The sequence below is a fragment of the Bidens hawaiensis genome, unplaced genomic scaffold (genome assembly GCF_021521415.1).
Source record: "Bidens hawaiensis isolate Kalapana, Puna unplaced genomic scaffold, B.hawaiensis_p1.1 tig00023811_1, whole genome shotgun sequence".
In the NCBI taxonomy this organism is placed as follows: Eukaryota; Viridiplantae; Streptophyta; class Magnoliopsida; order Asterales; family Asteraceae; genus Bidens; species Bidens hawaiensis.
Window position 1 is genome coordinate 141,115 of NW_027493741.1, and position 72,089 is coordinate 213,203.

Below are 72,089 nucleotides of genomic sequence, written 5' to 3' on the forward strand. Positions count from 1 at the left end.
TAGAATAATAATTTTTAGTTGGTTTTTTTAACGATAATTTAGATAATTGACGGGCCAATAGCCAGATCATCTCTATTCTTAATACGAAACTGTGGGGGTGCTAGAATGGCATGCCTTGAATGAAAGCTCGTACATTATCAGTCCATCCATATCAGTCCTAACTCGGTGACCACCATCATGAGTAAACCCCACCCTAATCTAGAACCCATACTATATCACATGTGAGACTTAATATACATAATATTAATTATACGTATGTATATTAAAGTCTTTTGTTTTGGTGCTTTATTTTCATTGTATGTAAAAAAAATTATTTTTTTGAAAAGTAGCATGGAGATAAGGCTATGGGTTGATGTTAGTTGTCCACGACAATAAGTTTACAAGCTCTATTTGTTTTTTTATTTATTTACATAATTTTAAACTAATTAATTATATTGATTAATAGTGAAGGAATGATGCAAAAGGGAAAACACAACGTATGGAGTCAAAAGACAAAACAACCACCTCTCTTTCTCCCGACCGTCTCTATATATGTTTGTTTATCTAACGACCACCGCATATACATAAAATATATTATATATACATAAATAAATATATCGACATGCACATATTTAATTAAGAAAAAGTTAATAAAAGTTAATGTACAAATGAAAATAACGTGTTAAACGTAAAAATTAACACTGCATTCTCGGGTTTAAAATATAAGGAAAAGAAATGATATGATTGGATATAGAAAGAAAGGAAAATAAATTATATACTTAAAAGACATTCTCGAGTTAAAATAAAAGAAAAGAAAGTGTTTAATACATTCTTGAGTTAGATCGGAAGGAAAAGATAGGAAAAAAATTTATAACTTTACAATTATGTCCTCATAGCAACATGAAAAAGGAAATTATGATAGGGTAAATTGGTAATATGGTAATGAGTTATAATTTCCTTCACAATCTGGCCATATTTGGTAGGAAAGTTTTGAAGAAAAAAAAGCTTAACTTTTCCTTCCATTCTCTTTATTTTTTTAATGAAAAAACTCAAGAATGAAAAAAAAAAATATTTTCTTATCTTTTCTTTTCCAATCTCTTAAATAAAAAACTCAAGAATGCAGTGTAAGTAGAGTAGTTATCATAGAGTATTTATGTAAATAATTACTCTACTTGTATATATACTACTCTACTTGATTCTTATGTTTATGCTTAGCACGCTAATTTTATTTGTATTTGGTTCAAACCCTAATTTTTTGAACGGTTTCTTTTTTTTTTGAACGGTGATTCAAACCCTACTTAATTAACACAAAATTTATTTCAAAGGTATGTACAAATAAAGTTATTTGATTGTTCGTTATACATTAAGTTATGAGCAGTTAATATAACATACATGTGTATGGATAAACAATGCAAAACAGAAACAAATATGGCCGAACGTCTTAGTTTGATTGTGTTTTATGGATATAACATACGTTTACACGTTATACGTAAGAGGCACGGAATTCTAAAAATATGAAGAAATTGATATAAAAAATTGATTTAGATTTTTGAATTTACTCTCGTATTTAGTGTTTTCTAGTAATTATATATACTTATATTTATATAGGGGTGAGTTAACGTACAATAATCGCTTATCATACATTAAATACTCGACTTCCTGCACCATCGATTCTATTTGAAATTAAAAACTGCTTAGTGGCATAATTGTAATTAACCTAAAAATACTTAACGCATACCCGTCAAAGTCCACCAACGCGACCATCGTTTACTATCATGAGCACCACCATCGTCCGTCACCACTATCGATCGTTGGTCACAGGTCAGTTAAGCAATTTCCAATTGAAACTGTAATTGAAATTGTTGATAGGCCTAATTGATCAATTAACCTTGAAATTGATCAAATTAATCATCAATTTGAAGCTTCCGTCAATCAATTTTGAGTTTTGAGTTCTAGGTTTTGACATAGAACGTATTAACATTAAGTTTCTGGGTTTCTGTTTACACGTTCTGTTTAAAACGTTCAGAACATAATCAATTAAACTTTAAAAGTTCAGTACAAAAAGTTTATACGTTCTTTTTATACGTTTTTAAATAATGTTGTTTATAAGTTCAGTACAAATATTATGTTTAAACGTTCTTAAACAAAACGGAATACCTTTAAACGTTCTGACCAAAGAAGAACATCTTTAAACGTTCTAATACATTCATAGAAGATATGGGTGTTCAAAAAAATGAACATCTTTAAACATTCTAATACGTTCTAAAAAGTTCAGGTTGTTAAAAAAAGTTTAGAAGTTTTGATAAAGTTTAGAAGTTCTGGGTATTCAAAAAAGTTTAGAAGTTCTGATAAAAGTTTAGAAGTTCTAAGAAGTTCTGGGTGTTCAGAACTTCTAAAAATAACAAAAAAAATAAAAAAAATAAAAATTAAACACCTGTAAACATGAAATTGAACACTGAAATCACTTCATATAATCTCATAATCATCAAAACAATCGTCAATCGACCGTTAATTTGATCATTGATTCGATCATATGAACAAAATATGGAGCGTCTGCAACTGGGTTTCTGCAAAACTCAAAATTGATTAATTGAAACTTCAAATTAATAATTAATTGGACTAATTTCAAAGTTTAATTGATCAATTAGTTCAACAATTTCAATTTCAATTGGACAATTTAATCAACTAACATGTGAGCAACGATCAATGGTTGTGTCGGAAGAAGATGGAGGTCGCGAAGGTGGATGGTGGAGGAATCGTTGAACGGCGATGGTGAAGGTGGACGGAATCGACGGGAGAAGGGGTTGACGGAGTCCGGCTCGCGTAAATGGTTATTGAAGATGGACGCTCCAGACACTCGCGTACCTATTGTACGATAAACGATTTTCGTATTCCATCCTTTATCTATTTATATATATATGTATGTATATAACTTATGTATATATTTGTAGAAAATGGTTCAAATAAGAATAAAGAGTTTCCTATGAATAGTAAGAACTAACAAAATTTTGACATTTGGCATTACATTTTATGGTAAAAGAATAATTCTTGGAAATTATGTCGGTTATAATAATGAAAGAGTAATTCTATGAAACTATGTCAGTTATAATTTTAAATATCAACCATTGATTAACATGATTCAATATTTATGATTTATTCCTAATCTTTCTAGGAAACTATTTATTTTTAGGATAACCCTCTCCTATATGTGTATGTATGCATATATACGTACAAAAAAGGGTTCAAATAAAAAAACAATTATTTTGTGAGAAGTGTGTGAAAACTTAAAAATAAAGTACACAACCTAAATAGGACACTATACCATGTATAGAAAACAATACAATTTTTAAAAACTACAAATCTCAACCACTAGATCCTAGCTAGATCCAAGGGTTTACATTAATTCTTATGCTTCTCACAAAATTATTGTTTTTTACGTTAACTCTACCCTATACGTACATATGTATTTATATTTGTATATGTATATATACACATTACATGTAACTTTTTTTTGCTATATATTCCTTTATTTAAAAAAAAACATTTTATCTAACCATAAAATTAAAAGGAAACGGAAAAGAAAATTTTTTAAAATTGAAGTATTGATCGAAGAAAAATATAGTAAACAAGCAAGCATACCCGCACGATGCTACGTGTTTTATTGCCTATAGTAGATATTCGCAAATATTCTATGCAAACACTTCTAATTTTTATAATTAGAAATGGTTCCATGCGCTTTGTCTCGGTTGGTAAAGCAGGTTTAGATTTAGAAGATGGATTTTTTTGAAAAATACTAAAGAAAAATGTATGATAAAAATCTACAATAAAGTATGAGATCGAATACTGAAAAAGCTAAATAAAAACTAAGAATATAGAAAAATCCTTTTATAAAACCAAACACGCGTTTACTCTATCTGGTTAAAACTTTGGTGTTAAATCATCAAACTTGAGTTTGATCCCCTTGGTTCGACAAAATTTTCATTTGCAAAAATTGAAATAAAAAAATAAACCTTGGACCCAAAGAGCCCATGAGTCGAATCCGCATACCTGGGTAGTCAAAGGCCCTTTCGAACTATACATGCATGTTGATTTAACATCCATTTTAAAATGTATATATGCTAACGGTTAAATGGGAAAATTTTGAATATTAGATGTCACATGACGTCCATTCACTTATATTACCGCTCAGAATAGCCAATCAAATGGTCAAACTGTGTACAAAGTTCCCTAAATTTATAATATATATAAATAAAAACATAAAAATCCTACGTGTCGCGATGTGGTCGCTCCCCCTTTTTTTTGAGTCACCGAATTTGCATAATTATTAAATGGAGTCTTCTCATGCATTTGACCCAAATTCATGGGTATGGGTCTTACCAAACCTAGATATTTTTTAAACGGGTTATAACATCTCGTTAAATTAAAAATTATTCTCATCAAATTATTTATGTAAAAATCCTATAAAATAGGATATAATAAAAAATAATATCTTATTTATTTTAAAAAAGATATATATTATTTATATTAAAAAACCAATTTGATAGTAAAACAAATAAACGGGTCTTGGGTCTCATCAAACCATAAATATATTATTAACTTTCATAAATATTATTTATAATTAAAAAACTAATTTCATAATATAAAAAATTAAACGGGTCTCGGGTCTCATCAAAACCATATAGCTTTTAAACCGGGTTATAACATCTAATTTATTTATGAAAGAATTTATCATCAAACCATAATTATATTATTAACTTTCATATAATAAAAAATATAAATTAAAAAAATAAATAAATATTAGAACAAACAATATAAAATAACCCCCGTAATACTGGGATAAAAATTAGTGTTATATATAATAAAATGGTTAATTTAAAGTAGTTTCTTTCTTTCTCTAGAGCATGAAATGTAATAAAAAATCTAAAATAATTTGTAATATCAGTATTAATAGGACTAATATATCTACATTATAGATTTGTTCTTGTATTATTTAACTAATTTTCCTCAAAATATCATATGTGCCTAATAGAAAGATTGAAACCTAATTTCGTTGATGTTCATAATTAAAAATCTAAAGTCAAACTTGAAGTAATGAAACATTAGTACATATATCAGAAGAAAAAAAAAAGAAAAAGAAAACAAGTGTCTATATTTTATTGGCTTAACTAATTATCATACCATACCATGTATGCCACGATTAATTTAAATCAAATCTATTCATGAATATTCTACCAAAAGTAACCATTTTTAATTTTTTATATCTTTTATCTCATAAACCCTAATTCTCTCTCTCTCTAAATTAATTTCTATATTATTTCGTGTCCCCATTTCTAAGCAAAACCCCACTGCCGTCATCATCATCATCACCAATCCTATTCAATAATCAAACACAGGTGCATTTGGCTGTTTATAAAGTAATCAACACATATATAATATAAAGAACCAAACAATAGAGTTCATATCTCTCTCTAGCTTTCAACACACATACATACACACACAAACACACACATTGTGTGTGTAGTACATATAAACAATAAACATAAACAATATATATATATATATTAAGGAAATGAGGAAACCGATTAATGAGGTGAACGTGAATGGTATGATGACAACGACGACGATAAAGATGAGAAAAGGGTTGTGGTCACCTGAAGAAGATGAGAAGTTGATGAACTATATGGTTACAAATGGCCAAGGGTGTTGGAGTGACATTGCTCGTAATGCCGGGTTGCAACGATATGGTAAAAGCTGTCGGTTAAGGTGGATTAATTACTTGAGGCCGGATGTTAAACGTGGTGCCTTCTCTCCTCAAGAAGAAGAACTTATTGTTCATCTTCATTCTCTTCTTGGTAACAGGTGCGACTCTCATTCTCCTTTTTGTATAATCTTGTTTTGTCTCTAGACAATCGTCCGCTCTTGAAACAGACGGTCGTCTAGGTTGAAGTACTGGAAAATGTTTATCATTGATGACCGTCTGTTCTATGTGGTGGTGATGACATATAGTACCCTTGTATATCGTCTGGTTGTTTTGGACGATTGTCTGCAGACAATGTGAGATTAGATGTCAGACTGTTTATATATTGCACGGTTAGAAGTTAATTATGTATTTATGACATTAATCTTACTATCTTTAATTTTGATTTTGGTTTAGGTTTAATATTTGTTACTATTTTTTAATTTTAATTTGACCAAGTGTATACATATTAAGTATTTTTAGTTTTATTATAACATATAGTATTATTTTTTCTATTATAGTTAAATTAAAGTGGATTTTTTAAATGTTTTTGTTATGTGTTATTCATCCTAATAACGAATTCAACAACCAATATATTTAATAAAAAGACACTTGGGTTAAAATATTTAGAGTTGTTTAACTGTCTCCTAAAATTTAAAATTTATCTAAAGTAAATATGAAATAAAAAGATCCTTAAAGCCTAAGTGAATATATAACATGGAAATTAAGAATTTTGATATATAAATTTCCAAACAAGGTTAGAATTTAAGTCATTCTTAAATCTAAAATCTTATTTATCTCAACGGACGAAAAAAAATTAATAATATATGTATATATATATATACATGAGTAATATATTTATCGAGTATGTGTCCAACAGAAGATGTGAGTTTTAATGTTTATACATTACAATTTAATCATTGAGGTGTATGTGAAACATTACTCTTACACGATGTCAATCAATACCCATGATATGTATCACATATTTAATACATATCAATAAAAAGAATTGATATATAAGCAAAGTGATTGAGAAGTTAGCATGTGATCAAATAATAATCTCAATAATTAGAAATATTGCAAATTAGGCACTATAAATGGAAGGCATGCACCAAATATTATATCATATGTTATAGTTCTACTATAATTGTATAATACTAGTTAGACAAGAAATGGCAAATAATTATATTCACTTGTATATATAACTTGTACCTTAGGCTTTCTTTTCTGTAAAACATATATATATGTAGCAAGTAAAATGTCGAAGTCATGGTCACATGATTATAGTCACAACTTATGATTCAAATTTAATCTTTGTGTTTTTGACTTAAACCGGTTAACAAATCATTAATGGAGAATTGGAGATCATAATAATTCTCTTTCATTATTGAACCAAAGAAAGAGTAACTTGACATAATTATAACATATAACATGCATCACACACTTGTACAATAATCAATACACATAAACCTTCATAGTTAGTGTGGGTGTGACTACTTGTTGGAAAACAAACTAATACACATACTATAGAATACATAATTTTGAGGTAACCATATATTTATTTGATTAAGCAATATCCATGTGTTGAATTCTTTTTAAATAAGTTTTCAATTGTATAATGTATTTGTTAGATGGCTAAAAGTGAAAGGGATGATTGAGGGTGTGTGTGTCCACATATAACCTTTGAGTTGAAGACACTCCACTGTCTATTTCAGTAGTTTGTTTACAAATGAAGCCAACCTCCATGCATTTCATGCATTCATACCGTATTTTACGCGTTTTATTATCATATTTGTACGAAATATTTAAATTTTTTCTATTTCCGTAATTCGTAGGTGGTCTCAAATTGCAACAAGATTGCCTGGTCGTACAGATAATGAAATAAAGAATTTCTGGAACTCAACCGTAAAAAAGAGAATGAAAAAGTCAACCTCAAACTCCTCGTCGCCCAACACAAGTAGTTTTGATTCATCATCTTCCAAACATAGGGACATCATGGGGGGACTAATGTCAATGCATGATTCTAGCAACTTCATGGCTATGTACATGGATGCAACACGAAGATCATCATCATCGTCTTCATTGCAAGCCATGAACATAAACCAAATGATGGAACGGTCGCCACTAACAGGAGATCGTGGCTCAAACATGCCCATTTTGCATCCATCACACTATGATGCAACACAAGTTGGCATGGATGATAATGGAATTAGTTACCATGGATGTTATGAGATCTTTGGAGGGAATTTACAGTTAGAAGACGAGCTTTTTAACATGCCACCATTAGAAAACATGACAAATAATGATAATCGAGGTATAAAAAGTGAAACACTAGATGATATAAACTCCATCAAGAACAACATCATCATGAACCAATGTTACAACAACCAAAACTGTCGGGACGGAGGCAATGAACTAAAGGTTGAAGAATGGGACTTTGAAGAACTGATGAGAGAATCCGGCACGTTTCCTTCGTTCAATTAAATCGTTAAAGTAGAATTTTATTAAATTTCCTCAAATTACTTTTGCCATTTTGAAAATTGGATCAAACCTCTTTTAATTTCCATAGTTTATAGTAGTAAAATGTTCAAGATTGTAGAATAAAATGGGATTGGATACATGCATATAGGTGTAATGGGGCCATTGTGCAAAACTATAATGTATATACTGATATATCAAAGTATACATGTGCCTTATCATGTTAGGACATTTTGTCCTCGTGGTTGGCTAAGCTAATAACATTCAAAAGGTATACTTTCTTGCAATATTCCAAAAGACCATATGTGAATGTTGATATACACACAAGTTATTCAAAAATTATGTTATTTTATTTCTTTAGTGGAATATTGAAGTGCCAAGTGTACTTAGATGAGAGCAAGGATGAAAAAGATGATGGTGTAAAGGTATGAAGATTATGATTGATTGTGTTTGATTCATTGATTCTATGGTTGTATATGTAGCCAACTATTCCAACTCTTTAAGAGATAAGGATAGACGAATAACATGTATTTGAATACAAAAAAGATATTTGATTAAGTATGTGATATTGTCTTTATCGTTAATATGCCCTGCAAGATGAAGGATCCCTTAGTGACTCCAATCTTGGAACACAACTTGAGACACGAGCCCTGAGTAAGTGGTAAGTGCATCGGCTAGTTGATCAGCAGTATTGATATGACGAAATTGTTATGATCAATTAGAAATTCATTGACAAAGTGATCATATAGTGCAAGTTGTTTATGCCCGAATAATACACTGGTTTATGTGGCCTCTAATTTGTTGCCATTCATGTGTGTGTACTTCTTTCAGCCCCACGGTGTGGCGTGAGAAACAAATCCATAGGTATAAAGATAACCTCGATGCCATGAAAATGATGGAGCGTTTTGATGTACTTGATTGAGAACCGAGTAGCTAATTAGGTGGTAACAAATTTTTATAAGAATAGGCTCTTTATACTGGTGAGAACAATGCCATTCGCATATACAATGAACTAACACATGATGTTGTCAATATATTAACTCCATATATCAAACCACCACATTTCACATTATCACAATACATAATACTTGGAGCTTGGTAGAAAATGTGAATGCCCCTATGCTTACATGACGTACGTCTACCCGTCGAAAACACATTTCTCATAACACATAACCTTAGAAGCACACTTATTTTTAGTTGATCAGATATAAAATATCTTTGTATGTATTAGGGCGACATTGTATACAAATGATGGAAGCATTTGAAAGTTGCATTGTGATTATGCTTTTACGAAAATGCAACAACATTGTTGATTTGTGAAAGGATGATTACTACTATTAAGAGACAAAACAATGTTGCTAATTTGGTGAAAATCTTTATTAGTGGAAAGTAAGATGTGGTCTTGTTGTTCTTGCGCATTACCCAGTCAATATGGAGTTTGGTTAATTAGTTGTTGTCGTGTCATTTGTCTTAAGTAATTAAACGCCATTAACATTTTCTAATCATGAAGTTCAAGTACCAAAGATAATTCATCATTTAGTTCTTTTAAACTTTGACTTTCATTTCACGTGCATAACACTTTAATTAGTTTATGTTTATGAAACAATATCTAAGTTGCTTTAATTAACATTTGTGTTACTAAATATGTTAACCATTCATAGTGATTAAATTGTCCTTATTAGTATTCAATAACAAACTTTTAAGAACTCATGAACCAAAAGAACAAGTCCGTCGTTTAATGCAACGATTAGGACGACTGTTACCCAAATAAAATCTCGGGCATTTGTGTAAGAATCGTATACTAGATCGTACATTACAGATCTTTTGCTACGAAAGAAAAAATAAGTTTCCGGTCAATAAGAGAATTTTGGTACTTAAAGTTGGTTATAATATCATTAAGAGGATAAACATATGTTTCTTAGTGCAGTTTAATAGTTTTTATCTATTTTGTGACACATATAATAAATTAGTAGAAAGTATATCAATATTTTTCATTTTCTCCAAACACATATTATTTCCTTGGATAAAAACACAAGATAAATAAATCATAGAAGTAATGCAAACTTTTCAATAACACAACTAATTAACAATAATAATGTGTTTTATTCTATATGTATATGATGATTATTAATTTATTATGTTTGTAACTATCTTTCTAGAAGATGTAGTTTTATCATTGTAATGAGATTCAAAGAGGTTTAAGAGTCATTTATTTGTTTAAGACTTTAATCCACACATGTTCATATGCATGAGTCGAAAATGTTTTGTCAAACAAAGGTTTAATTTGCATATAAGTTAACTTCATGTCAAAAGAAGAAAAAAATTTAATTACCATGTTATTTGCATAAAGCATTACCACTAACAAATAAAATTTCCATTGGGTGAGATGTTGACAAAGAAAAATTAATGATGAGTTATAATATGTCTACTACAAATTCGTTATCTATATAAAATCAAACCTTCAATGATGGTTCTAGCTAGCCATTAATTATCTTTCACCAAATGTGCATCATTCATATAGACTTCTACATGTGTGGGTAATTTTTTAGTATAAGAACATGTGTACTCATGCCAAATTGTGACGTTATGGCTCCAAAACGTCAGGGTACGCCACCCTCCCCCCCCCCCCCTCCCAGGCTTTTTGGCTTTGCGTTTTGGGCAAAGCGTTTCCTACAAAACGTATATATGGCACAAATTTTGAGATTTTGTGTGAGAGGTAGGGAGAAGGGGGAGAGGCGTTTTGGGGTCTTTTTTCTATTACACCCACTTTTTGCAAATGTTCAAAAACTGACTAGACGCCACATGACGTAAAATGTCCGGATGTGTCTAGTTTTGACTACGCATGGTCTAATACCTCAAGTTTTAACTTTTTGCTAAATCGAAGTAGGAGCATATATACCAAAAAAACGAAAAGAAATAAAAACGAAAAGAAGCTCTCAGCTAATACATACATACATACTTATCTATTTATCTCAGTTGTACAAAATCGAACTATCTCAATTATGCTAGGACAACTCACACGAGCTCGGGTGGGACGAGTTGGGTGCCCCGCACACCCTTAGAAACTATATTATAACAGTGATAAATTTTGGAAATACATATATTTGTCACCTTTTTGTCACATAATTGATGCAATAACATCAATAATCATTATGTTCTAGATAGTATTTTGTCGAAAAGATATATACCTCATGATTCAAAATCCAGATTCATGAGGAGACACATGTATCCAAAATTTGTCCACTGATTTCAACCTCGTATGCTTCCGATAATAATTAAAATTTAATTTAATACTATGATACAATTTAAATTAATATAATGTTAGAAAACATCCCCATTATATACCTGTGTAGTTTTAGTAGTAAGTTCACATAATTTAAATATTTTAATGTTAATAGGGTTTTGTAAAAATTCAACTTTTTAACAATTTAATATATGTGTTTTTGTTTAATCCGATGTTAACATCAGCAACTTGATTAACTCTTTTATTCTTTTGTTTTATATATGTGTTTTGTATAAACGAGTCCAGTTGATAAGGGCATAAACGAGTCAAGTCAAGTTGAAGCTTAACTAGTTATAAACTCTATATTCAAAGTTCAACTCTTAGGGTTTATTCATGAACAATTCTTGTCTTATAACACAAATTATTATACTTATAAAAATAACATGACCCTTATATTAATAACACATACAATATACTTAACTTGTTATAAACTCTACACATTTTTTGTACTTATATAAATAACATGACTATTTAGGCGCGCTAACCTGATCAATCTAAGTATATAATCTAAGTATATGAAACTCAAAACTCAAGTACATTTGTTAAATAAGCTTTAATTTAGACTCAAAGTCGATTAATCTCCTCTCTATATACAAGCAGTTTCAATTACCGAGTCAATCTCAAATAGCTTGATAAGTAGACCCCTATTTTTTGTTATCCCCTTTCTTTTGGATATTTTCTAATTGTTGATACATTTTAGTAAAGTTGATGTTTAATTTAGTATTGTTGTTAGGCGCGCTAGCCTAATCAAGCTCAGTATATGAAACTCAAACCCAAGTATATTTGTTAAATAAACTTCAATTTAAACTCAAAGTCGATTAATCTCTTCTCTATATATAATCAATTACCAATTATAATTATCGAGTCAATCATAAATAGATTGAATCTCAAATAGCTTGATAAGTTTAACCCTATTTTTTATTTCTTTTTGAATAATTTTTAACTGTGATATACATTTTAGTAAAGTTGATGTTTAATTAATTTAGTATTATTTTCATTTTATTTATTAAAAAAGTTGATTAGTTATGGAAAAGGGTGCATCAATCACCTTTAGTTGAATGAATGACATACGAAAGTGGAGAGTGTGATATTGAATCATTTGGGCCTAAGAAAATTAGAAGACTTGATAACTAACTCTGTTTATTATTATGAACTATGATAGTGATATGGTGACCGATTATTTACGTATCTCTCTCGTAAAATTATCATGTTTCTTATTGATATGATGTTTGATTTCTACTTGGTAAAACATTGGTTTAGGTGAAAACTTATCCTTTGTCACTCATCAAATTAAACACTTGAACAAACGGTAACTTTTCTAATAGCTAGGTCAAGTTAGAATATATATATATATATATATATATATATATAGATAGATATAAAAGCATTCTACAAATTTGAGCTTGCTAAAAGTTGATGTGTTTATGGTTAATTAGGCTTTGTTGATAAAAATGTTAATATAGTAAATTTTAAGTGACGGTTATTTATTAAGAATCGTGACCGGTCATTACTTATCGAAGTTAATACTCAGCATTCTAATTGACTATCTATACCATAAGGCTGGTTGTTGTGAATGAGCTTTAAAGCCCAAGTTAAAGCGTCCTGTCACGTTAATGTCCCACCCTTTAAACACCGTATTGTGATTTTAAGCTTCTTTACCACTTTAAAGTCACACCTCTTTAGCATTTAAGCCACACCATGCTTTGAAAATAACCCCTTCCTGCTCGGTAACAAGTTGAAGCCCCTCCTTACCATTCTGGTGCGGTGTGCGGGGCTTTAAAGGCATTTCACATAAGCTTTTGAAGCCCTCTTTCACGCCCACAACTTATTCCCTAACAACATACTCTTTAACTTATCCTCCTAAGAGCATCTTCGAGAGCTTCACAAAGACCCCCCCCCCCGGGCCTGTCATCCTCACGAATGATCCTCTCTAGTCTGTGTGGGTGTACGTCAAACTGACAATCCTCCTCTTTCTTCTCCAGCTATCCATCTAACGTGTCACATATGGCCAAACTCATCGCATTGAGATTCTATAATAAACATTTCACAATCATCCATGCATCTAAAAGAGGGTTATATTTACTTTCTTGCTATGGTTATAAAGATGAATAGCATGTGACATTAAAAAAGAAAAGGATTAAAAGGCTATAGTAATTTTCAAAGATGAATAATTTCTGAATGTGTACTTTTAAAGATTGTCATTGATTTTCTACTTTTAGTCACCAAAGAGTTTTCTTGGTAATTATTGCATCAATTTGAAATATGACTTATTATCTAACAACTATTGCTTTCATATGAAAAACCGGAAGTTTTAGACATAGTTATAAAACCCAACCTTCTCCTTATTCCTATTTTAAAATCCTTTAATAAACCAACCATATAAGATGTTATATGTAACAACCTAACGTCATCACACCATGATATTATTCACTTTATCGGGAAAAACCACTATCGCGTCACGGATTTAAATCATGTCACGATAGTGGAAGAAGGTTTTGATCTGCTCCTCAACCGATGTGAGATATTACATTGTAACAACTAATGAGTTAAATGAAAGACTAGAAAATTGTGTAATAATTCCATTTTATTACGTTTTAAATCATCATAAGTAAAGTCAAATATTCATCAATAGTTTTATTTGCATGTGTATTAATTATATTGGTGATAATCAAAAGTAAGATTATATGTTATGAAAATATTAGCACTTTTATACATATTTTGTCATATTGCATTTATTTCAAGATAATAAAGTTTAATAAAAAAGCAAGAACAACGTTAAACCAATCTCTATGTGTAAACATATTATTGATAACTTTATTTTATGATACACAAAATAACATGATGAAAATTAGTGCTCATTATGTCTATCCTAAATTATCAAAAACACACTCAATTAAAAAGTGTGGTAATTGATAATGCATCACTGGTTGCAAAGGCAAACTTATTTATATTCAGTAATAAATCATTTTTAATGTGTCACATGCTTAATGCATCTTAACATCTTAACAAAACCCATTTATGCACCAAGTGGTTTTAGCAAGTAATGTTTTGAAAATCGGATTGACCGGTCATCGGAAAGTGGAAACCATCGGAGGGTGTCTGGTTTTAAGAGCTAATGAGCCAAAGACAAGTAAATCACTTGATCTTAAAAGAACAAAACAAAACCGGTATGAGTCAATGAGTTTGATGGCAAGACCATTGTTAAGACTAGGCTGACCAGTTGAACCCGTGAATCGTCTATCAAGTTTTGAAATATCAATAGAAAGTTTCATTGACAAACACGAGTTTAAACAAAAAGAGTTGAAGTATATCAATATTGTATTGGTTAACTAGGATATTAATTTAATTTTATCATGGTTTAGATATATATACACTAGAAACCCATAAAAATAATAATTTTCAGCTTATAATTGAAAAATGAAAAAAAAATGTAAATATAATATAATTAAAACTTATTTTCTAATTTAAAAATATATACATTTCTTAAATATGTATTTTAAGAAACAAGAAAACAAAAAATGATCAAAACTGAAGTAGGCCTAAGTTAAAGCAAATGAGGCCTGGGCTGGGCTGTTGCCTTTAGCCTCCGAATGAAGTATATAAGCCCAATAATGTCATGTTAAGTCGAAGAATAAAAAAGGTGATTATTTAACCACTCTATTAGAGGTGGGAAAACCGGATATCTTAACTAGCCGGAGCCGGGTAGGAACCGCTTCTTTATAGGGTCAACAAAAGCCAAGAACCGGGTTGGATAAGAACCGGTATCGGGTATGGTTGGGTATTTGACCGGCTTTGTCGAGCTTTTATGGGGTTTTGGCCGAGTCGGGTCTGGGTTTTGACCGGGTAGAGGTGGCACAGGTTCCAACAAGGTCCAGGTGGGGTCCAGGTCTGGGTACAATTTTACTGATGAACCAAAACCTGGTTCGGGGTCGCTTGTCGGATAGGTCCGGCCGGTTCTAGGTCAAGTCCGGAACCACGTTTACACTATTTTTGGTTATTGACTTATCTCAACTACATATTTATTTTAGGATATTTTTATATTTGACCATTGACATGTAAGTACAACGAGTCAATGATAATGTATTATTTTTCTGTAAATTGATTATTAACATACAATAGTTACAATTATTTCAACAAACAGTCAAGTTATCAAAACAATGATATAAACATGAGCATTGCACACACACACGTATAAACATTCAAATTACCAATAACTAAACACGTCTCAAACTCGACCTAGAACACTAACAAGACAAATTCACCGTTAATCATAAGAAATGTTTAAATAAATTTAAGTAATTTATTTCTCTCTCCGCGCTTTCTTTAAGTTTATCTTTCTTTTCGAACCCTTTTTTAACAAACAAAAGTATAAAATGTACACTAGAGAGTCACATACATACATCTATGCATTAAGACAAGAATATGGATGTCATATTTTGTAGACATATATTGAAATCTAAATGCATAGTAGACGAATGGTGTAATAAAAGTTACAAAGTTTGATGCAGGGATGTCGCAATTGTCAACATATTATTGGTTTTTGTCATAAATGTTCCTTTATAAAGTTACATATGGATGGAAGAGAATTCAAGAAAAAAATACAACCGGCTAATTTACATGACCTGATGTATGAACGAATCGTGAGATGAGAACGGTGCATCGTAAATCGGTTGTAGTTAAACGAATGAACTTCATTCGCCCTAAAACCCACTAATACACATGTGCCACATCAACAAGGGCATGTTCGTGTTCGTTCATTTAACTTTAAAAGAACATGAATACTTGATTGAACAAATATTTGTGTTCATGTTCGTTTTTTTTTTTTTTTTTTTTGCATCTAAACGAACAGTTCATGAACATAACTGAACAAAAACACGTGAAAGTAAATGATCATATATGAACAAACAGCACTGAACACAAACGAACAAATATTCAACTATTAACTAGGTGACTCATACAAATAATAAATAATTATTTATCATTACTATATAAACGAATACAAACTAACATAAATAAACAAACAATAATAAACGAACGCTCACGAACATAAACGAAGAAATGAAAGATGTGTTCGTGTTGGTTCGTTTGATTAAACGAACACATATTTGTTGTTCATGTTCATTCTTTTATTAAATAAACAACCTTCTCGCCGAATAATTTACCGAACCTTCGATTCGTTTACAGGCCTAGATTTTGTTAGCAATAAAAGGAGCAAAATGTAACAAACATTACAAACCCTCAAAATTTAAAGGACGAAAGCTATAAATTCAAAAATAGTTTAACCCCCCCCCCCCCCCCCCCCCCCCCTCTTTATTTTTATCAATCGACCCGTTTATCATTATCAAATACTTGCTGTAAACCCTAATTCTTCGAAAACAGATATCATGTTTTACAGAGGGTAAGTCTTCGATTATCATTATTATTATTATTGTTATTGTTATCTTCCGATGCCTATTTAATTTCTGTTTAATTAGATCAATGTAGAATTTCAGGGTTTGGTATATTTTATTTGTTTGTGACTGATTAATTTACAAATTGATTATGTGATTAATTTAGAATTATTATTGTTAAACCTAATTTGTATAAAAAAAATGTGAAATTAATGTTGAATTTTATTTAGTTTTCTTTAGTTTAACTGTTCATGAGCTTGTTCTGTATCACAGTTTGTAAACTGTTGAGGAACAGTATCCAAAACAGTAGTGTTTAGGGCCGTAAAGGAGCCGAGCCGTGAAATAATTATAATTAAAAAGAAACAATGGCGTTTGGGGGCGTAAACGAGCTGAGCTGAGTCGAACTAGTTATAAAAACAAACAACAGCATTTAGGGGCGTAGACGAGCCGAGCTGAGCCCGAGCTTCTTTCAGCTCGAGCTCAGATCGTTATAATATAAGAGGGATCAAGCTAGAGCTCAGCTCGTTTAAAGTTGTATTTTTAAAGTTGAGCTAGGCTTGTTTAAGGCTGTATTTTTAAAGTTCAAGCTTGGTTCGTTTAAGGTTGTATTTTTAAGGTTAGAGCTTGGCCGGTTGTATTTTTAAAGTTTGAGCTTGGCTCGTTTAACGTTGTATTTTTTAAGTTAGAGCTTGGGTCGTTGTGTTTTTAAAGTTTGAGCTTGGCTCGTTTAAGGTTGTGTTTTTAAAGTTTGAGCTTGGCTCGTTTAAGGTTGTATTTTTAACGTTCGAGCTTGGCTTGTTTAAGGCTGTATTTTTAAAGTTCGAGCTTGGCTTGTGAGTAGTTTGTGAAGCTTGAGCTTGTCTTGTTTATTATTTACTAGTTTTTTTAATTATTTTATTAATATGTTTTTATAATTATTTACATATATGTTTATAACTTTAATATTTTTCTGTTTAGTATTAGTTTTTTTTGAAATATACTGAATAAAAGTTGTATAAGTAAAAAAGCTTGTTCAGGCTCGCGAGCCGGCACGAGCTACATATGTGAAGCTAGGGCTTGAGCTCGTTTACTAAATGAGCCTAAATAAAAGCTCGAGCTCGGCTCGTGAGTAGTTTGTCAAGCTCGAGCTTGGCTCGTTTTATTATTTATTAATTTTTTCATTATTTTATTGATATTTTTTGTAGTTCTTTGCATGTATATTTATAGTTATAACTTTTCATATAGTAAATTAGTAATAGTTACTACACAAATATGTTTAATAAAAGTTATATAAATAAAATTTCGTTTGGGCTCACGAGCCGGCACGATCTTCATATGTGAAGTTCAGGCTTGAGCTAGTTTACTAAATGAGCTTTATAAAAGCTCAAGCTCGTTTAAGCTCGACTCGGTTCAAGTTTTAACTAGCCAATTTCAAGTAGCTCACAAGCCGCACTGGCTCATTTAGTCCCCTATATACAAACATGCTTAAATGCTACAGTTGCTTATTTTTATAATGACAGTAAAAGCCATTGTTTACAGAAAGAGATTCATAATTTCAATCACAGCTTCCGTTAATAATTTAAATTTTTTTATTATCCACCTTCATATGGTTTAGATTAGACTTTAGTGTCCTCGATTTTCTTGCTCAGGCATTCATCAAATTTTATCTATATGCACAGATGTTATGCAATATACTAACATGATTTGTCTTAATCATATTAATTAAAGGAAATATGTGGAATCTGGCGACGGGCGTGAAATGGGTCTGAAACGACAGCGTGTAATAGATCAGGGTTCATCATATTACAGTACACCACCCGCTTCAAACTTTCTTTACAACCCACCCGCTTACTCATACGTGAACCAACCACCCTCTTTCCCGGTTGTCAGACTGCGGGGCCTACCATTCGACTGTTCAGAAACCGATATCATCGACTTTTTTCATGGTCTCGACATAGTAGACATCCTATTTGTCCACAAACACGGGAAGTTTGTAGGTGAATCGTTTTGTGTACTCGGCTACGCTTTTCAAGTTGAATACGCGCTTCAGAAAAACCGCCAAAATATCGGGAAACGGTACGTTGAAGTGTTTAGAAGCGACCGACAGGAATATTATAAGGCGATTTGTAATGTGGTTGCTGATTCACGCGTGGTCCGTCAACGGTCACCACGTCGTTCGTTACCGAAGCGTGATCCGTCAAAAGATAATGCACAGCATACGGGTGTGATTCGGTTGCGGGGTTTACCGTTTACTGCTAATCGAGATGATATTCTGGAGTTTTTTAAGGGTTCGGTTTTGTTAGACGATTCGATTTATTTTATGGTTAATTCGGAGGGAAAGGTGACTGGTGAGGCTTATGTGAAATTTGAAAGCCCGGAAGATTCTAAATTAGCTATGATGGAGGACGGAACGTGTATCGGGAATCGGTATATCGAGCTGTTCCCATCATCGCTGGAGGAGTGGCAGGAAGCGGTTTCAAATGGACGGTAAGTATACGCTTTTCATATAGTTTTGCCTTTTATATACACTTTGTTGTTTCTTTATTAGGATTAATAACTTCATATTATACCCTTGCAAACTTCAAAATTTATATATATACTCAACTTTAATGACCATTATACCCCTTTCCATTATATTTGTTTAAATTCCGTTTCTTATTTGGATTTTGATCGACATCAACGATAAGCAAGCGACCCAAACTGTCGTCTTTTCTTTTTTTTTTCCTTGGCACAGATTATCGAACAATCGAATATGTAAATCAAATAATAGGTTTTGGATAATTTGTTTTACTGGCTCCAACAGACCCATTGTCAAAAGGGTGAAATATAACTACCCAATTACCACCTTTGTTTAATTTGGGAGAATTTTATAGTTTTACTTAAATCTCACCAATTGTCGTTTTTGTTTCTATTATTTGTTATTAATTTCTCAGATATATTGAATTTTCCAAAAAGCCCAATCACTGGGCCTGGAAAAATGGGCGGGCTTGAGTTGGGTTGGGTGTCGGGTCAAACTGGGTTCGGGTCAGAACTGGTTGGAGTGAAAATAATTGGTGGTTCCACATTTAGAGCCGTTTTAATTTATCAGGCTTTATAAGATCCACCCGTTTTGATCACCGTTGCATAAGATGTTTAGACCCAAATTGACCCGTTGTATCATTTGAGTAAACGGAAATCAAACCCATTTCTTATTAAAACGGTTATAATTGCCAGGTAGACCGATTACCATTATTACAACTTGACAACTTCATAGAACAAAAGCTTTGCAAACGGTCAAACACAGTCTATTTAAATATTGATGACTGTGATTCATTCTGATTTAATAATATCCCATTTTTGGAACTCACATGTAGAAGTGACAGTATCTTCATTTGACGTTGAAGTTGACTTGCATTGATGCCTTTTTATTATTTGTTGGGTGTTAGACGAAACGTGCCAAAACCACCAGAAGAAGATACAAACGTGTTGCGAATGAGGGGATTACCATATTCAGCTGGAAAAGAAGATATCCTCGATTTCTTCAAAGAATTTGCATTATCTGATGACGCGATTCATATAACGTTTAATTCAGAAGGAAGGTCAACAGGAGAAGCTTTTGTGGAGTTTGCAAACTTGGAAGACTCAAAAGCTGCGTTAGCCAAAGATCGGATGACACTTGGCAGTCGTTACATTGAGCTGTTTATGTCGTCTCCTGAGGAGATGAGAGATCCAGTTTTAAGGGGTTGAGGATTTATTCGCTGTTTTTTTACGTAAGAATAATTGATCTTTTGTTCGACTTTTGTTGTGTTGTGATAACTGATGTATGTACTTTGGATTTCGGTTATGGGTATTTGTGATGAGAAAAGATGGTTGTTATTTGAGTGAAAATTTGTGGAATCATATGAAGTAAAAATGCATAGGCAGCTGTTTGTTTTGAGAACCATATGCGTGATTTAGATCTTACCGAGTACAAATCGAGTCCGGTTTCGGGTACAGATTTTGGTACTGAAATGCATACATTGTATGTACCCTACGGGCAGGATCCGGTTCGAGTTCAGGTAGTAAAAATCAGAGTCAGAGTGTAAAGAAACCCATATTCGGTTTTTATATCGGGTCCGGTTCCGAGTTTTTATATCGGATCCGGTTTCGTGTTTGGGTTTTCTGTGCAACCAAAATTGATGATAAAATAAAAGATGATGCGCGGAATTGTTAACAAGAAGTTTCATGCGCTAAAGAGACTTATGAGTTAGTATGGATAAGTGACCTCTGTCTCACGTAACTCATATCTACACGTGTAACTAATTATTATTATTATTATTATTATTATTATTATTATTATTATTACTTTTTTTTTATTTTTTTTTTGTAAAGGGGACGGCACTCCGGCTAACATTTCATTAATAAAGAAAAAGAAGAAAAAGTGATTACAAACTAAGAGCATCTAACACTGTTGGACATAAACCGTTCTCGAAGAAGTATACTCAAAATCAAACCAAACTACATCACAAAGCCGAAAATACTAACATAGCAAACTAATAACTAGAGAGCTACTTAACATATTTCATGAATCTCCCGGTTTCATTTCCTTCCGACACCACCTCATCATCATCATCATCATTAAAAAGTCGTTTATAGTAAGCTTGAAGCCCCGAAGACCACTTGGAAAAACAACACCAGGCGGTTTGGTGTTCGTGTCATCCCGAACCCCAATATCATCATCATAATAGTCATCCATCTTCTCTTCTATTTCATCCAAAGCACTAAACTTGTTAAGACATCATAATTCATAACACCTTATTGTTTTTTATCCACCATAACCGGTTCCAAGATTGGGCCAGACCTAGGCCCAAAATAAATTCCAACACCCGAGCCCACACCGATATTAACCGAATTGGATCTACTTGGGCCGATAGTGTTTGATTGGGCCTTAGGCCTACTTGAACTTTGTTGCAAATTATTCTGTGTTGAATATGAGACATTAATCATTGCATGTTGGGCCATAGAAGGAAGTCCACTAGATATGAGACATTAAACCGGTTAATCGAACCGACCCGAAAATTAAACCAAAATGGTTTGAAACTGATTATGAAGAATCCAGTTTGGAACCGATTGAAACCATAGGTTCCGAACCGGTTTGTAATTTTCTCCACCAAAACTGGTTAATCGAACCGAAACCGGTCAAAACCGGAGCCGATCGTAACCTGGTCAAGAAACTGGTTTCAACCCGAACAAAAAGTGATCATAAACCGGTTTTGACTTTTGTTGACCAAACCGAACTGGTTTTAACCCAAACCGGTTTGTGCACCTCTAGTCACACATAGAGGTGTAAAAAACCGGGTTGAGACTGGTTCAAGGCAAACTGACCCGAACCGGTTTAACAAGAAAACAGTTTCATCCAACCGGTTCATGAACCAACTCAAACCTCCGGTTTTGGTACCGGTTTTAAAAAGAACAATTCTAAACTTACCTGTACCAGGTCGACCTCTCTTGCTCCTAAACCGGTTTGTTTCAAACAAGTTTTGACCAAACCAATTCGGTTTGGAAAAAAAAATCCAGTTTTGTACACCTCTACTCACATGGTTTGAATTCTTTGCAAGCCACTGTTTCTTCATTTTCTTAGTTACCATAACTTCAAATCCATTCTTATCAACATTTTTAGCAGGGGTCTCGGACCTCATATCTAAAAAAACAAAAGAGACTTCTGTTTGTTATGAGATTTAACCTTTAAAAAAAAATTCTCAGTGTTAAGAAAAATATATTTAATTTAAGTATAACTTCTGAGAACAATTCTATATAATATTTTTTATTTAAAATTCTAGATGCTAAGGTTTACACAAAACAATTTTATGGGAAAACAAAAAACGAATTCTAGAAAAACACCAAACAAATCCCAAAAATCCAAGTGCATGTGCACGTGTGTATAATTAGAATCTATCCTTAAATATTGGGTATCCTAGGCCTATAACGTGTCTTATGCCTATACATAAACAATTTTTTTTGAACGACCAACTAATTAACGCCGAGTACTTCGTACGTGGCACCCATTGACTAAAGGTAGCCCGAGCTGGCCACGAGTCCGGACGGACGGAGCCCCTAACAGTCCACCTATTGAGGGATTTCCCGGATAAAACATGTCCCCCCCACGCCCGGATATGCCTATACATAAACTATAATTAGGTAGTTTTAAAATATGTATATAATTTAAAAATAAAAATGTATTATTATTATAATATATTTAAATTGTTTGACGAACAAAGTCTGGTCATGCGGGTACACGAATTTGCAAAAGGTCACCATCGCTCGTAATCACAAACAACGTTGGTGACCTAGCCTACAACCAATTTCAGGGAAAGACAACGCCTGATAGCTCACTGTGTTAAAACTCTTGACATTCTATCACAAACAAGACTCGAACTCGTGACCTTAAATATATATATAAAGCATGATGCTATCATTGGACCAATTGGCCGTTGGTATATTGATATACTTAAACACTAACTTTGTCTCTATAGCTAGAGTACATAGATTTTTTAAGTATGTAACTAAAACCGTTTTAATGATAAAAATTGCATAAAAACTTGATAAAATGATTTTGAAGGTAAATAAAAATAATTATTTTAGATAAATAAAAGTAAAATGTGGAAATAGTTTTTGGTGCATATAATGTATTTTACAAGAGATTGGCTAAATGTACTTGACTCTATTTTTAAATTTTTATGGCAACGTTCCCTTAAAAAACACATCAAATAAATAACATTTTTCTTTATTTTAAATTTATTTAATGTTAAAAAAGAGTGCAACATAAAAATAAAAAAAAATACAAGAAAAATAAGAAAAAAATTGCACTCGACACTTTGTGAAACCTAATAAATTGATTAAAGGAGTTGGGGTAACCACTCCAACCATCTATCATTTTTTAGTTCAAACAAGCAACAAGTTTATAGTGGTTGTCGTTCTAAAAATTTGGGGTCCATTGTAAAACGATAATATACGTTACATATAAATAATTAAAAATTAATAATCGCTTTATCCGGACCCCATAAGTGGTCAGTCCCTGTTTAAATAGTTTTTTAACATTACTGAATTTAACTTGTTTTTATAAGATATTTTAATCAAAATATATTTTAGATATTTAATTGATAAAAAATATAAGTAATAACCAACTTAATTTATACATCATAGAAGAAAGTGTAAATAGGTTGATGATAATGGTAATCAATGATTAATTTAATAAGATACGGTGGTCAAGTAATAAAATTTATACATGATACATAGGGTTGTATGGAACCGGACATCCGGTGTATGTTTGATGAAAACTTTGTTTATGTTCATCCGTTTAATAAACGAATCGGGCACGAAAAAATACTTGTTAAGCTTAAAGGACGAACATGGACAAAGTCCGCGTTCGTTCAATAGTGTTTGTGAACGTCCGGTAACGTTCGTCCAATTATGTCATGTAACGTCCGTCCGGTAACGTCTATTTAATAGTGTTGTGTATGTTGAAATTTATTGAAGAATGAAGAATTTGAAACTTGTTTCTTATGAAACGCTAGAAGTTTGTGGATTTTGAACACTAAAGCATTATCTTGTTATGATTATGTGTTTGGTTACTATGTTAAGTGTTAACTATTTTTGGATATCATGTGGTGTAATGTCCATTATTGTTTATGCTAAGTATTTTGATATGCCTATGCTTGTTTGTCCGTTAATATCCATTAGTGTCCATTGGTGATTGTCTGTCCATCATTGTCCGTTAGTGTTTTGTTGTCCTTTAGCGTCCGTTAGCGTATGTTTACAAGAGTAACAAACGGACACATACAAACTCATTTTCTTATTGAACGTACACGAACACGACTCTATGTTTGGTAGGATGTTTGTGAACCGTCTAATTGTTCGACAAAAGCTTAACGAACAAACACAGATAAGGTCTTATCCGGTTCAGTTTGATGATACACACCTACAAGTCAAGCTATATGAAAACCGTTTACAACATTTTTCCCTTCTTATTACTCAGTCTCCTTCATGTGACCAGAGCATATATTTAGTGCTATATAAATGTTATATTTGATTATTTGTTGATTATTTATTGACCTCCTCTAAATGATACCATTCGATAAATACCGTAGCATCTCACATTTATGGTCATAAAATATATCATAATATCAAAATATATTTACGTTACATTCTCATCATAATGCTTCAAGTATAAATTTATAATCTTAGAGCATCTAAAAGAGTCATCTCATTATATGTTCTTCTAGCTTCAAAATTCCAAGAATTCATAAGGATGTCATTTATAAAATTTTACGTTGCAGTTTTTCTTATATTAATGTTTGTTGGTAAGCAACACATTACTATAATCGTTTTATAGTAAATTATATATATATGTGATTTCAAAGTAGAATGTTAATTTGTACTTTTAACCCTATGAGTAACACGCTTTTAATGACTCACTATTCTTTTTATTGGTCAATGTATGCATGATTAATTTAGGGAGCAAGGTGATGTTTGGTGAAGCGTGTGAAGAAGAATGGCTCTCAGATCCATGTGATTTTGGTGAATGCAAAAAACAGTGTTTCGATAGAAGAGGAGTGTATTATGGCTTTTGTCTTTATACCGATACTTGCGTATGTATTTGGGGGTGTTGAGACCCATGAATTTTAATAAAATATATATATATATATATATATATATATATATATATATATATATATATATATATATTATATATATATATATTGGTTATCGTCTTTAATTTTAAAGTCTGGCATATGAAATCATTATCTTCAAGTAACCATATAAAGAAAAATTAAATTTGTACATAAAGATATGAATGTTTGTGGAAAGTGATTTTTGAAAATTTAGTTGAAAAGATCATTAAGTTATTTTTGGATGTACGAGCTAAAAAATTATTTTACAAAATACTCGCACTTTTCATTTTTATATAAAATAATTGCCTAACATAGTTTTTATGAATTGGCCCTTATTTTCTTTTCATTGCATAAAACATATAAATGTGATAGTTAACACTTATGATCTTAAGGTCTTAAGTTCGAAATCTGACTCAAGTGGTTTTTTTCTAGAATGATAGGTTGTCTCATTGATGTTATTCTTGAGTGAGTCATAAAATCATTCATTTGAGAATTGGGTATATGGTTGTAAACACTCTTAAAAAATATATATTAGAAGTCATAGAATTATGTGCCCAAAACAAGGGCAGTGGTATCCAATAATTTCAAATTGTTCTGTCCATGTGATCTTAATATCAAACATCTGACCTTAATTAATTAGAGTTAAGATAGATAATTAGTGTTAAGTTTAGCATATGATATAATAATATAAAATTGGCATCTAAAACAGACAGAAAGTAGCGGTGTCAATAGAAAACACAATATTCTTTTATAATTATTGAGATAGATTTTTACTATTTGTCTCTTTCTGGTTTCAGACCAAATACACTTCACTTGCAATGACTCATCCTGTCCTTAAGTTATATGATAAATATGGATGAGGTTTTAATTAGGTGTCCAGTGTCCTTTAATTTGGATCCAAAGGAGAATAAAATATCTTGAAAATCCAATTAATTTCTCGAAGTATCTTTTGAGTGAATTAAACACACGTACTTTAACTTTGAGAAGTTCAAAGTTTCATCTTAATAAAATCATTATAAGACTACCAAACAGCTAATCAATTATCAACATTTGACCAAGATTAGTTATCAATCTACAAAAGCCGAATTGAAGGAGAAAATTAGTGAGCTCCATGTACAAGCTCTAGGTGCTTTTATTGAGGTCATAAGAGTGATTTATTCAATTTACAATCGTGATTGGAAAATCGAGGATTGATAAAACCTGATGATTAAGTCACAAACACTTTTTCGTGAAGAGTGTCATGAAGGAAGACATTCTTTATAAGTGATAATTCGCACACTCTTTGATTAGCTTTGTATCAATGTCTTATTCGAAATCCACCCTGAAGTCATATTCATAATGTTCCAACTTCCAACCTATCTTATGGTATTTTTCTATCATCAAAACTAGAAGTTAAGATATTTACCATGGTATACAACTCTAAAAAAAATAGTTAATCACCCTTTCTTTGTTTTTTCAACTGCCAACGAATCCTTCAAATGAATTACTGCTTAAATTCATTGCATCAGAATACACTCGTCATTTGATTTGGGGAAAACTCTAACCGAAGGCCAATGCCTTTGAACACTCATCCAAAGGCACGACAATGCGGTGGTGAGATAAAAACCCGTTGAGTTCAAGGATCCAACTAGTGAACGACGTACTCGCCTAGTCTCTCGTCATCACCCTGGTGCCGCTGACCGAAGGCGCGACAATGCAGTGAGATAAAACCTGTTGAGTTGAATAATCCAACCTAATAAACGCCACATGCTCGCCTAGTCTCTCGTCATCACCCTAGTGTCACTGAAACTAAATGCTAAAGGCACAAATCAAACATCGGTCAAATAAAACAAGTCTCTTCCTAATCACTCCACCACCAGCTCATTTGCCCTCTATTTACTTAATCACCCTTTGTTAGCTCATAAAATCTCAAAGAAATGAAAATTTAACCCCCTATTTCCTCAAAACTTTTAACCATTATATCAACCAAATTCAATTAATTAACCCTTTGACAACAAAAAAAATACTCTCTTTGTCCCTCTACAAGTGTCATGGTTTGAAAAACACAAAATTTAAGAAAATTTAAATGATTGCATTTTTGTCTTAAAAATGACTATAATACCCTTCACATATATAAAAAGACAAAATTTAAAAAGTTTGAATGATTGCATTTATGAAAGGGTAAACTTGGAAATTAATTAATAAATTTTAAAAATAAACATTTGTATGGGACAAACTGAAAAGGAAATATGGACACTTTCAATTAGACGGAGGAAGTAGTAATTTTTCCGGGCAGCGGGCAGCCCACACGACTCCTGTCTATTTCTATATATACCCACGACCCACAACTTGCACACCTCTCTCTTTATCCTCTCTCTAGGGTTCCAGATTAATATTGTTAGATCTTCTTCACCTCCTTTCTTGTACTTAAGGTTTCTGTCTTTCTAACTGTTTCACCAGTTTTAGAACCAAATCTTTGTCTTTGTTCTTCAAGAATAAATTTGAATATTAATATTTCTTTCTTTCAATGGCTCCATCAAGAAAAAACACAAGATCAAAACCCTTAAAGAAGAAGAAGAAGCTTAATAACAACTCCTTGTTAATCAAAAAGAAAGATGAGATAACCAACACAGGATGTACAACTCCAAAAGCACAAAAGTATCAAATACCACAAATTCTAACATGTCCACCAGCTCCAAAGAAACGCAGGCTTGTTTCCAGTACTTGCACAATAAGAAGACCTATATCTTTCTTTGATCCACCAGATATAGAACTCTTCTTTGCTTCTCATTTGACATCAATTTATAATCATGTTCATACACATGTAAGGTGATATAGCATCATATATCCTCTAGAAGGTTACTAGTTAGTAGTTTGCTTTAATTCTCTTAATGTTTTTGTTATATATATGATCACTTTTATGATAGAGAAATTAAGAGAAGTGTTAGTGTGTTGTTTTCTTAAAAAAAAAAAGAAAAGAATCTATCTTTATTTAGTTATTTGAGTTTGTGTGGTAGGGTATGATCATTATGAAGTTAAGCTATAGCTAAATATTGTATTTGCTAACCTTTTTAAAGTTTGAGCATGAGTGCAATGTATGGTTGGATTATATTTATATAAAAAAATATTGGACTTTTGATTTCAATTGATCTTGTTCATCTTGTACATACATATATGTTTAGTTACTCGAAGTTACTTACTCGAGCCATTTATCGCGTAAGAATTTGTTTCAAAACTATGTTAATTTCCTCTCGATCACACATAATTATTTTGGTGTGTGTCATGTGTTTTATATGTGTATGTGTCATAATTATTAGTTGTGTGAGATGCTATGGATCATATATTGTACAAAGGATACACAAACATATTCTTAATGTTAATTAAACTTGCATATGCAGTCTGATTCAATAATACGGCTTATCCTAATGAGTTTTATGTGTGATGGTTGGCTGTTCACGGCCTAGCTGTACCTACAGTTTCTTTTTTGGGGTTTGAAGAATTGAAACCGGCTTTTTCGATATAATTAAAACATCATGATCGTTGCGAGCTCAAACATAAACCGATTCAAATCATTAAAAATTTAAAATCATATTGATGCATATGTATGTATGTTATATACATGCACTTGCTTGATATAAGCTAGGGCCACCATGCACCCCAAGAGAGATATAAGCAATGGCCCCTTCACAGAACTTTTGAGGCTTTAATCAATGCAATGAAAAAGACTTGCACAAAAGGAGTTTCTCAATTCACTTTTGCAGTATGAAGTTATGAAAAAATAAACATTAAAAGCTTTCTCTCTATCTCTTGTGACCACTATCCTCTCCAATATTGCCACTTGACTTTGAGATGCTCTTCCAAGGTAAAAGAGAGTAAATGAAAGTGGAGGGTAAATTGGTCAGTTTGCAAAATGATTAAATTAAGGGTGGGGTCAATGGACTTAATTGGAATGTTGTTGTTTTCAATATGGGTTAAGTTAAGTTGAGGTGAGATCATGGTGTCAGATTGATGCTTTATGTTTGTCTGTGTTTAGGCCAACATGAACTATGGAATCCAAGAATGGGCTTGTGTTTCCAACAGTCTTTAAGAGAGGTTAATGGCCTAATATCTTTTGTTTTCATAAAAAAAAAACAATATATGTAATTTCATTAAGTTTTTACTATAGTCAGCACGTACTCAGCACATGTATTCTAGCTCTTTTGGTAAGTTAAATAAGGCCATGGCTTTAGGCCTTTAATTTTATAGGGCCTCCATCTTAAATATAAGTTATGTATTATAAGATTTTAAAAGTAGAGTTACTCAAAAAATAGTAACTCATTGATGGTCACAAGCTAAGGACGATTGTTACATGTACATATTCATCACCAGTGCATATCAATATATCATATATATTCTATAATTCTTGTATACTTTCTAGCGCTATACGCATAAAGAAAAGAAAAGAAAAATGTCTCAACATTTTAGTTAGTTTTAGTTCAGGACGTTAAGCCAGCCCTGTTCTAACCCAATAGCATCAAAATATTTGTTAAGATATAGTTCCTTTCAAATTATGAGCATTCAAGTCTTATTGTAAAAAAAATGATATTATTTGCCGGTTAAGAAAGAATACATTGAAAAGGCTAGCCATACATGAATAAAGACTAAACAATTACCAAAGGCTAAATTATGATATCCTTGTGACAAATGAAATAATATCTATTCTTTTTGGAATAGTGTGATGAGTAATATCTTTTCTTATGTTTCCTTAACAATGAGTTGTTATGTGTGGCATTCGGATAGTAAGGAGTGTTCTTCTCACTAAAATGGTGAGGGTTTAAATCGCTTAGGTTGATAATTATATTAGTTCATTGAATAAATTTGGTGTCGATAAAAATATATTAGCTTGGTTCATTAATTTAGTTTTGTGGTCAAATATTTGTTTTGAACTTAATGACATTTAATGAAGTATGACATAGATGAATTTACGTTTTAATAAATTCTATCAAAGTCTATATAAATAGATCAAATTTGTCAAAATACTTTTTATCTGTTCACGCGTTGTGAATCTAATATGTGATAATCATGTTAAATTAGAGTGGGTAATACTATAATTAAAAATCAAAATATGTAATGATTAAACTCGATTTGGTTATTTTATACTAGTTTCTATCATTTTATTTTTATAATATATTATATTAGTTGATTTGTCGAATATAAGTTAATCTATCTTTCGTAGCCTGATTTTGATCTTATATCATCTTTCTTTGTTATTATTTCTTCGTTAATTTTTTAATCGATCGAGTTATGAACACCAGCCATATATATATAAATGTATGAGAAAATTCCTAAAATGTATTTTATTTAGAGAAAATTTTCAAATATGTCTATTCAAAATTCAAATCATCTCTTTGTCTCATTACTAACTCGTCATCGCCGCTGCATTAGAAGTTCGAGACGATATGTTTCTAAATCCCCTAACATGGCATGGAGGCGACGAGTTTTGAGCTAACATAGCAAGGAGGCCGCGACATGTTTACAAACATGTTGTCTTGAACTTCTAACGTAGCGACAACGGGTTAGTAAGAAGACAAAAAGGGTATTTGAACTTTAAACATTTAAAATCTCTCTTCGAAGAGAGTATATTTTTCAAGAATTTTCCTTAAATGTATTAATCATTTAATTAATAACAGTCAAGGTCCAACTTTCAACTAACTTGGTTACAAGATTCATGTTTGAGTTATGCTTCCTAAATCCTAATTACAAGACTAAAGTTTTACCGAAATTATGGCACTAATTAATTTCCCACAAATAGGCTAATATATTACTTTCAAGGAAAAGTTTTTACGCGTTAAGAAATTTGCAATGATATTATGAAATGTAATTATTGTCTCAGTTTTATTTTTTTTCCAAATTTGTCTAATGATATGACATCTTGTGGACTTGACACGGAATAACTTTTTCATACATTTTTACTTTTTGGAACGAAGTAATTATTAAGGTTATTTAGATTGAATATTTCTTTGACCAAATTCACTTTACAATCCATATAAAACCATAATGAAAAAAACGTAGCATTTGATAATTTTTTCTTTCATGTGTGGTTTCAATATTTTTGGGTTTTGAATTTCTACATACACCTAGTGAATCTGATCCGGAGTCTTTTACCGACGACATGTCGTACGTATACTCTAATCTAAATAAAATATATATATTGATGCACCATCCTACGTACACTGATGAATAGGACGCCTTTATACCTAGAGGTGCATTATTCTAGTTTTTCAAATACTTGGGTTCGGGTATGGAACTGGGTTCGGGACGATCGGGTATTGGAAAATCGGGTATTGGCAAAACCCGGGTTGGGTTCGGGTCCAGGTATTGTCTATAAAAATCATACCCTATGTATCGGGTTCGGGTCGGGTATAGAACCGGGTCTTTCAAAACCGGATATATGAATACCCTATTTCTGGGTATTGAAAAAACCATATTTTCGGGTTTTTCTGCCTTTTTTGGATATTTTTCGGATATATATTAGATTTTTTAAGGGGTTGCACCTTTTAGGATTATATTTCCAGGTATTTTTCGGGTATAGATCGAGTATTTGAAAAACCCGGTTCCAGGTATTTGTAAAAACCAATTCGGGTATGGAACCGGTTCGGGTTTTTGGTATTACCGGGTACAAATCAAGTCTGGTTCCGGGTACGGGTTTTGGTACTGAAATGCATACCTTATCCGTACCCTACTGGTAGGGTCGGGTACGGGGTCGGGTATTAAAAATCCGGGTATAAAAAAACCGGTTCCGGGTATTTTTATAGGGTCCGGTTCCGGGTTCGGGTTTTTTATGCACCTCTATTTATACCGACGACATATGTTGAATAATTATATGAGCTACTTTCAAGCTTTTACATGTTGAATAAAGGTAAGGCCAGGATCAAGAATTAATATCTCATAATATAATTAAGCTTTGTGTTAATTAGTTTTTTTTGTTGTGTATGTTGGTTTATATATATCATGTAGGAACTACTTTTACATTCTTATGATGGTAACTTATAATTCTGTAACCACCTTAATTAATTTATAAATATAAACCTTTTGTGAACAATGTTTTTTTATTTAACAAGGTATTTTTTCATAAAGCTAGGTAATTATCTAAATATTGTGATTGAATATATAGAATAATTACAATTTTTTTTCTAAAGATGATAATAAAGGAGGAGTCAGATAATGTGTGTGATTGTATTCTCATTTTAGTAGTTATAACTTATACCTCATGCTATAAGTATTGGTACATTAATACCCTTCATTAATTATGTTTCTCACCACTTGGGTGAAAGACTTCAATCACATCTTTTACTGCATGATATATGCATGGAAGGTGGGCCATTTTCATCAACCAAATTAGGCTTAAGAATGAAACTAAAATGACCACAAATTGCAACATCATTGCTCACTTATTCCACATATATCTTCATATTTATCACACATGATTCTTCAATAAATTTCTAACATGGTCCTTTTCTTTTTCTTCCTTTCTTGGGGCAATTATATTATTTGATCATGAATATATCTATATATCTATATCACTATATGTATGATTAATAACTTCATGATCAAATATACAATACTTTGTAACTATTGCTAATTAAACAATAATAAGATGAAACAAGAGTTTTAAAATTTATATACCTAATAAAATCACGAGAATGATTATTTGAAGTATGTTTATGTTAAGTTGATTATGTCTTTCACTACTACAAATTACCGCAATTTGAAACGCCTTGTGCCATCATAAATGTGTAGGAAACGGCAGTTTGCTACGCATTTGTCCTAAATATAGAAAGAACTAAAGTATCATGTATTCGGTTTATGTTCTTGTACTTGTATAAATGAACATAAACGGTCTCACAGATGACGCCAATGTTGCTATCAAAATCCGCATATTGGTTGGGCCAGGGATCACAGAAACACTTAACCAGTCATCTGCCTCCCTGATTGTGCTTATCATGCAACATCTAAACACTGTTAGTCTCGTCACAGTGAACACGTGAGGGTTTTCGTTATAACCAGCATCAGACATGAGAATAAGTATCAGATGCGAGATAAACAATTAGGCAATTAAATGTTTTAAAGGGTATGTAGTTGAGAGAATTAAATGTCCTCTTCTCAAAGGGAAGAGAGACTTAACCAAAAAGTTTATGAATGAATTACAACCACTTAACCTACACAAACCGTAATTCATATATCAAGATTCATATATGCATAGGTTTCAATTTCAACTGCAAAAGATGTTCACTCTTATTCTAGATAATGAGAGAGTCAAACAAAAGATAGACAAATGTTGGCATAAGTGACATGATGAGAGTGAGAGATGAAAAAGCCTTTAAGAAAGGTAGCTAGTGGGTTAGGCTTTTAGAATTTTGTTATTCTTTTTATGCGTGTTTGGGCTTTTAGGAATGTATATACAAAACTGAATAAATTTTGTTAAAAGATTGAAAATGAAGGATTCTATTTCATTCAAGTTAAATGTGAAGGAGAATACCAGGAGTGTTGTGTGTGTGGTTTTCTTTATTACTCACTATCATCATTATTATTATTCTACCTTTTTTTAACATCTAGTAGCTAGTGATCTAGTGGAGTAGGACCACATAAGATTCCATAGAATGTTAAGACTATCCACTTTACAAACACCTAAAAACATTAAAAATATTTAGACTATGTGTAGTTAAAATTATATAACTCCAGATATTTTATGTCATATGATGTTTAGTTAGCATTTTAAAGTTTTACAAAAAAATAAGTGTAGTATGAAAATGTTTATAACGCTCTCACAATCATATGCTACAATAAGGCACTCGCTACGAATGATCTTAGAACATCTTGTATATCTCATGGAGCATCATTGGTGGTGTTACACTAACACAAATGGTGTTATTGAAACATTGCGCATTTAACTCCCATGCCATTTGTGGCGTAGTCTCATTGAGAATTTGAGCTAGCCCATGTACACGATTCAAATCCACACCCAAGTAAAAAAAATTTCTTTATTTTTATATCATTTCCTTTAGCATTTGTATAATATAAATAAAATGGTGGAGAAGGGAGTATAAGATAGGTTGAATGATAGCCACTTCCATTTTGGTGGGGTGGTAAGGTGCATTGTGCATAATAGGACGTCAAGGGTTCAATTCATATAAAGCATAAAAAAACATAGGTTGAATGATTGGGTTGGAGAGTGAAGGACAAGTTGAGATGACGCTGATTTAACGAATGATCCCAAGTGATAAAGAGTGAAATATAACGCATAGCCTTACAAACATATTCAGTCTCAAAGTTCCACTAAACTAACAATTTTCTCTCTATGCCTATTTGGTTAGGTTACATGATTGGAACAATAAACGTACGGTGTCCACCTAGTACATGTGAGTTGTGAGTTGGTTTAAGTGTTAACCAACAATTTCTCTTCATCTTTGAAGGTGTTAATAGTATTAAAACCATATAAACGTAATACGTCCCATGTAACCTATGTCTAAGCAGGTTTGCTTGTTGTTAATGAGTTGTCATCAAGTTGTAAACGATTTAAACGAGTTGTAATATAGTTGTAACAACCTGTTAAAAAATATCGTAAACGAGTTGACCCGTTGAACTTAAGATTAACAACACACCAACCCGTTTAGACATACAAACCAAAGTTTGTGAATAATAATAATAATAATAATAATAATAATAATAATAATAATAATAATAATAAAAGATATCATGAAGTATTTGAGGCAAGACGTGTGCACTATGGTCACGTGTGGCCCGCACGTGAGTACAAAAGATATTAGTATAAACAAATCCTTGGAATGAGGAACCTCAAAACTTTAATTTTATAAAGAAAAGTGTTCATATGGATTGATGTTCTTTTACAAATTGTCAAGTCATTTTACAAATTATATATGTTTTCCTCAGTAGACATATATTATTAAAACTGGTATTACATCATCTTCCACATAGCCTTTTGCTTTGATTCCTTGCTTTAACTTTTATTGGTTAAATATATATATTTTTGGGTATAAAATACCAACAAAAAACATTAAAAACTTTTCTGGAATCCTAGGTTGCTTCTCATTTTTTCCACAATGAAAAAGGGATTAAAACCAACCATATAAGGTGCTACAAGATTTCTTCAAAAAAAATATAAAAGAAAATAAATCTTTTCTTTTAATATATTTTGAAGGAGTTTGTTTAGGGGGGAATTTCAAACTTTTTTGTACTCACAAATCAAGAGTTCAAGAAATGTCACTTTCAAAACGTCGTAAACGATGTGTTTTTAAGACGAGACATTTGTGTATGACCAATAACTCGATAAGTAATGGGCAACTTATTTATTCAACCAAACTCGTCTAGGACAACCTGTTTTGAGGCAATTGACAGTATTTGATTGAAGGCCAAACGTGTTGGGCGAGTAAGAAAAATGCCGGCGACGATGTGCTTGAAAAGAACATTCTAAAACTCTTAATTTGTGGAAGTATAAAAGGAATCTCAATATATAAAATGGACATTTTGAGAATGTCATATGCATAAATATAACCTTTTTTTCTACGTACTTATACGCAAAAAAATGTTTTTCTCATATATCTACCTTTTTGATATATCTATTTTATTTTCATATATTTATTATATGATCCTATTCAATAAACTTTCTAATTATACATAAGATGTGGATACATATATTTCATGACTATGCAAGTAATACGAAAAAAATTATCAAAATAAACTTCTTGTTGAATAATAATAGAGAAAATATGGAGGGAAACTGATTCATTCATCCAAATGCAACAACATAACACATACATTACATGTATAGAGTCCGAACCCTAAAGCCCGTAAACATCAAGCTCGACCTATGAGCTTAAATATCTGCATTCATAACACTCCTCCTTAAACGTTATATACAATCTCAACAGTATACTACCGGATAATGTTGCATTGGGTCCTCCGGTCACTCCTCCCATGCTCAATCATACATATGGTGGGCAATTTGACAACCAACATGTCTCATCACAATCAATACATGTATATTCTTTTCATTAGCAACTCACCAGGTCTCTGTTGAGTTAACGACCCTGTTAGAATGAAGCTTGTATTTATATAACCATATCAATCTAACTATGACAAGAATCTATTCAAGTTCACATTAGGGATTTATTAAAAGAATAGTCGGGTCGGGCAATAAAACATGGTTTTGGAAAGATATTTGGTTTGACAAATTCTCATTTCAAAATATAATTAGTTTCTAGCCTCGGAAATTACTGTGGAAATCAAGTCGAACTTGTTCATTGATCACGAAGGATGCATTCCTTAACCTAGGTTGATTGGTCTAGGTCTCCTAAAACATGTTTGTGTTAAAAAGTTTTGTTTTTGTCGATGGACCACTACCCCGTTTTTCGGGTGGCTTTAAATATTTTAATTTTTATTATTGTTTATTCAGAAAAATACACAAAAATAATTATTTTAGTGTTTTTCTTTTAACTTTTGGGTCAAACCATTAATGACTTAATGGCTAGTCTTTTAACAAGTACACTTACGACCACAGATCTTTTGACCCCAAATTGACATGCTGACTGTTGTGTTGTTTTCTTTTGTTCAATTGCTTATTCAGCTCACTTTATTATTTAACCAATGCCATTTATATCAAAGGTAAGTAGGTAACCAACTCCACTATAGTATTTTTCTCACTCATAAACACATAGTATACCTTTCTTCTTTTTTTCTATTTTAGGCTACTTGTAAGCAGTAAATCAAATAACCATTTTTGATAACACTTAAAGCTTCTTACGTTGAATACATTCTTTTTATAAGTTTCTAATATAATTTGAAAAATAAAATTGTATTTTCTTTTTCGACATATGAGTTATAAGTGGAAACCATGAGAGACTTAATAAAAACTTGTGGATAGTGTTGATTATGTGTAGCGGGAGAGAGAAATCTGGTGGATGGTTGCCTAAATATCTTATATGTCATGTTTTATTGTGTCTTTACGGTTTCATAAAGCTCTTTAGATATAACTCGTTATGTATCGCTCTGAGTCCATAATCAAAAAAGTTGAAGGCAACATAGGAATATCACGAAAAGTTAATATGTTAAAAAACACTATATTTAGGTGTGCAGGAATTGTATATCGGTATCATTTGAAAGCATTACAATCACACATGACATTGTCGGTCTAAATGACTCAGTGATGGTTGAACACAATCTAAGGCTACCTTTATTAGAGATGTAAATCATGTCGGGAGTCGGGTTGGTGGGTTTGGGATTGGCGGTTTGAACTCCTCAACCCTAACCTGACCCATATACTTATGCTCAGTTATGCATGTCATGTGCGGGTCGACCCACTTAAAATCGTGTCGTGTTTAGGGTCGACCCATGCTTAAGAAATCTATTTTCTTTCGTGTATATATTGAGAGTTCCTCTATATTTTAATCACAACATTCAAATTTATCTTTCATTCAATTTTAGAATGAATATAATATGGTGTCAAGAGAATTTCCATACCAAAAGATTACTTGATCAAGACTTTTATTTCAACTCTCATAAAACTAAAATAAAGTCTTATAGACCCTTCAATATAGGAACCGTGCAACTTTACAAGGTAACACGGTTGGACATTTTTTTAACGGCCAACAAACAGAGAATTGCCTAAGTACTTTGTACGGGGTAACCCAATGATAAAAGGCTTTCAGCCACGTGTGGAAATTGAACCTGAGTCTATTAAAAAAACTCAGACTTTCTGCCACTACACTACATTGTAAAGGATTACCCTGTTGGAAACAGATGAACGTTGAAACTTGACTTCTTTTTATTTTTTTCTTTTTTAGGTGGGCTGTATTAAAACCCGAAGATGAGAATTGGGCCTCTTTTTATTTGGTTTTCAATTTATGGGTCGTAAATTGTAAATTTCAAGTTAAAAAGAATTTGGAAGGCAAAAGGCCCAGTAGCTTGCCAATTTTACAAGACCAATAACCACACAAGCAGCCCATCCAACAAGCCCAAGCTTCTAAAAACATTAAAAATATAAATAAATAAATAAAAAAGTTTATTATAAAATTGAATTGATAATTTTTAACACTAAGCCAAGGGAAGTTGCTACATATTTGACAGTAGCAAACACACGTTTCTTATAGTAGTGAATACTATCTTAAACTATAACTTTATGTGGGATAAAACCAAACCAAAAACGAACCTTCAATTTTTAGATTTTTGAAACCGTTTAGTTCTGGTTTTTTCATTTTTTTCCCAAAAATATTGAGCCGATATAAATAAGCTGGCCCAAAATGTTTATACTATACAAATATATTTATCCATTATTATTGTTATATACTATATGTTAATTCAAACCCACTAGAATAATAATTTATATTTTTTCAACTTAGGCATTCTTTACTACGATACGTGTTAACACGATGCAACGTTTGTGCATGCCTGGTTCAAGGTCAATTTGTTCTGCTTATCAGTCCCGAAACAACACACAAGTTTTAAACACTAGTTTTCAACTAAACATCACAGCTTAAGATGTATCTCGTGTTGAATTTATATAATTATATTATTAAAACATAATTAATTTTTATGGAAACAAAATTAGTTTATACAAAAGTGTCACTTAAAATTTATTTAAAAATATATTTGAACTTCATTATTATTATAATATACATGATAGTCATATGAAGAAAGAACATTTTAGAAATGGTGCAAAAGATAGTCATGGTTTCGTGCATGAAGTTAGTGACATGTGTGCAACAAACATATTATTATTAACATCTATAGTATATGTGTTGATGCTAATCAAATGCCACCCATACACAACATTTATTGCATGACTGCCACGTGTCCCACCTGACCTCTCCTACTTAAACTACTACTACACTCTTCCACCAAGTCAATCCACTCTAAACATGGCAAAGATGTTATCCAAATGTGTGTTTATTTTACTAGCACTAGCGGTGGCCATCAGTGTTCTGGTGGCCGAGGGTCGTAACCACGATCATAATGATGATAGTGGTTACGATGATGGTAAAGACAGACGGGCAAGCAAAGTCTTCCCGTCTGAAGAAGGTGGTTACGGTGATGGCCAGGAATATCCTGGTCAATATCCTGGTCACGACCGTGGTCATGGCTGGGTCACTAGTGAAAGTGATCAAGACAGACGGGGAAGTAAAGTCTTCCCGTCTGAAGAAAAAGGTTATGGTCCTAGGTACGGTCCTGGCCATGGTCATGGTCAGGACCCTGACAGACGGGCCAGTAAAGTGTTCCCGCCTGAGGAACAATATGAACATGGGGAAGGGGGGTATTTTCCACCAGGGCAAGAATACGGCCCTGGTGGTGCTGGTGGTGCTAGTTTACCTGGCGGGGGTGGACGGACGGGTTGGACGGAGAAACGGAGGTATATATTGTCGGATTTTAAGCGCGTGGTGAAGACGGATGCCGGAGGGATGAGGGTGGTGAGGGGTGTTGGTGGGAAGTATAAAGAGAGTCCAATGCATATTGGGTTCATTACTATGGAACCTAATAGCATGTTTATCCCACAATATCTTGATTCTAGTATAATCTTCTTTATTGAAACAGGTATTATCAATTTATCATATATTTAACTAATATTGTACTTTTTTTTTTCCATATTTACATATAAATATGGTATTCACACCAACCAATATTATTTGTATTAACTTAACACAAGGGTTTAAATTTAGGGGTGGTAAACGCGCCAACCGAGCCCAAATATAGCTTAAGACATTTAAGCCCAAACACGACCCCATATTCACGGGTTTACATATTCACGGGTTGACCTGAACACAAAATTGTTGCTCGAAAACTGTTAGGTTTGTTATTGCTTTTACATAATTTAATACTTTAAATTTGCATTTTATATAAAATATATAAATTTATTATGAAAGAGTTACATTGTGATTGTGATTATTAAATGTTATGTCAATTTCCTTTTTAGTTTTAAACTTTTACCATAAGATACCCAATAAATTTAGATTATTACATGAAACAAAAATTATTAGTGTTTTATTTTACTGTTCATATATTAATATTTTAAATTTACATTTTATATAAAAAACATAAATTTATATAAAAGAGTTGCATTGTGATTGTAAATATTATGTCAATTTCCTTTTTAATTTTAAATAAAACCATAAGATACCCAACAAATTTAGTTTATTACATGAAACAGTTTAAAAATAAAATAATATATAGCGGTCTTAATGGATAATAATCCGCGGACACCCGGACCTAGCCCGTTTAGTTAAAACAGGTTCGTGCGGGTTCCACCAACAAACCGACCCCTTTAGTTAAAATGACCCACAAACCAACCCCGCGGGTCCTACACAAACGTGTTTATACCAAACCCAAACCCATAAATTTTGTATTAGGTTCGTGTCGGTTTTGTCAAAAATTCACACCCCTAGTTTAACATGTAGGTGAGGCGAGAATCGGATCGATCTACAAAGACAACCTTGTCGAAAAAGATCTTAAAGCCGGAGATTTGTACCAAATCCAAGCGGGCTCAGCGTTCTATATAGTTAACACCGCTCAAGGTCAAAGGCTACAAATCATCACTAGCATCGACACAGCCGAAAGCATCGATTGGGAATCATTCGAGGTAGTTTAATCTTCTAAGCTCTTATAACCATTCATTGTGTACAATTTGTACATTGTACATATTATAACTGATTTATTACTTTGGTTTGTAGTCATTTTCGCTCACCGGAGGAGCAAACCCGAGGTCGGTGCTTGCCGGGTTCGATCTCCAGACTCTATTGACCGCTCTCAATGTAACTAATCCGTAACCATTATAACCACCATAGCTAGGGGTGTGCAAGAAACCAAAAAAATCGATCAAAAACCAAAAAAGCTGAAAAATCTTAACTGAAAAAACCGAACCCAAACAAAAACCAACGTTTGGTTTATGTTTTTGTAAAAACCGAATTAACGTTTCGGTTTTGGTTTTTCGGTAACAAAAACCGAACCGACCTGAATTTCAAGATTTTTATTTTTTTAGTTTTTATTTTAAGTAAATTATAAGAATTTAATATATATATATATAACCCAAATACTTTGGCCAAATATATAGTAGTTTATTTGTTAACAATTAACAAATGATTTCTAATTTAGATTCATTATTTTCGACAAACTTTTTTTTAGGCCTAAAATTTTCAAGGCTCAAATGGTAAAAACCGAAACCGAATGGTTTTAAATAATTTTCGACGAACTTTTTTTTAGACCTAAAAATTTTCAAGGCTCAAATAATAAAAACCGAAACCGAACGGTTTTAAATAATTTTCAACGAACTTTTTTTAGACCTAAAATTTTCAAGGCTCAAACAATAAAAAACCGAAACCAAAACCGTAAAAAACGTTACCGAACGGTTTTAAAATTCCATAAGCGAGGTTTTGGTTTTCGGATTGGTTTTAGCCCAAAACAACACCGAACCGTACCACGCACACCCCTACGGCTAGTTAAACTAGATCTTGTTTGGGTTTATACATTGTGATGTTATTTTATATATATAGGTATCGACCGAAGTGGTCGGTGAGTTGCTAACCAGCCGACAAGAAGGTGCGATTGTGTTCTTGAACCCGGACAGTAGCACTAGTCAACCGAGCATGTGGACGCGGTTCTTGGAGCAAGGAAATCATGAGAGGAAGACTCAAATGATGAGAATTGCCAATGTAGGAACGAAGAAGACCGGTAAGGAAGCGAAAAAGTTGTCGTGGTCGTTGAGGAATCAGTTGGTTTCCGTATTTAGAAAGGTTAAGGGTAAGGATGATGACTTGGGGTCGTATAATATCTACGGTGATAAGGAGGCCGATTTTCGAAATGATTTTGGTTGGAGCCTCCAAGTCGACGGTGACGATTTTAAAGAGCTTCGGTTATCGGACTTTGCGGTCTATCTCGTCAATCTAACCGCGGTAAACAACCTGTATTATACTTGAATAGTTGAATTTAGACTGTTATTTTTTGCACACATGCTTAAACAGAGCTTGAGTGGGCCCGGGGTTGAACAGGCTCGAGTTGGGCCGCGCCCGAGCGACCGAGCGACCTTGAACAGGGCCGGGCCCGAGAGACCTCAAACAGGGCCGGGCCCGAGCGACCTCAAGCAGGGCCGAGGTCAAGACCTCGGAACCTAGCCGGGCCCGAACGACCTCAAGCTCGAGCCTAAATAAATAAACATGCCCTAGTCCAAGCTCAATTATTGGCTTCGAGCTAGCCTGCGAGTTAAACTAACCTGTTATTTTAAACGAGCTTGAACTGAATCGAGCTTAAACGAGCTTGAGTTTAAATCTATAAGTGAGCCCTAGTCGAGCTTCACTTATCGGGTTCGAACTAGCTCACGGAAATATTATTTTGTGTTTATTATCTAATATTTTAATATATATACTTAAAATAAAATGAATCATATATAAAATTTTTTATATGTATAAAACTATAATTAAAAATAAAAAAAGAAGAAATAAAATTTATACAATATAAATAGTATACAACTATACATTATAACTATTATACGACTCGGCTCGGCTCTTTTGCACCCCTAATGCCCTAAATGCTAATAAGAATGTGCATGTTAAAACATTACAGGGAGCGATGATGGCGCCACACATTAACCCAACAGCGACCGAATACGGGGTTGTCCTAAGTGGAACGGGGAACATACAAGTCGTGTATCCAAACGGAACCTTAGCAATGGACGCACAAGTGACCGAAGGCGACGTGTTTTGGATCCCACGTTACTTCCCATTCTGTCAAGTAGCATCCCGGTCAGGCCCATTCGTGTTCTTTGGGTTCACAACATCCGCCCGAGACAACAGGCCGCAGTTCTTGGCGGGCCAGGGCTCGGTTCTACAAACCATGATGGGCCAGGGGTTTGCAGCTGCGTTCGGGTTGAGTGAAGATGAGTTGTCCAGGATCTTTAATGCTCAGGGTTATACGACTATCTTGCCGTCGGCTTCGGCTGCACCGGGTGGTGGCGGTGGTGAGATACCGGAGGGCGAGGGTCAGGGTGATCCGGGGTACGGCGGGGAGGCTAAAATAAAGATGGTGAGTAGCTTTGTGTAATGTGTAGTGTTTTGTGAGTTTGTATGTTTTCTGACTGTTTTGTGTTATGAGGTTACTTGGATGGTTTTTGTTTGTTGTAGTAAATAATGATGGTTTTACTGTTGTGGATGGTTTTAACTTTTTAACTGTTGGCATGTACCCAATAGTAGTAATATGAAGCATGTTAATTACAAGTTTTCAACCCAAAATGACGATGACTGTTTTGTTTAGTTTTAACATATGGTTGATAACATATATATTTTGTTTCTAGATATGATTAATTACAAATAATATATACTGGTACTTTTATTTTTGATTTATAAATGCATCTTTTATTAGCTTTTAAAATTAGGAGTTCATATTCAATATTCTATTAACCATTAGTTTAAAGAAAAATAATATCATGCCCAATTTTAATATCTCGGGTCAAGTTTTTTTTGGCTCGATTAGCAAAACTGCATCCAAAACCGAACCAAAACCAAGCCCGTTAACGCCCGTCACAATGATATCACATGTCTTCTCATTACATTTACCCCTCAAATCTTTAAACAAATTATTTTCGTTTCTCTACTATAACATTCAATGGTTAACAAAATGAAAAATATAATAACAACAGGTAAATTTATATCGCCAACCTTGCATAACGTTACCATTCAAACATATTGTCATAGAATGTTACACTACATCACATTGGTGTAATGGTTCAAAACATGACGATAACAACAATCCAATTTGATGAAAGGCGCATGAATCATAAGTCGTACTAATATATTCACCCTTTTTAAAATACGGAATGTCTATCCATATACCAAACAAGTCCCGTTCCAAACGGTCTTCACCACAATATCACCTATCTTCTCATTACATTCATTCATAATATTTGGTTACTCGTTTTCGCACTGATAACCAATTACACACCACACCAAACACTACAGACCAATACAAGGGAATAATTTACTCGAACCCACGGCAACGCGCGGGCATTTATGCGAGTAATAATAATAACACGCTCACATAGTTTCATTTATTTATTTATTTTTTTGTTTCGGTAGTTTCAAATGGATAGTGTCAAGCAAAGTGAAGGTTCCATGGTGAAGAAAGGTAGAGGAACTTATGGAAGAACAATTCCTCGATCCTCTATATCCGGATACGTACGCATCTCATATTTTCAATCAAAATAAACGCTGCTGCTTAGTTACATATGTATATTCATTCGTAGGCATGCAAACGATCTGAAGGACAACGGGCAATAGCATGATCATGTTTGTTCATTTAACTTTAAATGAACATGAACACTTAATCAGACAAATATTTGTGTTCGTCATTTAAAATCTAAATAAACAGTTCACAAACATAAATGGACATAATTGAACAAAAATACAACATCAGTGAAATTCCCACCAATAGCACATCTATTAGCGGAGTATGGGGAGAGTGAGATGCAGACACACTGTTCCTCTATCCCAAAGAATAGAGAGTTTGTTTTCAAAGAGACACTCGGCTCTAAAAAAACATGCGTATGATATCAGATAAAAGAAACATACAACCCCAAATATACATTTGAACAAAGGTAAACGAACATATGCAAAAGACCATAAACACACTTAAACGAATCCAACCGAACAAATATAAAACATATTAGGGCAATATAATTTGTAAAATACAAATAATATTTAATAATTTTCAATTAACATGTAAATAAACATGAACAAACATATACGGACATTAACATACATAAACAAACGTTCACGAACGAACGAAACATGTGTTCGTGTTCGTTCGTTTAATTAATAAACACAAAGTTTTTCTTCTTCTTCCCCAAGTCACTTATTATTATTATTATAATAATTTATTATTATTATTATTATTATTATTATTATTATTCACTATCAACCTCCATACATCGGCAGCTGATTATTATTATTCTTCACTACTAAGGTAGCCTCTAATCGATAGTTAACCGTTAAATCGTTTGTTATAACTTATATTATATATTGAATTGAATTTGCTTGTTAATTAAGCGATTGGAAGAGTTTTAGTTAATTGATTACTTATTATTTAATAATAACTGTTTATAATTTGTGTTTTTAAGCTGATTTGATGTAATTATGTTCGATCAAGGTCCCTGACATCAACATTGCCGCCTTTTCCCAACTGGGACACCATTACTCGCCAAGGTCCAACTCGGTCAAAAGTTGGAGTACTCGGGATTACTTGGCCTCCAAGGTCAACTTGGCCAAAAATTTTTATTTTATTTTTAATTTTTTCTATTTTTTTAATTTTTTATTTTTTAGTAAAAAACTAAAAATAATAGCAAAACATGAATTTTTTGAATTATGTTTTTTTTCATATGAATTATGTTTATTTTGACATGAATTATGCTTATCTTAAGATATATATAATATCCAATAATTATTTTTGTTATATTTATCATGTCCGAGTAGAAGCCGAGTACTCCCTAGTCCCTACAAGGGGGTCGGCCGCCTAGGACCGCCTAGCGAGTTTTACAACATTGCATACAGGCTGATTATGTACGTGTTTGATTGTTAATTGTTATAAGCTGTATTGTATAGATTATTATGTATGTTCTGATTTAGGGTTTATGATTTGCTTAATTTGTTTGTACGGTTTTTTGACCTTGTGTGATTGTTAGTTTTGTTTGTTTTTAGCTTTGAAGTATCGGTACTGTATATGCGTTTGATCGGTAACTATTAACTTGATTGTTCTAAGCTTAGTTGTATCGATTCGGTGTATATATTCGATTGTTAACTGTTGATTCGTTTGTTCGTAGTTTTTTTGTTTCGATACTGTAACACAAAACACAAGCAATCAATCATGGAGTGTGTATTCGGAATGGTGGGCAAAGGGTTCGCACTAGTGGTAGCTGATTCATCTGCAGTGAACAGTATCCTCGTTCACAAATCAAACGAAGACAAGATCATGGTTCTTGATTCGCATAAGCTTATGGGTGCCAGTGGTGAAGCTGGTGATCGGTCAGATTCATTTTCTCTTCTCTTCTGGCTTTCCTTTTAATTTCATTATTATTATTATTATTATTAGGGTTTTGAGTTTCAGATAAATTAGGGCTTTTTAGAGGTTGCTTTAACAGGATCATTGTTTAGTTTATTGAATTAGTAATCATTTGTCGGTTTTTGGTTCGATTCGGTTAGTTTCGATTAATAACCGAAACCAAACTTGGGCTAAAGTTTTTGCTTAGAAATACATGTAATGGGCTAAAATATATGAAACTTGGATGGTTTGGTTCTTTTGTTTTGGTTCACTAAGGGTAGAAAAAAACAGATAATATTAATAGTTGGTTCGGTTAATGCTTACATCTAATTTTTGTGTTACACTATAAGAGTGTAAGAGTGTTGCATTTGTTTTAATAGGATCATAGTTTAATTTATTGAATTAGTATGTAATGTTTTATTGTTTTATGCCGGAAATACATGTTTACTGTTTCGAAAACTTATTTTACAGGTTTTGTGTTATTGAACTAATTTGTTGTGTTTTAGTGATTTGATTTAGTTTTCAAAAATATGTTTTAAGTGAGTTTTTTTTTTGTTTTGTTTATAAAGTATTATAGAAAGAACATATAAGATTTTTTTTTAATGTTCAAGTAATTAGTCTTATTGATATTTCAGTTTCTTTTTATAAATTGGAAGATTACTTTATCATGAGTTACATGCTATGTTACAATGGTCATGATGTAAATATTTGTTGTTTAATTTCTTGTTTTTTTTATTTTTAGAGCTCAATTCACGGAGTATGTACAGAAAAATGTGGCTTTATATCACTACCGAAACAATATTCCACTGACTACCAAGGCTGCTGCAAATTTCATGCGTGGTGAGCTCGCCACAGCTCTGAGAAAGGTATAATCTATTTTAATATAAAACAGTGAACGGTTGTTTATATTTGATTAAATCAACTTTATATAAGCATAAAAATTTTTATGTGAACTAGATTATTATTATTCTTGCAGAATCCTTACATGGTCAACATCATGCTAGCGGGGTATGACGAGGAAACAGGCCCGTCTCTATACTTCATCGACTACATTGCAACCCTGCACAAAGTCGAAAAGGCAGCGTTTGGCTACGGTTCCTACTTTGCCCTATCCATGATGGACCGTCACTACCACCCAAACATGACCATTGATGAAGCCATCAAGCTTGCAGACCAATGCATTGAGGAAATTCGGTCTAGGCTTGTTGTGGCTCCTCAGAACTTTATCATCAAGATTGTGGACCAAGATGGGGCCCGCGAACACTCGTGGCGTAGGACCACAAAGGATTAAGTTATGCTTGTAGTAATTTGAATTTTGTCTTGTTTATCTTTGATTAAGTAATGCTTGTAGTAATTTGAGTCAAGGCTTGAACCTGGTTTTTTTAATCGAGACTTATGTCATCCAAGGTGTCTAGTCATCGTTTAAGGAAAGGAATTTTCTTAAGAACAGTTAACCACCTACTCAAAATCTGCACTAATATCCACCATCGGACAAAAAACATCAATAAGGGTGTGCACAAAACCAAACCAAAACCGAAAAAAAAAACAAACTCGATAGGAAGCCAATGATTCGGTTTTGAAATTTAGCGAAAATTGAACTGGTTCCTTACTTGGTATTGGTTTAGAAGACAGGATTTGTGCACTTTTAGTCGTGTTAAAGTTACTTGCCGGATGCTATTTCGTCTAAAATAACTAGATAACTTCTTACAGCATTAGATGAAGCTTAAACTCAAGATAATCACATAGTCACAGTCATCACTTAAAGATAAGATTGTTGAAATCTTGTTCCAAGAAACGGAGAAGGCGGGTTGAAATTCATGAACTCGCTCTGTATATTTCAAGATGATTTTCCCCGAGTCAGGTTTCTCTGAATAATACGTGCTATAAAGGTGCAGCTAAGGTCAGGTCCAGAACCTATGGCCAAAAATGCACCTGATGAAGCATACCAACAAGACGTAACCACGCCGAAATACAGCCAGGTTTTGTGTGCGCATTTGGCAGGCATTGATCTGCTTAACAAGCACAACTCAGACTTTTAAGCCTGTGCATACACACCTAATAAAGTCACACTACCATGCCAAGATATAAAACGACTTCAACACAATAATACCAAAAGGATGTCTTAAAACATAACCAAGCAACAAAAGCTGGTTCCTGGACAACTTACACCGCCGTCATCAAGCAACAACGTCGCTCGATACCTCCACAAATCCTCACAAGTGAGGCTAGAGTACAGCAACGCAAGCGCCAAAAACGACAATCACCACAAATCCTTATCCAAAAACAAAAATAGTACCAAAACATAAAACAAGCATCATAAAACATAAAACCACTCCCTTCCCATCATTTAGCTCCCTTCTTAACCGCAGCCTTGGTCACCTTAGCTCCGGTCGGGTCCTTCTTCTCCACACTCTTGATAACTCCAACAGCAACAGTCTGACGCATGTCACGAACAGCAAACCGACCGAGCGGTGGATACTCAGAAAACGTCTCAACCACCATAGGCTTGGTCGGAAGCATCTTAACCATACCCGCATCTCCGTTCTTCAAAAACTTGGGCTCCTTTTCCAACTCCTTTCCTGACCGACGGTCAATCTTGGTCAACAGCTCGGAAAACTTGACAGCAATGTGAGAGGTGTGGCAATCGAGAACCGGTGCGTACCCGTTTCCGATCTGACCAGGGTGGTTCATGATGATGACCTGTGAGGTGAAGCTGGCTGCACCCTTAGCAGGGTCATCCTTTGAGTTGGAAGCGACGTAACCACGTTTCAGATCCTTGACTGCAACGTTCTTGACGTTGAACCCAACGTTGTCACCGGGGAGAGCTTCTTGAAGAGCTTCGTGGTGCATCTCAACAGACTTGACTTCAGTAGTCAACCCAGACGGGCCGAAGGTGACAACCATACCAGGCTTGATCACACCAGTTTCAACACGACCGACTGGCACAGTTCCAATACCACCGATCTTGTAAACGTCTTGAAGTGGAAGACGGAGTGGTTTGTCAGATGGTCTTTTCGGCTCGTTGATCTGGTCAAGAGCTTCAAGAAGAGTCGGTCCCTTGTACCAGTCTAGGTTGGTTGACCTTTCGATCATGTTGTCACCCTCGAACCCTGAGATGGGCACAAATGGGATTTTGTCAGGGTTGTAACCGACCTTCTTCAAGTAGGATGACACTTCCTTGACAATTTCATCGTATCTAGCCTTCGAGTACTTAGGAGTAGTTGCATCCATCTACACAACATTAAAATTTAAAATAAATTAGCATCTTTTATAATATTCGAAATAATAAGCTTATATGTTTATAACAAACCTTGTTACAACAGCAGATCATTTGTTTCACACCAAGGGTGAAAGCGAGCAGAGCATGTTCACGGGTCTGACCGTCTTTGGAGATACCAGCTTCAAAACCACCAGTAGTCGAGTCAATGATGAGAACAGCACAGTCAGCTTGTGAAGTACCAGTGATCATGTTTTTGATGAAATCACGATGCCCAGGTGCATCAATAACCGTGCAGTAGTATTTGGTGGTTTCAAACTTCCACAGAGCTATATCAATGGTGATACCACGTTCACGTTCAGCCTTCAGTTTGTCAAGGACCCAAGCGTACTTGAATGACCTCTTGTTCATCTCAGCAGCTTCTTTCTCAAAACGCTCGATAACCCTTTTATCGATCCCGCCAAGCTTGTAAATCAAGTGCCCGGTGGTGGTCGACTTGCCGGAGTCGACATGTCCAATGACGACAATGCTGATGTGAGTCTTTTCCTTACCCATTCTAAGATGCCTGTTAACCCATTTCAAAATATTATTAGTAAAACACTCACATAAAAAAAACATTGGTATAACTAACAAACAGTATATTTTACACAAATCTACAACAACACAACATTCTTCTAGAACAAGTATGACAAATTACGATATACAAGCAACATTCATGAACGTACATAAAACAGTCGGTACATATATCAAATATGAACAAATCAGTCTGTATTTAACAAATCAAACTAAACACAAGATGAACTAATTTTAACTCTGAAAACCCTCTAACATTAAAAATTATCCAAGCTTCATCAACAAGTAAAATCAAAATATCATGCATGTATAACAAAATTCTAACAGGCTAAACACCTAAAAGACACAACCACATATACATGTGGCATTCAAATATTACTATATCATGAACTAATCAGTAGCTTATACATCAACAAAAACAAATCAGACTCTGTATCAATCAAACCAGCATAAAATCACAAATAATATACAATTATTAAATTCAAATTAACTGACATAATTCCTACTAGTTAATATACAGGAAAAATCAGCAATAAAAAACGCTAACAAACTAATTCAATCAAATTCACCAGCATATAACTCAAATAATAAGCCCTATAATACATCACAACACATCGCATCAATACATCAAAGCTAATAACAATTAACAAACGAATTAATAGTTAACTATCAAACATATATACAGTAGATATACAAAAAAAGCTAAGAACAAACGAATCAACAGTTAACAATCAAACATATGCAGAGAATAAATACAACAAAGCCAACAACAAACAACTTGACAGTTACCAACAGAACGTACAATACAGCATAGCTAAGAACAATAGAATTAACAGTTACCAATCAAACGTATATACGGTATCAATACAACAAAGCTAACAACAATCAAATTAACAGTCACTAATCAATACGACAGAGCTAATAACAAAGCTATATACACAGAGCTAACAACAATCGAATAAAAAGTTACCGATCGAACGTATATACAGTATCAATACAACACAGCTAACAACAATCGAATTAACAGTTACCAATCAAACATATATACAGTATAAACACAACAAAGCTAAGAACAATCAAATTAACAGTTACCGATTGAGTGTATATACAGTATCAATAAAACAAAGCTAAGAACAATCAAATTAACAGTTACCGATATACAGTAACTATACAACAAAGCTAAGAACAAACGAATATACAGTTATCGATCATACGTATTAACAAACACACAAGCTCAAAAAACCGTAAAAACAAATTAAGCAAATCATAAACACTAAATCAGAACATACATAATCGATACAATACAGCTTATTAACAATTAACAATCAAACACGTACAAAATCAGCCTGTATATACATCCAATCTAAACAAATCAGTCTAAACACAAACTATAAACAATCATTAAATCAATATCAGCTGACCTAATTCCAATTATTCAATATAAACCTCACATACTCACAGACCTATTATAAACAGTTATTAAATCATAATCAATTAACCTAATTGATATAATACACATCAGAACGATTAATAGTTAACGATCAAACATGATAACATCAAATCAGCGTAAAAACATAAATTATAAACAGTTATTAAATCATAATCAATTAACCTAACTCCTACTAGCTAAAACTCTTCCAAACGTTTAATTAACAAGCAAAATCAATATATCAAAGCTATAACAAACGATTTAACGGTTAACGATCGATTAGAGGCTACCTTAGTTAATAATAATAATAATAATCAGCTGCCGATGTATGGAGGTTGATAGAGATAGAGTGCTGAGAAATAATGGAGACTGTAAAGAGGCTTTTATAATCAGTGGAAACGAAGGTTTAGGTTAGGGTTTTCTCTCAACCGTTGGATTGGATCATCTGACGGTTGTGATGGATTGAATGTATATGGTATTATTATTATTATTATTATTATATTGGTTTGATTATTATCAGCCGTGGATTCGAGTTTATTGTTGCCCTATATAACATGTTACCTTTTTAATCCTTGATATTTAGCTACTAGACACTTTTAATCATATAATATTTGAGTTAAGTGCCATTTTAATAGGGCTGTGCAACGGTTTAGAATCAGGAGAACCGAATCGGAACCGAAAATGACAAAAGTTAGAACCGGAACCGGAACCTATTATAGTAAACCGGTTCGGTTCCAGAACCGGTAATGTCAGTTCTCGCTAATCGGTTCTAGCCAGAATCGTTTCCGTTGTATAATTATCAAATATGTTGTGAAAACTTTGCAAATTACAAAGCAATTTTATATAATTGTATGTCTTCTTTCACGGTAAAATTAATATATATTACAACATGAACATTCGTTATATTTTTTATTAAAACTTAATTATTGAAGTTAAATAAATCATTAGCATCGATAGATTAAAGGAAGATCATATCATTTTATATCAAATTACATTGATAGCTTAAATCAAAATTGATTATGGTTGCTAGGTCTTGAACGCAAAGAAAGAAGATTTTAATTAAATAATGATTGAATGGATGCGGGTTAATAAGTTACTCTATAAAAGTGGGTATTGGTAAATTTAGTTAAAACGTTTTTAATATTCCGGTTCTTCGGTTCCTAGTCTAAAACCGCAGGTTTTACCCGGAACCGAACCGCGAACTGTTTAATGCAAATTCTGATAACCGAGAACCGTAATGTAACACAGGTTAGCGGTTATGAGGCACCGGTTCGGTTCTGGTTCCATGGTTCTGGCGTTTGAACCGTTTTTTGCTCACCCCTACATTTTAGTACATGTGGTTTGTCCAACTACGCAACTTCAGTGTCTATTCTTTATTTTGTGCAAATGACTACCTCAGTTTCCAAAAACTTGAATTTTTAGTACTTTTTTTCTAACTCCGTCTATTTTATCTGTTATGTAAGGCCCAGTTACCGGTAACCCTACTTTAGCGTCGGATTTACTCATAAACACAGTTCTTCAAATCAGAGTTTATTAAAACTTTTCGCGGAATATAAAACATCAATCATTTGTTACAAAACGTTAAACCTTTTCTTTGATACCATAACACAAAACTTTATATTTAAAACATCTTTACTTCTTTCTTCAGATGCCAGCCGTTCAATCCATGCCGTGTGTCATCCTCATGCTAACTCTGTAATCAGCTCACCTGCGTGCATACTAAAAGTCAGCTACGCTGAGTGAGTTCTAGTTAATCGAACGCCATACAATACATACACATACATACATATCCGTAGATACATATCCATACTTCACTAGTTACCCTTCTGTTCTACATACATACTTACTACCATACATACATGCATATTTATAACCACTAACCTCAGTCTACCGAGAGTACGTTCATAGTCCGCCGTCTATACCTGTACTCAAGGTCGTGAACACGTAAAAAGGTCCGCAGTCCTTACCTATGTTCACCCTTTATGGTACGTGCAAGGTCCGCAGTCCTTCCCTATACCATCCTACATCCACAACACGTACAAGGTCCACAGTCCTCCCCTATGTTGCAACCTAAACCATAGCACGTACGAGGTCCGCAGTCCTCCCCTATGCTATCACAATACAACTACAGCACGTATAAGGTCCACAGTCCTTTCCTATGCTGATGCCTATCTATAATACGTATAAGGTCCGCAGTCCTTAACTACGTTGTCGTCTATTATCTGTAACACGTATAAGGCCCACCGTCCCTATCTACGTTTACATCTATCATCTACTTTACATATAAGGCCCGCAGTCCTTAACTACGTTTACATCTATCATCTACTTTACGTATAAGGCCCGCAGTCCTCAACTACGCCATCACCAGCCGAGTCTATGTCCGACAAAAGCTAGAGGGATTTGCCATCCTAACTTACTATGTCGAACGTAGAACTCACATACCATTCGTGTACCTGTATACACCTACTTCACATATACAATAACTACATCATAGCATAAGAACACCCTAGGCGTTCTTTACATCATTCATTTAACAACCATACCTCTTGTCGATACGTGCAATATCCGAAGATCGTTCACGCCCCGACAAGTATTCATTTGTAATGTTCATACATCTTCGATGTATAATATTCGTACCTTTATTTTTGACCTGACAGTACGCGCAATATCCGAAGATCGTTCGCGTACCGACAAGCAACCATTCATATCCATCACATATATCACATATGGCATACACTTATCACTTAGGATAAATGTATTAACAACACATCGAGTATGCACACAGCCCCGAAAACATAACGCATAAATGGGGCTAGAAACTCACCTGAATACTGTTACGCTCTCCGTTAATAGTTATTCCCCTCTTGAGCTGTGCACGGCTAACTGTATAATATTTACACGTATCAATTAGCTACTACTACTTATGTTGCGTTTCTATCTTTATATGACCCACAACGAACGGGGGTCCGGGGGCAGCGCCCCTGGTAGCGGGGTTCTAGGGGCGGCAGCCCCTAGCGGGGTCCAAGGGGCAGAGCCCCTGGCTGGGGTTAAGCTGCCAGGTCAGCTTGGAAAAATTTTATTTTCGATAACTGTCTTAACACATTTTCCATTAGGTTTTTAATTTATTTTCTAAGCGAACTTCACTTTAGGCGAAGTTAAACCTTAGGCGAACTTGGCTTCAGGCGAAGTTAAACCTTAGGCGAACTTGGCTTCAGGCGAAGTTAAACCTTAGGCGAACTTGGCTTTTAGGCGAAGTTAAACCTCAGGCGAACTTGGCTTTTAGGCGAAGTTAAACCTTAGGCGAACTTGGCTTTTAGGCGAAGTTAAACCTCAGGCGAACTTGGCTTTTAGGCGAAGTTAAACCTCAGGCGAACTTGGCTTTTAGGCGAAGTTAACCCTCAGGCGAACTTGGCTTTTAGGCGAAGTTATCATTTCAGCGAAGTTGCCATCAGGCGAACTTGGCTTCAGGCGAACTTATCATCAGGCGAACTTGGCTTGCAGGCGAAGTTCATCAGGCGAACTTAGCTTGCAGGCGAAGTTCATCGCTTGAAGGCGAAGTTGCCCAGATGAAGGCGAAGTTGTCGCGCTGCAGATCTGTTTGCCCATAACTCCTTCATTTCTTAGCCAAATAACTCGATTTTGGTACCCACGGAACCGTATGATCGGCGCCTACAAACCCCAACCATCAAATCGGCCTAAAATCGACGTTTTAGGGGTCCGATTTGGGCAGTTGGGTTTCGGGTCCGGTTAACCCATCCAATCCTAACCATTTTCAGTAATAATAGCTTTGTTAGATTAGTTCTTACCTTACCAACTCAGATCTATCAACAAATCTCGGGTCTCGGCTTCGAATCTAGATCGGTTAGAATGTGTGTGTTTTGAGGGTGTAAGGAGTGTGTGTTAGGGAGTTTGGTGAGAAATGAGATATTTTGGGATTTTGGGGGTATTTATATCCCTGAAATCCCATTCTCATTTAACCTATCTCAATTAACCCAAGTCCATAACCCACTTCCATTACCCGACACTAGCCCGACCCATACCAACTCCTATTCTTTTATTTATTTCCTGATAACCCGAGTAAACTTCCCATCTATTAATAAGTAATATAATTAATATTACCTTTGAAATTTCGGGATGTTACATGTTAAGTCACGGATAATTTGGTAACTTCGTTATTTTCTTTGTTTTTTTTTCTTTTAAACGCTTATATCTTCTAAACCCTAAATCCCCAAATCATAACATTAAAATCCAAATCCTAAATCCCCAAACTCTTTCTCTATATCATCATAGGGTTTGAATTTTTACGATATTTGGGGATCTAGAATTTGGATTTTGGTGTTATAATTTGGGGATTTAGGGTTTACAAGATATAATCTTTCAAAAGAAAAGAAAATAACGAAGTTACCGAATTATCCCTAACTTAACGGAAAAAATAGATGGGGTTAGAAAAAAAGTACTAAAATGCAAGTTTTTGAAAACTAGGGTAGTCATTTGCACAAAATAAAGAATATGTATTAAAGTTACGTAGTTGGCTAAACCACAAATACTAAAATGGCACTTAACTCAATATTTTTTTTAGATGTATTGGTTTTTGTTAATCTCGGTTATCATATTTTGGGAGTTGTTGGTTCCAACTAACGAATTGGCTGATATCAACCAACATTTGATCATGTTTGTTCATAATGGTTTGTGACTAACAGAATTCTAATATCGTTAGTTGCGGACCGATGGAAAAACATATTGCCTGAAAAACTCAATGTATTTGTTTGCATAACAAATAGTATTATAAGTGTTTAACTTAATGGTTATTTGCTTGTGTATAGTTTATTATCAGTACAGTTAATTATCTAAATCATAATTACATCCTTCCATGTGAATTGAAAATAAAAAATTGTAAATTAAATCGCAAAAGAAGTTGTTGCTAAAATATGAGGTTAAAGAAAATAAACTACACACAAATAATCACAAAAGAAGCTACTAAAATATGTAACATAGAATAAATGTTGGAAGTTTTGGGTAACAAATATCTTAAGGCTCTATGTAGTGGGCGTCGGTTAGGGTCGATTTTGGGCGACAAAGGTGTTAGTGCACGGTTTTGCGTCTTGAGTCTTTGTAATTATCGTTAAAGTATTTGTTTTATGTTTAATGTAATAAACTATTAAGTTATTCTCTAGTTCGTTATATGTATTGTCTAGTTCGCTAAAGTTGTTTGGCGAACTAAGCCTTAAGGTTATTCCCTCCTGATTCGTTAGAGGATGTTAACGAATCAGGGGGTGATTCGTTAGTTTATTTCGTTTAAATGTATGTAACGAAGCGAACTCTAGTTCGTTAAGGGATGTTAACGAACTAGGTTCGTCTTCTATTTATATGTGAACTATGTTCACGTTTAATTTAAGTTTTTGGGAGATAATTAACGAAGTTCTGTCAAAACTCTCTCTCGATCTTCATCTTTAATATTATATAACTACTAATATATATACTGATAATACATAATACACATATAACACTTAATCATACGTAATTTTGAGCTATATCCATATTAAGGTATTAATCATATTAACACGGATCTGAGATCTGTTATAGTTATAGGATTGATATCCAAGGTTCCAACAAGTGGTATCAGAGCTTTCGGGGCTCAAATTACACTTGATTTGGTGGTTATTTAGAGTATTGTTTTGTTAGTGTTTTGTTTGGGTGATTTTGGATCAATTTAAGGTTAATTGATTGAATTATGGTAGATTTGGACTGGATTTGAGTTGGTTAAGGTATTGGAAATGTATTGTGAATCGGAATTGAAGTTTGGTTTGGTTTTGGATTGATTCGGTACCGATTTTGGTGTGTGGCCGAAACAGGGATTGTGTTTTAGTATAATTGGACTGGTAATTGGGGTTAATTGGTTACAAGTTTAGATGTTTTGGATTCACGATCAATTTACGAGTCGTTTGGTAGTTTATTTGTGAGTTTTGGTTAAGAATTGATATTGTATTACAGATCTAAGTTTCTGGGTTGGTGTTCTTCATTTCCAGAAGATCTGGGATTTTATCTTTGAAGATTTGAAGATGAATATGGTTCGCTATCATCTTTCTGATGATTCGTTATATTATTCACTTTGATTCGTTATCTAAGTTAGTTAATTCGCTATAAGATCCAAGTAATTCGTTAACCAGTTCGCATCAACATCTGATTCGTGTTCAACATATTCGTGTGACACGTGTCCACTTTGGGACTTGTGTCATAACAACCTTTGCCACGTGGCATAAGGTGTCAGAGTTTGTTACAAACCGTTGTAACAACCTGATTCGTTATAGTTGATTCGCTAATCAACTGTAGCTGGTTCGTTATCTATTTCGCTAAGTCTTTCTTAGTGATTCGCTACTGAATACTTTCTAATTCGTTAAGTTTCTCTTATCAATTCGCTAACTAATTCGTTAGTCAATTTATTAGTTTGACTTATTGTTAAATCTAATTCGTTGACTTTCTGATTCGTTAGATTGATTCGCTAAACTCAATCTTGATTCGCTATCTGATCAATCTTAGCTTCGTTTAGATTTGATTCGTTAATCTACTGTTCACAATTCGCTACAACTGTTTACAGTTCGTTACATTTACCATTCGTTAATCTTATTCGCTGGTTAATTCGCTACACCCTTAAATTTTTGAAACTTGTCAAAAATGGCCGGTATGTATGCATTAGCTTATCAAAACATGTTGATGCAAAAAATGTTGCAACTTGATACCGAGATAGGTTCACATTCAAAATGTCCAAGATTGATGAAGTTTAGTGACTTTGCCAAGTGGGAACCTCAGTTTCGTGCTCATTTGGGGTCTGTTCACCCTGATTGCTCATATTGTCTAGATGAAGTTTATATGGCACCAATGATTGGTGATGATACTATTGGGTATACTCCAAAAGCTGTTTCTCAATACTCACAAAAAGAGAAGAAAGCTTTAGAAATCGAGATAAAAGCCTATTACTCTTACTATGGAACTGCCCGAAAATATCTTTCATCAAGTGGGTAGTATCAAGAGACGTGCTTCTTTATTTCAACATCTACGTATGATAAGTATGGGGAACACAGCTGAGAGTAAGAAAGTGATGCTCAAGTTTCAGTTTCGAAACTTTAATCTATTGAAGGGAGAAACAGTTGAAGATTGAAGAGATGATTACACGATTTAATCATTTAATTGCTGAAATGGACAAGATGAAATTGGAAATTTCTGAGACTGATAAAATTGACACTATTAAGAGTGTGCTTCCAAGTTCTTACTCGACATTTCTAATGGTTTTGAAAGAGAATGACTATTTCTTTAATGAAGACTTGATTGCACTTGAATTTTTACAAAAGATTGAAGCCAGAGAATATGATCTTAAGTGTCAAAAATCCTCCAAGGAAAGTCAAGATCCGGCTTTCTATGGTGGAAGTATGCCTCTTAGTTCAACGATCTCTCAAATAAATGTTTTTCTTACTCAAACTGCAAGTGAAAAAGAATCAACTATGTTTAATGATCCAAAAGTATGTTTTACTCTGCTGGTAATTCTGGATTGTCTGGTGGTTCTGGAAGTTCAACTACTACTAATCCATTTGCTTCACCACCTAGTGTTAATATGAAGGAAGCTGAGCAAAACTTTGCTTTTCTGACAACTTTCATGTCTTCATATGAAAACTTAGTGAGTAGTAAGATTGCCACAAGTGATTTAACTGATGAGAACTATGATCAAATAGATCCAGATGATTTGGAAATCATGGATTTAAAGTGGAACATGGCTATGATTGTCCGTAAAGTTAAAAGATTCATGCAGAGAACTGGAAAAGATCTTCCAGCTTTAAACAAGAAATTGGGTTTTGACAAGTTGAAAGTAAAATGCTATAATTGTCAAGAATTTGGGCATTTTGCAAAGAAATGTGACAAACCAAAGAAAGAATACACTGGTTCTCGTGGTCAACATCAAAATTCTTCTACACCACGAGGTAGTGATGCTGAAAAGAAACCATCTTCTTCTACAACACAAGCAATGTTGGCAGATGGAAATGACTGGTCACAACGGTTACTATGTAATGATGCTTAAGCAAATTTGGCTATGTTTGGGTTACATAAAAATTGTCAAGATGCAAGTGGGAGTGAGATGTCTTCTGATAATGATTCTGGATCTGATTCTGATGACTCTTGCGACAAACCTCCAACAGTATTTGCTTGCATGGCCTAGATCAATGAGGTTAGTCATTCTATCTCTGCTACTTCATCTGTTAAAGTATCATGTGTTGATTGTGAATCTAACAAACCTAAGTTAAAAGCTTTGAAAAATCACAATGATAATCTTGTAAGAGAAATTGTTTCTCTGAAGGATACTTATCGACAATCTCTTGAATCTCAAATGAGATATCGAGAGAAGATTGAAGCATTGTCGACAAGTAACCACGATCTCAAAGCTGAGTTATCTGTAAAAATGACGATTAATGACCAAAATGTAACAACTCGGACTTTTCGAAATCCATATTCTTATTATAAACCCGACCCATTTCGGTGTTCGGGAAATTTTATCGCTTTTATTGGATTAATTAAACTATTATATTATATAATACATATTTACAACTTTCATATTTTGGCAAAATTGACCCAAACTTAAACTTTAACCCCAAATAAATTCCACCTTCAAACTACAGGGACCACATTGCAATTTCTGTAATTATAACCCACCAACTTGTTACCCAAAACCCAAACCCTTGACCCAGAACCCGTATTTGACCCAGTCAACAAACCCGTAAACCCAATAGCATGCCTTGGACCTGAATTCTCGGCATAAAGCTTGGTAATTGAATCAAATAATTGATATACTTGCTTAATTTAGCTAAACCGACAACGTAATTTTGTTAACTATATCAAAAACGATACGTTCATCCATTTACGCAGGGTCGGCGCTATTATGTGCTTTTTATACACGAAATACATCGTAATAATCCAATTAAACTTCTAGACGCCAGATCCTAACCCTCGCCAACAAAAACCCTATAACAGATTTCATTATAGGAATCGGTAGGACATGTTCTTTATGCATATTTAGCCGCGGCTGGGTCTCCCTCGCTCTTAATCAATTCCGCAACGTATCTGGTAACTAATCTATGTACAATACTCGCTTTAATCCGTCTATCATTAACCCTAACCTAAAGCTAACAAACGATGATCTGTTTAGCGGATTGTACAATTAGGGTTCATAATCAATTTGATTGAAATCTGTTTATGTTTATAATATTCTGGTTATGGGTTTTAACGTATGAAGCTGCATAGCCCAACTGGTTAATGCTTTGGTTGTGGAGTGGCAGGTCGCGGGTTCGAATCCTTGCCACCCCGTTCACATATATATTTTTGGTATATTTGTTTTTAAATCATATTTTAACCAATAAAAATATTAGAATAATTAAATAAATTATTTTTATTAAAAACCGGCTATATAATACTTGTATTTTCTCGTATCTTTCGCTTGTTTATGTACGTCTATTTAAGCGTAGATGTATGTATATATAATATCATGTAAAATAATATTTTCGGTTTAATATATATACTTTAACAAACTTATAATTCTTAAACATGTATTTTATGCATATAATATTTTTATATATTATATTAAATGTTATAGTATACTTTTAAATGGTTAATGATGTGCGAAATTATATATATAAATAAAACATGAATCGCAACTAAGCTTTAAAAACCAAACAATCTATCATAGTTCACACAAACGGCAAGTGTACCGATCGCGTATAGCAAAGATAAGGAAAGTCCGGATATCGAACTCGAAGACACGTGAGAACGGCTCAGATTATAAACCCTAATCCAAGTCCTACCTAATAATATTTAATTGATTTTATTATTTTCTTATTTTAAATAATTTAACTAACTTACTTAACTTAACGAAACTAATAAGAAAACTTAACGGCACTAAACGAGGTTTTAACAAATGTGGAGAAACGACTACCTAGGTAAGAATCCTATTGACAATTCAACGGTTAACGGAATTAACTAATCACACGACACTGGGATCTTAAAATATCAACTAAGGCTCATTAAAGTTCGCTAGATCACCTCTCGGTCTCACCAACTAACCCTCACAAATCTAAGAAGATTGAATAAATGCACCGGCAAAAAGATTACTAAGGTACCCTAATGACGCATCTCCTCTCGGACTCAACGACACAAAATCCGCTTAAAATTGGTACTAGCAATTCTAGGGATAAGGGGGTAACAAAATCTAATATGATTTAAGACACTTATTTGCACGCAAAACTAAACCTGACAAGACCAAAACTCGCTCTCGCGCAATTCTAACCTAACCGAATAAATATGTGAGACAAACCGACTCCCTGTTACCTCTCGGTCACAAGGAAGGTGAACCTATTGAATTTTAATAATTAATCACACTCAAGATTCCTATGGTCACGCTAACCACAAACGGATCAAAAACACCAAGTTTATGACCTAACTGAATAACCCTAACTAGACGATACAAAATCAATCAATCAAGGCAATAAGGAGAATCACATGCAAAAACTATATAAAAATAATATTTTAACACATCAAAGATCAAACTAAATAAAGTTTTTCAATAATAATACGTCATGTGACCAATCAAAACCAAATAAACCGTCAAACAAAATCAATATTCATCTCAACCTAGGTAGTTTAAAGGTTTAGCCAACAACCATACTCAAGAACATACCAATAAATAAGGTTCAAATAATGAATTCATAAAGAAAACAATAAATTCAAACCAACTAGTAATGATGTTTGGATAAGTAGGTGTTGAACCCGGACGCTCTCCGATCGAATCAAAAACTTTCTCTTTCTCTACTTGCGGCTCTCTGGTCTCCTGCTGCCTTTTTTCCTTTACGTGCGCAGGGGTTGTTTTCAAGAAATTATATGTTACCCTCCTTTTCTTTCATAGAATATATATGCATATATATGGCGGCCACATGAATTGTAAACTGATTTCAGGTGATGGGCCTCACAGCCCATTAATCTTCACTCAATTAAGCTTGCAATCTTCTTAAATGCTTAAATGGCACGTGCTAGATGATGTTATCCATGAACTTTGAATATTTGACCAATCTTTACTTGTCATGTTTTCACATAGACCTCATAATTTAATCATAAAAATAATCGATGTCAATTTAATATCTTACTGACATATACCTCATTTATGTGATGGTTTGAATTAAAACTCAACAAAAAAAATAATAATCTAGTAACCCAGTTGTTTGATATCACAAATAACGTTTGAGCAACTTTTATTTTTTTCATTTGTTTACAAAATATGTCATTTTAGCTCGTGGTCTTATGAAACATTTAAAATTCAAATGTGAGACAAATAAAAGTAATATTCAATAAAAAACTTAGCTCAATTATTTAATAGTGTAGGAAATATTTATATAATACTATGTATAATTTAAACCACATCAGTTGATGACGGGTTTTACTTATACAATATTTTTATATAATAAAGTATTATAATACACTTTATTTGTAACTTAACAAACTAATAATTTTTCATATAACATCTTTCAATATAATTACATTAATTATGATTAGAAAGGGTATAATATTCATAATTTTTTAGTCTTCTTAATCGATCTAGTTCATTAAATTAATCATATTCGTATTCTCCTTATTCCTTTTAGGCTTAATCGTCAACTCGTGATATCCGCATTCTTAATACTCTATTTCACCTTTGTTCGTCTATTGAGGTGAGTACCACATTCCCCTATTTTACCGCTTTCAATATTTTGGGGACATATGTGTAAATAATATTTCTTATACATACTTATACTCAAAACTGCAACTTTGTCTTATGTGTCAACAACTTATACCTTACTTGTTTATGTGCTTATTTGCTTTATATGCTTTCGCATTCGGAGAGGTCCAACATAATCTCAGTCTAGTATGATCATACGCCAGTCGTTAGCCTTTGTGCTTCTCGACATCTCAGTTATACTTGCTCATTGGTTAATTTGTTATTATCATATGACTTGTTGCAGCTACGTATTTTGTTATATATACTATATGTACAACTAAACTGGTGTGTTGCTCACTCAACATGTGTTGTTGACAAAACTTTATTTTATACGCATATGCAGGTTGGTGAAGACTTAGTGAATAATTTAGCTAGAAGAATATTTTAATCAAGAAATATAAAATTTGTATTGTTGTATGAATTATGTACTTGTTTGTATTTGATTTATTTGATAATTGAATTCAATTAATAGATATTGTCATTTAAATATTGTGCATGATAGTAACCTTGAGAGCTGTGACAATCAGTTCGCGCCCCGGCATTTCCGCCGTAGGTTGGGGTGTGACACAAAAGTTTCAAGAAATTCCGAAACATCGTTCAAAGATAAATGAACTTGAGAATGAGGTTCTTGAGTTGAAGAACAAACTGGGAAAATTTAGAAATTCTTCTTTTCTGTTGAATGAAATTATTGAAGTATCTGGTAAACAAAAGGATTCAAAGAAAGGAATCGGTTTTGTTGAAATTCCGCCACCTTTTTACAATGATTACAAAATTAATCCTTTTGCTAGAAAAGAAGAGGATTTGATTGAAAAAGAATATGTGATTTCTGAAAAATCTAAACCAGTTAAAACTGAAAAAGCAACTGTTAAGCCCCAAGTTGTTTCTCAAAAACCACATGTTTAAAGTAACAAAGTCTTTGTTGAGAATGTCGACAAAGTAATTATCGAGGACGTGTTTGAACCTGAGATAATACACAAGAATAAGAACATCCCTAGTTCTAATCATATTCTTTGCGAACCTCAAGAATTTGAGGAAGCTGTGTATGGTTCATTCAAGTCTCACATGAAAAAGGAAGAACCGGTGAAAACTAAACCAGTAAAGGCAAAGAAGTCAGATAAACCAAAGATTTCTGATGAGGACTTAATGCGATTTATTAATCCTCCTAGTTCTAAGCCTTCATCTGTTAGTTTTTAAGTTAAAGGGGATGGACACGATGTTCACAGAAAAAGATATTCCAATAAGTATCATTAAACCTGAACTTATTGAGAGTGTCTTTATCAATGAAACTTCACAGATTCAAGATCTTGAACGTCGATATGCTCAAGTGAAAACATCAGTTCCATCTGACCCATTGACTAAAGCAAAGCAAGTTTTAAAACAAGCTAATAAAATTCAATTTGTGAAGTCAACTGGGACAGATACGTTGAAAAGTTTCTCGAACTGTTCTAATTTAGATTTCTACTTGAAAAAGAAGTCTGAATTATCTGATGAGTTTGCTAAGAGCATGACCAAAAATGTGAGTCATTATCAACTTCTGAGTCATTCGTTCCAACTACCTCTCAACCTCATCGTGTAGACATGCGAAGCTGTTTTCTTTGCAGTCAGCATGGTCATGTAGTGAGAAATTGTAGTCAGAAGAACTATCAGAATCTTCATCCTTTTATCAAAGGCCATTCTAAGCCGGTTCCTTTGGTAAAAGAGATTCTGAAACGACCTGTGTCGTATGCTGATGACACTCATATTATGTTCTTTAATGTGAATCCTCGCAAGGTTATTCATGTTAATGAGACACATGGTCAGGTAAAATCAAAGTTTGATCCATATGAGCCAATTTGTAGGAACACGAATTCAAATATTGTTCAAGCAGCTTACTTAAGACGAAAGTCTAGGAAGCCAGTAACTTATTCACAAGTGGCTGAACAACAGTTGAAGTCTGTTAAATTTAATGATCAAAGAGAAAACCAAAAGGTGCCCAAGACTGAGGCCTGGGCTGCCTTTTTGAACTAATCATCTTTACTTTGTGTGTAGGGTACATCCAAGACTGTGTCTGGTGAAAACTGGATAATGGATAGTGGATGTTCTCGTCATATCACTGAGAATCTCGACCTATTAACTAACGTGAGAAATATTCAAGGGGGTTATGTGGCATTTGCTGGGAATTCTGGGGGCATGATCACACAAGAGGGTGAAGTTTCAAATGGTCATATTACCTTTGAGAAAGTAAATTATTGTGACAAGGTGGATCATAACTTATTAACTGTATCGCAGATTTGTGATAAAAAGTACACAACGATATTTACTGACAAAGAATGTCTTATCTTGAAACCGGGTTATGTTATTCCCGAGGACATGGTTGTCATGCGATCACCACGATCGAATGATATTTATGTCTTAAACATGAGCTCTAAAGTATCCACATCGATCGAAACATGTTTTGTCTCAAAAGCAACTGAGAAAGACTCGATTCTATGGCATCGTAGAATGGGTCACATACATGTTAGAAAGATGAATTATTTGATGGCTAATGATTTAGTGGAAGGTGTCTCATTGAAGAATTTTAAATTATCCGGTCACTGCGTTGCATGCAAAAATGGCAAGTAGAAGAAGAAGACACATCCTTTTTAATTATTGAATTCCATTAATACTCCTCTTGAACGACTTCATATGGATTTATTTGGTCCTGTGAATTGTGCCAGTATTTCTGGGGATTGGTACTGTCTTGTGGTGACTGATGATTATTCAAGATACTCATGGGTGTTATTTATGAGTTCGAAAGATCAAACACCGGTTTTGGTACAAAACCTTATCACCAAGGTGAGGAGAATCCGAAGTGATAATGGTACTGAGTTCAAAAACATTGTATTAGATTTCTTTTGTGTTCAAAAGGGAATACATCGGGAATATAGTGCACCTTATGTACCTCAACAAAATGGTGTTGCTGAACGAAAGAATCGAACCTTGATTGAGGCTGCACGTACAATGCTCGCTGATTCTAAGCTTCCTGTCCAATTCTGGAATGAGGCAGTGAATACAGCTTGCTATACTCTTAATCGGGTTCTAACTGTTAAAAGACTCAAAAAGACAAGTTATGAGTTATTGAATAATCGAAAACCTAACTTAAAGTACTTGGAACCTTTTGGGTGTCCGTGTACAATGTTGAAGAAGGATGTGGGTAAATTTGAAGAAAAAGCTATCGAAGGGTATTTCTTGGGATATGCATCTCCAAAGAAAAGGGTATTTAACTTTACATCTGGTTGCGTTGAAGAGTGGTACCATGTGGACTGTCAAAAGTACACAACTCCTCCTCAAGGGAAAGGTCCCGATTGGATGTTTGACTATGATAGTTTATTTAATTCATTTACTCCATCAACTGAACACATAGACGAAGACCTGGTTCGAGCATACTTTGAAGATTATTTGGCAATTCCAAGATTTTCAAGTTCTAATGATGTTGAAGCTCAACCTGATGCTCCAATTGAAGAACCACATGTTGCTTCTCCAGTTGCAGTTGATAATTTAACTTCTTCTTCTGATGATGATCAAGCTGAAGATCAAGTCATTGAATTTGACAGTGATAATGTTTCATCTCCTGAACTTGGTGAACATTACACTAATTTATTTGACAATGTTGTTGTTCCTGAGAATCCCACTATTCGGATTCATGGATATCATCCACAGGAAAACATCATTGGAGAACTTGATGTGGGCGTCCGTACACGTCATCAAGTTGCTTCGTCAAGTGATAGTAACGTATTGTGTGCATATGCAGATTTACATTCATCGGGAATTGTAAATCTTGCAAAATTCACATGCTTTCTATCTCAAGTTGAGCCAACGACGGCTCGTAAGGCACTTGAAGATCCTTCTTAGGTAGAAGCTATGCAAGAGGAATTACAGCAATTTGCACGTTTGGGTGTTTAGGATTTAATAGACAAGCCTGCTAGAGTCAAGAAAGCGATTACGACTAAGTGGGTATTTAAGTGTAAGAAAGACGATCGAGGGGTGATTGTCAGAAACAAGGCACGTCTAGTGATGCAAGGTTTTCATCAGCAAGAGGGTATTGATTACACAGAGATATATGCTCCAGTTGCAAGATTAGAGTCGATTCGAATCTTCCTAGCATATGCGGCTTATAAGAATATCAAGGTCTAACAAATGGATGTTAAAAGTGTCTTTCTCAATGGTGAACTACACGAGGAAGTGTTTGTTTTACAGCCTCCTGGTTTTGAAGATCCTGAATATCCGGACCGAGTTTACCGATTAAACAAGGCCATGTATGGTCTACATCAAGCCCCGAGAGCTTGGTATGGCACGCTTGCCGACCATCTGACTGATAATAGCTTCAAACGAGGAACTGTCGACTGCACTTTATTTCATAAAACTGTTGGTGATGATCTTCTCCTGGTTCAGATTTATGTCGACGACATTATCTTTGGGTCAACAAACGACACATTGTGTAAGGAGTTCGAGAAGTCCATGCAAACAAAGTTCGAGATGAGTTCGATGGGAGAGATGAATTTCTTTTTAGGGTTGCAGGTTCACCAGCCTGCTAACGGAATCTTTATTTACCAGACTAAGTATGTGAACGACGTCATGAGCCGATTAAAGATATCTGCCGGAAAAATCCCTTCTACTCCTCTTCCCGTGGGTCACAATTTATCATTGAATGAATTGGAGGATACCGTTGATCCTACCCTCTATCGTGCCATGATCGGTTCTTTAATGTATCTAACGAATTCTCGCCCTGACATTATGTTTGTTGTTTGTCTTTGTGCTAGGTTTCAAGAAAGTCCACGAGTGACTCATCTAGTTGCGGTCAAGAGAATTCTTCAGTATTTGATGGGACATCTAGACATCGGGTTGTGGTACCCCAAGGATGATACTTTTGATCTTACTGCTTATTCAGACTCGGACTATGGAGGTTGCAAGATCAACTTCAAATCAACGACTGCAGGATGTCATTTTTTAGGAAACCGGCTTGTTTCCTGGCAGTGTAAGAAACAGACAACTGTCTCCACTTCAACCACCGAAGCTGAGTATGTTGCAACCTCGAGTTGTTCCCAGGTTTTGTGGATACAACAACATCTCCGCTACTACGGTTTGAAATTTCTTACTACTCCTATTCTGATTGATAATTCTGCTGCAATTTTTATCACAAAGAATCCTATACAACATTCGAAAACAAAACATATCGAAATTCGATATCACTTTATACGGGATTGCTTTGAGAAGAAGTTGATTGACCTTGAGAAAGTACATACTGACTTTCAGAAAGCCGATTTGTTTACCAAAGCTTTTGACAAAACGCGTTTTCATTTTTTGCTTGGTTTAAACGGATTGAAGACCCTCGCTGACATCTTTAAACAAGGATGAATATCTTTATTTTATGTCATTTTTCTTTAAAATTTATTTTGGTTTTAGGGGGTGAAAATATAGAAAATACAAAAAGATTGTGTTTTTTTCGTTTGTATAGATAAAATCCAAAAACATTAAAAATTCCTAAAAATACAAAAAGATTGCTTTCTTTTCTTTAATGTTTTCCTTTAAAATATTTTGAAAAACCAAAAACATTTTAAAATTTGAAAATCCAAAAAGAATGTATTTTCAGTTTGTACAGAAAAATCCAAAAATCCAAAAAGACTGTGAAGTTTATTTTGTTTATAAGAAAATTGAAAAAGACAAAAATATTGTGTTTTTAAAGTATGTATAGAGAAAAAGTAAAAAGATTTTTGCATGCGTTCGCTGAAAATTATGTCAATTATTTACACTTGAAGGGCATATACATGTATATGTTTGGTCCTGACATTTACTTGTAAATGATCAGGTTAGCCATTCACCTGATAATGGAAAATAGTTGGGGCGTTCGTTATGCGTTTTTAGATTATTTTCTCGCTGAAAATTATGTCGGTTATTTAAGTTTGTGAAGCATGCTTGTATGTCTTGGTCCTATTATTCATTTGTTGAATTGATAGAACAGCCATTTATTTATAGACTTGAGTTAACTGGGGCGATTAAATTTATCTTTATTTTGTTTTTTATGCTCCTCAAAATTTTGAGTTTATGAAGCAAAAAGAGAAAATGATAGTACATTGATTATCTTGACTTCAAATCCAGCAAGAAGTAAGCTTAAAAGACTGTGTGCTTAATTGCATTGGTGCATTGGTCGGTCTTAAAACAACCAAGTAGAGTAAAGTATGTGATATAAACATAAAGAAACACCAAATTGAAAGGGGCGTTAGTCTCTAGAAAAAGTCTCGGTGAGGATGGCAGAAATGTAATAACCTATCATACTCAAGCCTTATACTTCTTTGATCAACCAAAAATAAAATAAAGCAAATAACAAGCTTTGAGGTTCTGGACACTGTGAGTCTTTATGCGGCTTAATCATCTGGGTATTCATATGCATGAATATTTCATTCGCTTTTAAAGCAAACACAAAGTCATTAAACTTGATCACTGCTGTACATTGTACAAATCCAAATTACTGACTTGATCAAAATCCGCTGTTAGTCATACATTGTTCCTCCCTTGTGCGCGTCTTAATACCATTAAGAAACGGACCCCAGGGGATACAATGCATGTAAGCCAACAGATGGACTCGTGCATATTCACTCATAGTAACAGAAAATCATTCCATTGCTCATAAACTTTTATAAAAACAAATTTTTGATCAACAATATAATGGTTTAAGTCAAATTGGGGTGGTATGGCAAAAAAATCATATTAAGCTTGAACTGAGATTAGAGGCTGATAGTTTCTGATATTCTGTGCTTTAATTGAACCGTAATCATATCAAAAAAACACTTGAAAGTTTGTTATTAGATTTAAGTGGACAACAATACCAATGACCGACTTAACGCCAGTCATAATATCGCTGAAATATAAAACTGTGATGGAAGAGCAATTTGGTCAATATGATTCTCTGCTAAACTCAACAAAAATACAAAAATATGTACTGTTTTTTGAAAAACATATATAAAACACAAAAAGATTTTATCCTTCTTGTTTTGGATTCTTTTCATGTAAATACATTTTTTTATATATTACAAAATACCAAAAATATTTTTCATTTTGTTTTTACATATTATTTAATAATTTATTTATCGGTTCAAAACATGAAACGTTTTTAAAGTATTTAATTATCGGGATAAGAGGTCTCGGTAATTCTTTTAAGTTAAATTTATTTATTTATTGGATAATATCGAATTAATTCTTTATTTACTTTATTTAATTATTTTAAGTTAAAATTAAATAAAATTTTAATTCGTTAAAAGTTAATTTGTTAAGTATGGATAACGAACTAGGTGATTCATTAGTGAACTAATTTCTAGTTCACTCACCTAATTCGCTCCCGCACTCTGTAACGAATCATTTCTACTTCGTTATACATATTTAACGAATCAAAATACAAAACATGTCTTGTTCGCTATTCTGATATAACGAATTGGATTAACGAATTGCCTGATTCGTTACTTCAAAATTCAAACGAATCGCTTGATTCATACATAGGGTACATTGGGTAGCGTGTAAGGCCATATAAGACAGAAACACGAACTGTCCTTTCACTATTTATCTTCATCCTTACACCTAAAGTCACCTTTTTCAAATTTTTTCTCTGATTTTCGACCTTCGATTTTCGAACTCTCAAGTATATCATTGTGTTGCTAAGGCATAGAAAATCATATCTATGTCATTTTCGTCAAAAATGGTGTTATTTGAATAGACTAATTTTGTATTTTTATGTTTTAAGGGTTTTCCGAGTTCAAAACCCTGATTTATTTATGATATACGGTGTTTATGTAGTTGATGTATAATCATTTGTGATCGGAATGCGATTCCAATACCCTTGGTAGACTTTAATCGAAGTATGATTTTTGTTTGCCGGGTCGATTGGGTGTTTATAGTTTCGGAGTTTTTATACTCTGGTTCACCTATGTTAGTTCCTGGTCTTGAGTCTCAATCTCAACATCATGTGTTCAATAATAGGTTTCCGAGATCACTACACATAATGTTTCGATTATCCAACGATGGTTATGGATTAATTGAAGCTGGGTTTGTGTTGTTGACTTTCGATGTTCATATTAATTTTGACTTTGACTGTGTGAGTCAAAGATCAAGTCTAATTACTGACCATTCGTGAACGTTAGCGAATTGGAACTTTCTGGTGTCCAATTCGTTAAGAATTCAAATGAATTAGATTAAGCGAATAAGTTAGTTAAAGAATCAGATGTGGATTCGTCATATTATAACGGACTAGATTCTAGTTCGTCCTTTTAAATAGTAATTCGCTAGGTCTACTTCGTTAATCTATTTACATGATAGCGAATCACTTGATTCGTTACTGGATAGTAACGAATCAGAGTGATAATCACACGAATGACATTTATTTTTAATTATTTAATTAAATTTAAATTACCTTTTTAATTCAATAAATTATTTCAACCGTCTAAACGTGTAAATACATTAATTACACACGACATATTGTATTATTTATTTATATTGCTAATACCTGTTCTAAACTCTATTCAGTAATAATGGCTGATCAAGTAAATCAAGATCCACCG

At 33.5% G+C, this 72,089-nt stretch overlaps 5 protein-coding genes across 6 annotated transcripts; 4 read left to right on the forward strand and 1 right to left on the reverse strand.

Moving 5' to 3' along the window:
- The first annotated feature begins 5,253 nt into the window (after positions 1–5,253).
- Positions 5,254–8,690, forward strand: LOC143568100 (transcription factor MYB46-like). Its single transcript, XM_077054335.1, has 2 exons — positions 5,254–5,838; positions 7,552–8,690. Exons 1-2 carry the CDS (start codon positions 5,549–5,551, stop codon positions 8,198–8,200), a joined length of 939 nt encoding a protein of 312 aa, XP_076910450.1. The 5' UTR covers positions 5,254–5,548; the 3' UTR covers positions 8,201–8,690.
- An 8,167-nt stretch (positions 8,691–16,857) lies between these two features.
- On the forward strand, positions 16,858–20,671 carry LOC143568101 (uncharacterized). The gene is made up of 3 exons (XM_077054336.1): positions 16,858–16,875; positions 18,575–19,333; positions 20,272–20,671. The coding sequence occupies exons 1-3, from the start codon at positions 16,862–16,864 to the stop codon at positions 20,570–20,572; spliced, it is 1,074 nt and encodes a 357-aa protein (XP_076910451.1). The 5' UTR covers positions 16,858–16,861; the 3' UTR covers positions 20,573–20,671.
- Positions 20,672–39,285: 18,614 nt separating this feature from the next.
- LOC143568102 (vicilin-like seed storage protein At2g28490) lies at positions 39,286–43,538 on the forward strand. Of its 2 annotated transcripts, XM_077054339.1 has the most exons (6): positions 39,289–39,531; positions 39,655–40,038; positions 40,899–41,080; positions 41,172–41,252; positions 41,991–42,389; positions 43,057–43,538. In XM_077054339.1, the coding sequence occupies exons 1-6, from the start codon at positions 39,369–39,371 to the stop codon at positions 43,531–43,533; spliced, it is 1,686 nt and encodes a 561-aa protein (XP_076910454.1). In that variant the 5' UTR covers positions 39,289–39,368; the 3' UTR covers positions 43,534–43,538. The 2 variants fall into 2 exon arrangements, with proteins under 2 accessions (XP_076910453.1, XP_076910454.1); XM_077054338.1 differs by having other exon boundaries at positions 39,286–40,038.
- A 2,791-nt stretch (positions 43,539–46,329) lies between these two features.
- Positions 46,330–47,855, forward strand: LOC143568103 (proteasome subunit beta type-2-A-like). The gene is made up of 3 exons (XM_077054340.1): positions 46,330–46,505; positions 47,264–47,387; positions 47,498–47,855. Exons 1-3 carry the CDS (start codon positions 46,348–46,350, stop codon positions 47,810–47,812), a joined length of 597 nt encoding a protein of 198 aa, XP_076910455.1. The 5' UTR covers positions 46,330–46,347; the 3' UTR covers positions 47,813–47,855.
- A 773-nt stretch (positions 47,856–48,628) lies between these two features.
- On the reverse strand, positions 48,629–50,293 carry LOC143568110 (elongation factor 1-alpha). The gene is made up of 2 exons (XM_077054343.1): positions 49,832–50,293; positions 48,629–49,752 (listed from the first exon to the last, which is right to left on the reverse strand). Exons 1-2 carry the CDS (start codon positions 50,291–50,293, stop codon positions 48,865–48,867), a joined length of 1,350 nt encoding a protein of 449 aa, XP_076910458.1. The 3' UTR covers positions 48,629–48,864.
- Positions 50,294–72,089: the final 21,796 nt, after the last annotated feature.

Coding starts and splice junctions, on each gene's coding strand:
- LOC143568100 (XM_077054335.1), top strand. CDS start 5,549: ATGAGGAAACCGATTAATGAGGTGAACGTGAATGGTATGATGACAACG. Junction 5,839..7,551: donor CATTCTCTTCTTGGTAACAG/GTGCGACTCTCA, acceptor CGTAATTCGTAG/GTGGTCTCAAATTGCAACAA.
- LOC143568101 (XM_077054336.1), top strand. Junction 19,334..20,271: donor GAAGCGGTTTCAAATGGACG/GTAAGTATACGC, acceptor GTTGGGTGTTAG/ACGAAACGTGCCAAAACCAC.
- LOC143568102 (XM_077054338.1), top strand. CDS start 39,369: ATGGCAAAGATGTTATCCAAATGTGTGTTTATTTTACTAGCACTAGCG. Junction 40,039..40,898: donor AATCTTCTTTATTGAAACAG/GTATTATCAATT, acceptor TTTAACATGTAG/GTGAGGCGAGAATCGGATCG. Junction 42,390..43,056: donor ATCTCGTCAATCTAACCGCG/GTAAACAACCTG, acceptor AAAACATTACAG/GGAGCGATGATGGCGCCACA.
- LOC143568103 (XM_077054340.1), top strand. CDS start 46,348: ATGGAGTGTGTATTCGGAATGGTGGGCAAAGGGTTCGCACTAGTGGTA. Junction 46,506..47,263: donor AGTGGTGAAGCTGGTGATCG/GTCAGATTCATT, acceptor TTTTATTTTTAG/AGCTCAATTCACGGAGTATG. Junction 47,388..47,497: donor TCGCCACAGCTCTGAGAAAG/GTATAATCTATT, acceptor TTATTCTTGCAG/AATCCTTACATGGTCAACAT.
- LOC143568110 (XM_077054343.1), bottom strand. CDS start 50,293: ATGGGTAAGGAAAAGACTCACATCAGCATTGTCGTCATTGGACATGTC. Junction 49,753..49,831: donor TGATCTGCTGTTGTAACAAG/GTTTGTTATAAA, acceptor AATGTTGTGTAG/ATGGATGCAACTACTCCTAA.